Source organism: Macaca thibetana, chromosome 16, assembly GCF_024542745.1.
Source record: "Macaca thibetana thibetana isolate TM-01 chromosome 16, ASM2454274v1, whole genome shotgun sequence".
In the NCBI taxonomy this organism is placed as follows: domain Eukaryota; kingdom Metazoa; phylum Chordata; class Mammalia; order Primates; family Cercopithecidae; genus Macaca; species Macaca thibetana.
The window spans coordinates 7,060,663-7,132,751 of NC_065593.1; the positions used below are offsets into that span (position 1 = coordinate 7,060,663).

At 46.2% G+C, this 72,089-nt stretch overlaps 1 protein-coding gene across 1 annotated transcript; it reads right to left on the bottom strand.

Annotated features, from left to right (window-relative positions):
• Positions 1-766: 766 nt before the first annotated feature.
• On the bottom strand, positions 767-50,163 carry HS3ST3B1 (heparan sulfate-glucosamine 3-sulfotransferase 3B1). The gene is made up of 2 exons (XM_050762331.1): positions 49,146-50,163; positions 767-5,172 (listed from the first exon to the last, which is right to left on the bottom strand). Exons 1-2 carry the CDS (start codon positions 49,697-49,699, stop codon positions 4,554-4,556), a joined length of 1,173 nt encoding a protein of 390 aa, XP_050618288.1. The 5' UTR covers positions 49,700-50,163; the 3' UTR covers positions 767-4,553.
• Positions 50,164-72,089: the final 21,926 nt, after the last annotated feature.

Here is a 72,089-nt window from a genome sequence, read left to right on the forward strand (position 1 = left end):
TATAAAAATACAAAAAAATTAGCCGGGTGTGGTGGCGGGCGCCTGTAGTCCCAGCTTCTAGGGAGGCTGAGGCAGGAGAATGGCTTGAACCCGGGAGGCGGCGGAACTTGCAGTGAGCCAGGATCGCGCCACTGCACTCCAGCCTGGGCTACAGAGTGAGACTCCGTCTCAAAAAAAAAAAAAAAAAAAAAAAAAAAAAAAAAAAAAAAAAAGACACAGAAATGCTGCCTCATCTGAGTCCTTTCTGTCTCTGTCTTGCAGATAAGGATCTCCACCTAACAGAAGAACGCTCTGTAAAAGTGAGAAGAGAAGGCACCTATTATCAAAATCCACCCAGCCATAGGAGCTGTGCTCACATTGCACCTGTCGTGTGACATGTGGCTGCCCATGCACACGAACCTGTGGCACTGAAAGACTAGGGCAGGCAGTGGCTTCAGTATTCTTGGAATCCTGTGTCATGGACAGCACTTCCTGGGGGCTGCAGGGAAGCTCCACCGGGGCACATGAGCCCCTCTCACCTATCTTGTCTTCAGAGTCATTTATAAAAAAAAAAAAAAATCCACCCTAAATGCTTGTGGATTAGTTGTATATTGGATTGCACCCTTTAAAATCTGAAAGATCAGCCAGCCCTCAGAATGACTGTGTGTGTGTGTGTGTGTGTGTGTGTGTGTGTGTAAGTGCGCATGCGCGCACGTGGGATTATTAAATAAAACATTGCTACCTTGTCTTTCTGAAATACTTAAGAAGACATAAAGGTACCCACATGTTGGCAAAATATATTTTATTTGTTCATACAAAGAAATAGTATGAATTACCAGAATTTCATTTGCCTAGAAACATCTTTCTCTGTGTAAAATTAATTTGTGTCATACATAGGACAAAATACTTGATTTAATTTTTTGTACATATTGGCTATCCTAACATCCAAGTTATCAAAGACATACTGCTAGAATTTGCACAGTATTTTAGATTACTGGGTTGAATGAGACTCAGTGATAAATTAATGTCACAAAAGTGAAAAACCATCTAACCACACCTTTTAAGTTTTATTGGCCATCCTCTTGACAAGCTGAAAAGAAAAGTCACATTAGCTTCTGTGTCAGCGTCTTAGATATGTACTGTTTCTAGTATACTGGAACCTTCCATTATCCTTTTTTACAAAAATATCCTGGCAGGATCTGAAACTGTTTCTCCAAATGTCTAAAATGTATCTGTCACTCAAAATGACCCCCAAAGAGAATCCTGGGAAGAAAACAATTTCTCCTCCTCCGTCATCCAATTAACTATTTATTAAACAGTCACTACACTTAAAATACCTTTCCAGGTACCACCTACTAAGTTAACAGACTACTGTTCAAACACCGCAAAGAAAGCATGAACTAGATAGAAACAAGAAAAACCTCCCAATTTTTTTTTGGTTGAACTTTTTGTTTGTTTTTAAATGAGAAAAGAAACAAAACTGAGGAAAAAAAACCAAAGTATTCCAATGAATATCAGAGCTTTTCCTGTAAATTGGAGGAAGCCCAAAACACATGCCAGGACAAATTGCCGAAACAGAAAAGGGTGTTTTGTCTTCTGGTAGCTAAAAAGTTAAGCTTGGTGGTCTTGCAGATTGCTAGAACAGGGAGAAATCTAAGGCTTACGTTACCTAACTTCCGCAGTAGGAAGATGACCGTCAGATGACGGGGTGCAAGCTCCGGCAGATGCTGCCACCAGATCTGTCAGGAACTTTAAGCCATCAGACCCTTATGAGGAGATGTACATGATGCTTGATTTGTCTTACATAGAAAAACTTGCTGTATTCCATCCGTACTAATTATGGACATCTGTTGGAATTCAAGGATTTGACCCAGAATAGAATTTTGACTCACTTCAGTGTTCTTGACTAAATGACCCTCCTTCTACCAGAAAATTTCCTGTTTCAGTTTTAAGGCAGGGAATAAAGAATGTAATAAAACATCGTCCAGCTTGGAAAGAGGGCGGGGCCCTGAAGGGGAGGGAAAAGCTCCTGCGTGTTTTCCTATGGCTTTGTTGCATACTCTTCTCTCAACTCTTCCGTAGTTCCACATCGACAGCCACATTAGACCATCCGAGTGGTCAGAAATTAGACAGGGCAAGACCAGGTAAAAGACTTGGATACTGCCTTTTACTTCAAGCCAAGTTATGCTGTAAACTGAAAAGAGGTGTTCTCAGTTTGATTTCAAATAAATGAAAAAATGCATGACCAATTAGCACCCTTTTGCAGGTGTTTTTCACACCCACTCATCAAGAAGGCAGAACCACACTATGATTCGGGTATTTCCCTAAGTGCAGGTCCCACATTACTTTCTGGAGACAGTGGAAAAGCTAAGAAATGGATATAGCATTGGAGAACAGGGAGAAACCTGACATGCGCAGATCCCCCATGAGCTTCCTCCAAAACAGAACCTACACAATGATGGTTTGGCTGCTAAGTGTAAGCTAGTTAGATGTAGGCTAAAACTTTTGGGCAAATACAAACCGGATTTTCAAGACATCACTTAAAGACCAGTGACATCTCTGATCAATTTCCAAAAATGAATTATCTTTTCCTCTTTTCATACAATGTTTCTTACACTATCAGGCAAGTGATCCCATACAACATACAGAAGTGTCCTTTGTAACTATCCCATCCCAACCATTTTGACAATATGTCTATCTTCCCACATATTCCTTGATGGAAGTATAACTGAAATCACAATCCTTTTACGGTAGAGGCATTCTGGTTTAAAAGGTTTAAAAAACTGAGGTTAAATTAAACATGTCATTATGTGATATTGCTATATGTTTAACCAACTGCCCCTGTATTACTATATGGCTACTCAATTGCCACTATATTGCTATCTGGTTACCCAACTGTTATAAACCAACAGAGAAGCATGGGGAGAGCATTCTGCACATCAGTGACAGTGCTGCTAACCCTTCTGTCAAGACCTGGCTAAAACAAGGGACAGCTGTATGAGCATCAGGCTCAAGGGTTTACAGGCAACATGGGGCCAGCTTTCCCAACCTTTTTTTTTTTTTTTTTTTTTTTTTTTTTTTTTTTACAAGGGCCACTCTTCGTTGTTGCTGTTTGGCCACTGGCTACCACCCATATTATCACTCTGAGAGATCACTCTGAGATGAGCTAGGAATTCCAAAGACACATCAAGCTGAGGTGTCAGACTCCCTTCCTCGGCCAGGCTGCCTGTCCTTTTGAGGCCTTTGTCCTTTCTGCCTATTGAGGCTGTGAGCCTGCTGCCCAACACTGGCTGGCTCTGTACCTAGCAGCACCTTGGTAGACACTGATGCCGAGGGACACAGCTGACCCCTCTGAGTCTCGACACCCAGCGCCCTTGGTTTGTGCCGGCGGCTCTGCTAGCCTACGGGATTCTTTGGTGTGTCAAAGCAGAACCGTCTGCCTGGGGAATGCGGCATGGTGTAGTTTCATGCAAATTAAAGGAGATCATCTTGATTTCTAAAGCAGCACCCAAGCATCTCACACATGTGACCTTGGAAAGAAGGGGCAACAATCTGCATACACTTCACACTGGTTAATGAACCAGGGAATGGGGCAGAGGAGGATACAGGGCCATCCTTTAAAAATCAAAAGCTGAAGTCAATGGACCCTAGCAATCTGACTCTAAAAGGATGTGGATAGCGGGCGCAGTGGCTCACGCCTGTAATCCCAGCACTTTGGGAGGCCAAGGCAGGCGGATCACCTGAGGTCGGGAGTTCGAGATCAGCCTGACCAACATGGAGAAACCCTGTCTCTACTAAAAATACAAAATTAGCCGGGCGTGGTGGTGCATGCCTGTAATCCCAACTATTTGGGAGGTTGAGACAGGAGAATTGCTTGAACCAGGAGGCGGAAGTTGTGGTTAGGCCACATTGAGCCATTGCACTCCAGCCTGGGCAACAAGAATAAGACTCCATCTCCAAAAAAAAAAAAATAAAATAAAATAAAAAAGGATGTGGATGTCCTTGTAAAGGGAGTGAGAGATTCCTCCATGTACTGAATGGAGGTGGGGACAGAACCCTAGCCCTGTGGCTTTCGGGCTACATCACTGGACCTACATCTGCAAGGAGGCTGTGACATGAGGTCTGCCCTTCAGAATACAGCCCTGTTGAGGCAGCTCAGCGTTCCTAGGAGGTACATAGGCAAGAAGAGACAGGGAAGCTGGAATGGGAGACCCAAGACAAGACAAGGAGGCAGCAACTGGAGAACTCAGACGGTGACTGAAGGCTGAATACCCGTAACAACAAAAATCTCAAGTTGTGCTTTTCTTTGTTTTAAATATAACAGGTAGGGGAGAAGAAAGAAATGGAAGCACCATCAATTGTGAGGAAGAGAACAAAATTTTAGAGTTAAACACTTTGGAATGTTAACAGATTATGAAGCTAACTCTCTCAAGAGTGTGGCTAGGCAGCTTAGTGAATTAATTGCTTATGAATTAACAATAAATTATTATAAAATAGATTTCTGTACATTTTACATACATATAATCTCTGTCAATAGATAAGCCACGTGGGTAAGGTACACAGCCCTGGTCTGTTCAATCCCAGCCAAAGTCGTGCCCGGTCATCTGGTAGAACTTGAGGTTGAAAGGCCGGTAGAACTCGCGCAGCCTGCGCACCACCTCGCGGTCGATCTCAGGGTGGGTCCTGCCCTTGGTCTTGCCCAGGCAGTGGGGCCGGCTGCTGCCCTCCGCCTTCTTCAGGCAGGGGAAGCCCTTGGTCTTGTTGAAGTAGAAGTGCTTGTCCGTGATGATCCGCTTGAGGCCCAGGAAGTCCTGTACGCGGCCCAGCTCGCCGGCCGGGTCGCTGATGAGCCGCTCGCCGCTCACGAAGAGCATCTGGCGGATGGGGAAGTGGCGCAGCCAATGCTCCAGGTGCTTGGCGTAGATGCCGATCTGGATGGCGCTCCACGACGTGTCGATGAGGCCCGTCGTCCTGTTTTTGAACGTCAAGCTCTCGAAGGTGGGGATGTCGGGCCGCTTGGACAGCGTCTGTGTGTAGTCCGAGATGGCCCTGGTCACCGGGTCCCGCACCACCACGATGAGCTTGGTGTCCTTGGACATGGCCGAGATGCGCGCGGGCGCCTCCCGCGTGACGAAGTAACTGGGCGTCTTCTCCATGGTGATCTGCCCGTCCAGGGTTCTGGGCATCAGGTCCCTAAGAAAAGCAAGCAAACAAACCGGGGTCAGAAGGTGACGCCTCTCTGGCCACAAGTCTTAAGGTCACCACTTCTAATCCCAGCTCCCTCTTATTTCTGGAAGCAGTGGTAGAAACATGTAAAAATGCAAGTGGAACTTTAGAGATGAAAGGTACATTAGCATCCCATCTGGTGTGGAGGGCAGGTACCATCTACCGGAAACATGAAGGCCCCTTCACCAAGGTTGAAAGAGCAAGCTACCTGTTTCTCTAAAATCCTCTTGTGGGTATAACCTTCCCTTATTTTCGCAGCTTTCAGATTGCCCCAAGCATCTCGTGCCAAAATACAAAAGCCTTTGGCCTCTGGTAAGTGCCTTTCCTAAAAATATAGCACCCAGGATTCCCAGAGATTTCACTGTCCATGAGTCCTGCCGCTAGTCCGCCTTCCCACACTTGCCAAACCCAGGCAAATGTGCCGTGGACACCGGAAGGAAACATCCCTTGGGTCCAGCCCAGTTGTTCCAGCTTTGTCACAGTGACTGCTGACAAAGCCTTTACCCCGCAAAGCAACAAAGCACACAGCAGTCAAAACATTTGGTGACATCAGGTAAGTAAACTGATACAAACATGCCACGAGAAAATTCCCAAGACACAATTCTAGAAACCTCCAAAAATACTTTAGAGGGGGTACTATGCTCACGGCCTGGGTGACGGGATCAATGGTACCCCAAATATCAGCATCACGCAATATACCCACTTAACAAATACCTGCATATGTATCCCCTGAATCTAAAACAAAAGTTGAAATTATAAAACAACAACAACAACAACAACAAAAACGCGCTGGGCACAGTGGCTTACGCCATTAATCCCAGCACTTTGGGAGGGGGAGGCCGGCAGATCACCTGAGGTCAGGAGACCGAGACCAGCCTGGACAAAATGGCAAAACCCCGTTTCTACTAAAAACTAAAAATAAATTATCCGGGCGTGGTGGTGCATGTCTGTAATCCTAGCTACTTGGGAGGCTGAGCAGGAGAATTGCTGGAACCAGGGAAGCGGAGGTTGCAGTGCGTCGAGATGGTGCTATTGCACTCCCGCCTGGGCAACAAGAGCGAAACTCCGTCTCAAAAAAAAAGAAAAAAAGGCTGGGCACGGCGGCTCACGCCTGCAATCCCAACACTTTGGGAGGCCGAGATGGGCGGATCACGAGGTCAAGAGATAGAGACCATCTTGCCTCACACGATGAAACCCCATCTCTACTAAAAAAGCAAAAAAATTAGCCAGGCGTGGTGGCGGGCGCCTGTAGTCCCAGGCTAAGGCAGGAGAACGGCGTGAACCTGGGAGGCGTGAACCTGGGAGGCGTGAACCTGGGAGGCGGAGCTTGCAGAGGCGTGAACCTGGGAGGCGTGAACCTGGGAGGCGGAGCTTGCAGTGAACTGAAATGGCGCCACTGCACTCCAGCCTGGGTGACAGAGTGAGACTCCCTCTCAGAAAAAAAAAAAAAAAAAAAAAAAAAAAAAAGAAACAAATTAAATGAGCTTAGATCCAGCAATCCCATTTCTGGATATATATATATATATATATACAAAGGAATTGAAATTGGTATGTCAAAGAAATATCTGCATTTCCCTGTTCGTTTTATAATAGCATTATTCAAAATTGACAAGATATGGAAGCCACTTAAGTATCTATCAACGGAGAATAGATTTTTTAAGTGTAGTATATATGCACAATGAAATATTATACAACCTTTAAAAAGAAGGAAATTCTGTCATTTGCAATAACATGAATGCAACTGTAAGACATTATGTTAAGTGAAATAAATCAGCACAGAAAGACAATACTGTGTTATCTCATTTATATGTAGAATCTAAAAAAGTTGGTCTCACAGAAAGAGAGTAAAAATGTGGTTACCAGCGGCTGGTTGGGGGATTAAAGGGAAGATGATGAAAGACAAGATGTTGATCAAGGGGTTCTAAGTTTCAGTTAGACTGGAGAAATAAGTTGTAGTGATCTATTTCACTGCACAGTGACCACAGTTAATAATAATGTATTGTGTATTTCAAAACTTCTACAAAAACAGATTTTCAAGTTTACCACACACAAAAAATGATAAGTTGGTGAGGTGATGGATATGTTGATTTGCTTGATTGAATCTTTCTTTTTTTTTTTGAGACGGAATCTCGCTCCGTCACCCAGGCTAGAGTGCAGTGGCATGGTCTCGGCTCACTGCAACTTCTGTCTCTCAGGTTCAAGCAATTCTCCTGCCTCAATCTCCTGAGTAGCTGGGACTACAGGCGCCCACAACCACGCCCAGCTAATTATTGTATTTTTAGTAGAGACGGGGTTTCACCAAGTTGGCCAGGATGGTCTCGATCTCCTGACCTTGTGATCTACCTGCCTCGGCCTCCCAAAGTGCTAGGATTAAAGGTGTGAGCCACTGCTCTTGGCCATTGATTAAACCTTTCTGGAATGTAAACGTAGATCAAAATATCATCTTGTACCCCCAAAGTATGCACAATTATTTATTACAAATAATTTTTTTAAAAAAGGAAAAAAATTAAATGAAAGTCATAAAGCTGACTCAGTTTAGCTTAAATTAGCTCCTTAAATTAGTTAAGGAATTTGGGCTCTAAAGTCAGACTGCCTAGGTTTAAATCCTGACTCTACCACTTATAAGTTATGTCACTTTGAATAAGTTATTTAACTTTTCTGGACTTCTTTTTCTCGTCCACAAAAATGGAGCTACCAATACGTATTCATGGAAGTTTAATGAGGATTAAACAATTAATCATTATAATATGATTAGAACACACCTGACATATGGAATATACTTGACAAATATCAGCCACTACTACTGTCATTATTATTATCGTTATTAAGTTGCTCAATACACAGTTTATGGCATGTGATAGAACCAAAATTCAGCATATGTGCATAAGTGCTAGCGTGTATGCATCAAAAGGAGGTGTGTAATCTAAGTGGATACTAAGCTTTGGCCACAGATCTACAATCAGGCAAGTTATTATTTACAAGTCGGATCATTTATTGTGTGCCTGCGATTATTCTAGATATCACGTTAGCGGCTATATCATCTATTAGCTATCTACTATGGAATAGAGATTTCTGATTGATTCCTGCCTAGGCACAGGAATTAAAGGGGAAAAAAAAAAGACAATTTCCACATTATTTTTGACCAAATATTTACCTCTCAGTAAGGCATTCTAAGCTTCAAGCCATCTTAATCCACAGAGACCACAATTGCCCTGTCTAGCACTGATAGGGAAACAACAGAAACTTTATCACAGGAGACAGAAAAGGCAATTCTCTAGAGGGCAGGCACTCCTTCTTCCGGACTGCCAACAGGGAGTTTGAAGAAGGGTGCTTTTCCCTTAAGGAAGATTGCGCAGCAGCACTGCAGTCAGCCTTGGTTTAAGCTAAAGCTGGATTGACCCACTTTGCCCATTAACCACTTAAATTAATGTAGCAGTGTCATCAGCCTAATGTGGTTGAGGATTAGAGAGAGTCTCGGCTCGCAACTTATTTTGCATTTGACCAAAAAGCAGGTCAAGTCAGATAAAGCCCAACTTCTTTTTCCTCTGTGTTAAACCATCTGCAACTAGACAGTTTACAAGAGGTTAATATTCAGAATCAAAGCATTATCACCACGATTGAAGGAATATACCAAACCCCAGGGTTCTTCAGGGCCGTTGCAGAGAAGGGGGTTTAGGGGCATACTCGGTGTCAGTCTGACCTAGCATGGGCTTGGAAGTCAGGCCACCAAGTTTGACTCTCAGCACCTCCATTTACTAAGGTGTGTGACCCTGGGGGATACATCACTTAATCTGTTCATGCTGCAGTTTTCTCATCTGAATTTAAAAAAAAAAAAAAAAAAAAAAAAAGATGATGTTTGCCTCCCAGGGCTTTTGAAAGAACTGCAAAGTTAGCTTTGGTACCCAGCCTGGTACCTAGTAGGCTGTTAGAAAAATGTTATCAATTATCTTCTGTTGACAGGATCTTGGAAAGGATGTAAGGAAGCAAGGTTTTTGCGCAGGGGACTTGTCACTCATTCAGTTCTACCCCACAGTGGGGCAATGAGGGAGGTTTGGCTCCTGGAAGAGGCTAAGTGCAGGAATGCTGGATTCTGCTTTCAGCCTGCCTGGGGTCCACAACCTTCCCTGAACTCTGCAGCTGGAATTTCCTCACTGGCCCTAAAGAAGGGTTTGTCAGTAGCTGAACAGAATGCTAAATTGGCAATTGTGTATAAGAAACCACATAATAAAGCTAGTAAAAAGGAAATGAGAGATCAACCATAAATAAAGATTCCCTGAGCTGTGGGCAGATTTACTGTGCTCGACCGCCTGCTGGTCCCCTCAACCATATAAGAGCCCCTCTCCCCAGGACAGTCTGGTGTTTGTCTACATGTGTCAGAAAGCACTCAAGGAGTCTCAGAATTTATTTTGATTATTGTGAAAGTAACCGAGCCAGGGGAACTACTGCTGTGACAGAGACTTCTAAGCCCTTGTCCAGTGGAGGCTCTGGGGCTGCGCTCCCCTCAGCATACCTGGGTGCAGACAAGCAGTGGCTGAGAAGTGAGATCCACAACAGAATTTATCATTTTGGCAAATGCCTCCTGAGCCCTCTCCAAAGGCTTCCTGGGACACATCTGTAGTAGGCGCTGGGCTCAGACCCTGGCATCTCCCAGCATGCCCCTGTGGATCCATCTGTTACAGAAAAAAATTACTCAGCCGGGCTCGGTGGCTCACGCCTGGAATCCCAGCACTTTAGGAGGCCGAGGTCCACTTGAGGTCAGGAGTTCGAGACCAGCCTGGCCAACATGGTGAAACCCCATCTCTCCTAAAAATACAAAATGAGCTGAGCATGGTGGCACACATGCCTGTAATCCTGGCTACTCGGGAGGCTGAGACAGGAGAATCTCTTGAGCCTGGGAGGCGGAGGTTGCAGTGAGCTGAGATTGCGCCACGGCACTCCAGCCTGGGCAACAGGGCGAGACTCTGTCTCAAAAGAAAAAAAAAAAGAAAAAATTAGTCAATCACGCTTGTTAAATCACAGTAGCAAAGACTTTATTCAGGACCATCGTGATAGGTATAGAGACCCACTGCAATGGAGTCTTGCAGTGACGGGGAGACAGACTGGCCTCAACTCAGAACACAGCATGGGCAAGCGGGGTTTATAACCAAGGATCAGGGTGGAGTCAGTGGGTAGAAAATTACTACGAGGTGCCATGAGGGATAAGGGAAATTCTGGCTAAACCGATCTAATGGGACTCTCTCTGAAGATAGGCCAAAGTGACCAGATATCACCTGGGGGCTGGTGGAGGCTGAGGAACCTGATAAGATATCAAGGGTGAGGAGTTCATGCTAAAATGACTTATCAGGGGCCTTTGCTAAGACTGGGTTTTACAAGGAAGTGCACAGGAGGTCCTGGGAGAAGGTTCAGGAGGCAGACTGAAGTTTGGTCAAGCAAAGAACCTTTGTCACACCAAGTGAGAAGCATGGCAGGTCTGAGAAGTGTGTGAACGGCTCCTGGCACAGACCCATCCAGGCAAGTCCCCCTTTGCCCCTTTGGCTGCTCTTCTTCCGCCACCCTCACCCCACCACCACGCAGTCCTGGAGTCAAGTTCTTTCCATTCACTAACTGGGCACACCTTCCTCTTCCTCCGCCCCTCCTCTAGGCACGCTTTCCTGCCCTCACTCTCAGAAACCTCTCTGATCTCAACAGTGGCACAGAGAAGAAAGGATAAGGATGTGGCCGAGGGTGAGACCCCCTCACATGGAATCTGCGTGCCCATCCCAGCAACCTCAGCAGCCTGTCCAGCCCCAGGCTGGCCCCCACAGTGAGCATATGATGCAGGTTAATTGAGTCACTCATTATGAAAGCCAGTTTCTCAAAGGGATAGTCAGAGCTCATAATTATATAGCGCGAACTTTCACCTGCTTTATCACCTACTTTAGCGCCTTTGTGGTAGTTACTGTAATCTCCAATTCAAATGAAGACACTGAGTCTAAAGGAGAGAGGGTGACTCGCTTGGAGATGGGTCACCAGCTGCAGGTCAGAGAATTGGGATGTGTAGTCAGCTCTCCTGATGGGCCTCCTTCCATTCATGATGATCCTCTCTCTTTAACACACCTTTGCTTCTTCTTAATATGATTTAGAACATGTAGAGCTACACACCTGTCCTCTCTTTAAATAGATTTCTGTATTTTTTTCTTTCATTCATAGATTAGTAGCCTAATCGGTATTTCAGTGCTAATCAGATCACTGCCGATCATAACTGTTCAAACAGGCCTCCAATTTCGAAACAATAAGGTTCTTTGGTTTACATGTTCCCATTGTTAACTGCCTTCTATGGGGCCTGGAAAATGACCAATCATTGCAACAGCACCTCCTCTCCAGCAACGCTGCCTTACCTCTTCTTCCCCTCTTTACCGCGTGGGCAGGAACGGATAGCTTTTTGAAAAGCACATAAATCTGGCACATATCACTAATAGACGTTTGTGAGGCCGATGGGGCTAGACAGCATCTCCAGTCCAAAGCTAAGGAAGACACAATGCTCACAGCCCACAACAGTATTCCTTGGGACGAGCCTAGGAGATACTATCCAGATATGTGTGCCCACATGAACACAGGGTGACGGAACCCAAGAAAGATCCTACTTCTTCAATTAAACCTAAGGGCAAAGCAGGCTTGTCACCCCATTAAGGTTTGGGGATGACAAGCACAGTGAACTTCCAGGACCACCAGTGGCCTCAAAAAACTGGGCCATAGTGCATGATTCTGAGAACCAGGAGGATTTGGAGTATTTCAGGCTTTCAATTTGTTTAAGGATATTTCAAGAAAGGTATTAAGCCAGGCTGGGTGTGGTGGCTCACGCCTGTAATCCCAGCACTATGGGAGGCCGAGGCAGCTAGATCACCTGAGGTCAGGAGTTTGAGACCAGACTGGCCAACATGGTGAAACCTCATCTCTAGTAAAAATACAAAAATTAGCCAGGCGTAGCGGCTCCCACCTGTAATCCCAGCTACTTGGGAGGCTGAGGCAGGAGAATCACTTGAACCTGAGAGGTGGAGGTTGCAGTGAGCCGAGATGGTGCCATTGCACTCCAGCCTGGGCAACAAGAGCAAAACCGCGTCTCAAAAAACAAACAAAAACAAAGAAAGGTATATAGGCCGGGCGCGGTGGCTCACGCCTGTAATCCCAGCACTTTGGGAGGCCAAGGTGGTCGGATCACAAGGTCAGGAGACCGAGACCATCCTGGCCAACATGGTGAAACCCCATCTCTACTAAAATAAAAAAATTAGCCGGGCATGGTGGCGTGCACCTGTAGTCCCAGTTACTCAGGAGGCTGAGGCAGGGGAAATCATTTGAACCCGAGAGGTGGAGGTTGCAGTGAGGTGAGATTGCACCACTGCACTCCAGCCTGGTGACAGAACAAGACTCTGTCTCAAAAAAAAAAAAAAGGTATATGCCACCTCTGTGGCACTCAGTTTCATCCTAGTTGCATTTTATTTTATTTTATTTTTTATTTTTATTTTTATTTTTTGAGACGGAGTCTTGCTCTGTCACCCAGGCTGGAGTGCAGTGGCCAGATCTCAGCTCACTGCAAGCTCCGCCTCCCGGGTTCACGCCATTCTCTTGCTTCATGTTAGCCAGGATGGTCTCGATCTCCTGACCTCGCGATCCGCCCGTCTCAGCCTCCCAAAGTGCTGAGATTACAGGCTTGAGCCACGGTGCCCGGCCCTTAGTTGCATTTTAAATCATGCAGGGTGCTTTCAACCAGCATTAAATGTCTGGTCCCTCCCCACACCCATTGAATCAGGCCCTGGATGGGTGGGGCTTCAACATGGGATTATTTTAGATGATTCTAATGTGCAACCAGGACTGGAAACCATTATGCTGTGGTATCTGTGGGCCTGGAACTTGTCACGATCTAGTCATTTATTCTGCTGATATTCATGTGCGCCTAAGTGGAGGTACTATGTGGGTATAGAGGTCCACCACTGTGGGGGAAAAAAGTGAGAAAACAACATTGTCAGCAGAACTGAAACTTGTTCAGCTAATCCAAGACTAGCTATTTGAGTCAAGGCTAGAGGAGTGAGGGTCACACGCTCAGATGCCTGTAGACCACCTCCCAGGGCCAGTGAGGGCTTGTGTCCTGATGGTCTACAAACTGCAGAGAAAAGAAAAGCATTCCAATCAGGCAGGCCAAGTGCGATGGCTCACGCCTGTAATCCCAGCACTGTGGGAGGCTGAGGCGGGCAGATCACCTGAGGCCAGGGGTTCGAGACTAGCCTGGCCAACATGACAAAACCCCATTTCTACTAAAAATACAAAAAAAAAAAAAAAAATTAGCCAGGCATGGTGGTGGGCTCCTGTATTCCCAGCTACTCAGGAGGTTGAGGCAGGAGAATCACTTGAACCTAGGAGACGGAGGTTGCAGTGAGCTGAAATCGTGCTACTGCACTCCAGCCTGGGTGATGGAGCGAGACTCCATCTAAAAAAAAAAAAAAATCCAATCAGCCTAAGATACTTGTTGCCCCTAAACACACACTCACACCCCTCTGAGAGTTGGTTAGCCAATAGGAATCAGGCTACCAGTAAAACAAAACAAATGAAAGGAAACTAGAAGAAAGATAAGTCCACGTCTACTGGTGTGATAAAGAAAAGCTAACAGAGGTATCTAATTCTTTCATCATCAATAGTTAAATAATATTACACTAAGCAGAAGAAAGACAGGTAAAGAATAATACTAGTATTAAATTGTCTAATTTATGCTTGTATAAGAGTTTGTGGCTGCAAATTAAACTCCGTGCTCTTTTAGAGTGTGTAAGTGCACTCTGCCTCTCGCCGTGGGACGCCTCAAGCAGCCTCAGGACTCAACAGAGTCTCCACCAGCAAGAAAGCCCTCACCAGATGTGTCCCTGAAATCTTGGTCTTGTCAGCCTCCAGAACTGTAAGAAATAAATTCCTTTCTTTATATAAAAAAGGAAAGAAAGAAAGGACAGAAGGAAGGAAAAGGAAAGGAAGGCACTAAGTTCTCCTTTAAAAGAAAAAAATTCCATGAAAGTAAGATGAATTCATGGCATAAATTCTCGTTTTCCTTTTTCCCAATCTTGAGGCAGGATGCTCAGAATCACGTTTGAGGATTTAGAATTTCCATCCGCAGTGGGAGATAGCCTCTGCTCCTTGCCTTTCCTCTCCAGAATAGAGAGGTCAGCCGAGAAGATGAGCCGACTTCCTGTCAAATCAGTTTCCCACTGGGGAACGGCGGTCCCAGGGCTTTGGAGAAACACGAGACTTTACCACTAAAGCATCCCAGCTTTTGCTGGGGCTCTTAAATACTGCAGCTAGAAATGGACTATTAAAAACCAACCTTGAAGGCTAAAGGCGTAGGAAATTAAAATGAACCAGAGTGGTTCTAAAAAGCCCTGTAATTCTGATGTTACCCAGTACCAAATGTTGCCCTAATTTCTTCTTCTACTTCTTCCTTTCCTCGGGTGATATCCCTCCTCCTATAGCCCAGCAATTGAAGTTACTGTTTGAACTGGTAAATTACACAACAATAAAAAAAGAAGATTATTGAAATGGGCGTAACCTAACTCACAACAGGCAAACAGATGCCTGGAAATTTATGTAAAACAGATGATGGAAGTTAATGTGCTTCAGAGAGGAGAGCAAGCTGCAGCCCACATTGAGTGGGGGTAGGCCCAGTTTTCCAAACCAATTGAGGAAAACTGGGAAGAGCAAAGGAAACCTTCACCCCACCCACTTCTCCTGGCCCGTTAGGAAAATGACTTCCTTGTTTAGTCACAGAAATACCCCATGTTTTCTGAATTCCAACAAAGATTCTTTTTCTTTTTTTAAACATACTTTTTAACTTATATAGAATGAAAATCATTCTTGGTGTCCAGTTCCAATAATTTTGACAAATGCATAGAATTATGTAACCACCACTATCACCAAGAGGGAGAACAATTCTAGCATTTCCCAAAATCCACTTATTCAGCCTCTTCCAATGAAGATTTTACAAGTTCCCTTTGAAAGGGCCAAAGGTTGCCCAAATCCTTGTTTTGACACTGCTTTGGGGAAAATATTGATTGAAATGAAAAAATGGTCAGTAGAGACATAGAAAATTTTTTTCCTTTTTCTTTTCTTTGTTTTTTTTTTTTTTTTGAGATGGAGTCTTGCTCTGTTGCCCCGGCTGGAGTGCAGTGGTGCAATCTCGGCTTTCTGCAACCTACGCCTCCTGGGTTCAAGCGATTCTCCTGCCTCAACTTCCAGAGTAGCTGAGATTACAGGTGTCTGCCACCATGCCCAGCTAATTTTTGTATTTTTAGTAGAGATGGGGTTTCATCATGTTGGACAGGCTGGTGTCAAACTCCTGACCTCAAGTGATCCACCCACCTTGGCCTCCCAAAATGTTGGGATTACAGGCATGAGCCACTGCATCTGGCCAAATCTTCATATAACTGATATATTTACTGTTTTTTTTTCTTTAAAGACAAGCTATTTTTGTGAAGATACCTGCTCCTAATCGGCATGTCCCAGTGGTTACTTTCCTGGGCTTCAGCTTCCTCATCTGTAAAATTAGCTCAGCAGTGGAGTCTCCAGAGGTTCTGCCCATTCTGATAAACTGTTCTCACACCAATCCCAAGAGCTTCAGCTTTTCTGGGCCTTTCTGGGCCTCAGCTTCCTCATTTATAAAATTAGTTCAGCAGTGGAATCTGCAGAGGGTCTGCCCATTCTGATAAACTGTTCTCACACCAATCCCAAGAGCACGGGACAGGAAATTGTGACGTCACATCCGCTTTACCTTCCAGGAAGCCCAGGTCCAGCCTCTGAGAAGTCACAACTCAAAAATGTGACAAAGAGAAATCTTTACAAACACAAGAATCAAGATTTCTAGGAAGGCTATGTTTCCCCCCTCCCCACTCCAAAGCAAAACTTGTTCCTAGCATCTACACAGCCACAAATCTGTCTAGGAAATAAGGATGCCTCCTTAAAAAGAGCAAAGGAAATAGAGAGCACAGGTTTTTCAGTGCCTGATAAACCGACCAGCATCAGCAGCTAAACTCAAAAAGAAAACACTGGGATCCTGGGGGTTGGGTGAAGGGCAAAAAGAGATGATTCAGAGAATATTTTAGGGCAGTGAAACTATCCTGCAGGAAAATAACATGTAGGTTCCATGTCATTATACGTATGTCCAAACCCATAGACTATGCAACACCACCAGTGAACCCCAGTGTAAACTATGAACTTTGGGTGATAATGAGATGCCAATGTAGGTTCATCTATTGTATCACTTTGGTAGGAAATATTGATAATGGGTGAGTTTATGCATGTTGGGGGTGAGTAGGAGTATATAAGAAATCCCTGATGAACCTGGCATGCTGGCACGCCTGTAATCTCAGCTACTCAGAGGCCCTGAGGAAGGAGGATTACTTGAGCCCAGGACTTTGAGGCTGTACTGGCTATAATTGCGCCTCTGAATATCCACTGCACTAAAGCCTAAGCCACACAGTGAGACTCTATCTCAATAAATAAATAAATATCTGTACCTTCCCTTCAATTTTGCTGTGAACCTATAACTCCTCTTAAAATTAAGTCAATTAAAAAAACAAACGAACAAACAAACATGAAAAAACACTGGAATCTGGCAAAGATTCTTCTCCCAATCAAACGACTCAGGCTCCCCCAAACTTTTCAACGAGGCCTCAACTTTTGTCTTTCTCTTTGTCTCTGCAATGTCCAATTTTAGCAATTAATTCTACTGAGTTGGTTTAGCTAGAATACCCCATCCTCTAAAGCTGATCAAAGGTTCTCAGCCTTGGCCGGGCGCGGTGGTGGCTCACGTCTGTAATCCCAACACTTTGGGAGGCCGAGGAGGGTGGATCACCTTGAGGTCAGGAGTTCAAGACCAGCCTGACCAACATGGAGAAACCCCTCTACTGAAAATACAAAAATTAGCTGGGCATGGTAGCGCATGCCTGTAATCCCAGCTACTCAGGGGGCTGAGGCAGGAGAATCACTTGAACCCCCCGGGAGAGGGTGCGGTCAGCCAAGATCGCACCACTGCACTCCAGCCTGGGCAACAAGAGCGAAACTCTGTCTCCAAAAAAAAAAAAAAAAAAAAAAAGTTCTCAGCCTCTACCATCCCTCAGGTGATGTTGGGCCACCCTGGCCTGTCTTCAGTAAGAATCTGGTTAGGTGGGTTTGGCCAGAATCCCTGGACCCCGATGACTCCTCTTAGTAATTTTCTAACCACTGACAACCTCTCACCCCCTGCCCAAAGACATCCCCTACTCCTCCCACACCCTACCCCACCCCCTCACCCATAGCACCTTGCCTATAAATCCCCACTTGTCCATGCTGTATTAGGAACTGAGGCCAGTTCTGAGGTCTCTTTTCCTTTGTTGCAATAGTTGTTGAATAAAATCTGTTTTTATATCACTTTGACGACTATGGCTCTGGTTTTCTTTGACAGATCCCATCTCTCTCGTTTCTTTCCTACTAGAACAATCATTTTCTCCTCTGGGGACGAACAGGGTCTCACCCCTTAACCAAGGCCAATATCATCGGTATTATTCTCATCACCTGTATTTTTGGAACTGCGGGCGCTTCCTAGGGTGCAGGGAGCATGCGCAGCTTTGCTCGTCTTGAAACCCCTAGCAACCACCGCCACGCACTCACGAAAAAGAAAAACTCTTCTTCCTACTCAGTAAAACTGAGATTTGTCAAAGTCAGCACGTCTTAGCCTAAGACATTAAATAAATAAATAAATAAAAGGTCCTCTTTTATGAAAGGATGCCCCTCGGTTATAAGGGACTCTGCTCTGTACCCTCACCGTGCTGAATGGGGTTACCCAAGCCCCTCCTTGGCTTCTGCTGCTTGGAGCTGGATCCTTAGCTCCTGCTCTGTTCCCTGGGGAAGGAAATGTGATAATAAGGGAAATGAGGCACCCACATTCCAAACCGGTGGGATGGAAGCTGAGGGCTTATTTCAGGCTCAGCGTTGACTGGACCAGTTGCTCAATCTTCCCATTCCAGGGAGATCGGTGACACCTACTCAGGTGACCAGCTTGAAAGGGCGGTGGGAGCGGTTGCAGACTTTTAGGTTAGCTGGGAATGGGGGAGGGTAGAGGACGCTTCCAAGAAGCAAACTTCCTAGCTGCCAGGCAAGTCCTAGAGGTGGAAGACGCTCGCAGGTTATGCGGGGAGGGCATCTGGTACTCCAGACCAATGCGTTAAAGTGTTTTCAAAAGAAAATGCAAGGAAAAAAGAAAGAGTAGGCCGCAAGGTCATTAGAGTCCTAATCACAGCATTTTCTGTAGCAACAAGCACGGCCCAAACTACTGTCTTCTCCGAAAGCCAATGTACTAATCTTAAATATTCTCCTCCCCAAAACTGCCCGGGATCTTTCCACATGACCTTATACATCACAGGGAACCTCAGGGGTCAAAAAGACAAAGGTTGCAGTCTCTCCTCTCCCCTTTCTTCTTCTACTGAAAAATAAGACACCCAGCCAGGGATGCGAAAAGGGTTTTCCCAGAAAACGTAACACAGTCATGGGGACAATGACAGAGGAGAGCTGTAACTTGAACTGCAAGTTGTAACTCCGGGAAGTTTCTTCTTGAAAGCAGCTTTCATCCCAGGGAGTGGGGTTTGGCGGGAGGCGGCCGGGCGGAAGATGTGTATCAGCCCTGCCACTCCTTATCTGGAACCTCCTTCCTTTCCTAGGAAGCCTCAAAGCCACCTTTTCTGAGAACTCCCTTCAAAGGCCCACATCTCCATAAATAATTATCTCCATTTGGAGGAGATGTTTGCATATCAAAGAACTCCTTTGGGAGGGTTTAAAATAATTTGAACTGAAATTGTAAATAGTTACTGGCTCTCAATTTCCGATTTCGCAGCAGGATCCGTAGGGCTTCCGGAAGTGATGTCATTATTCATTAAAAGTTTACTAGGCCTTTTCTCTTTCCTTTTTTAAAATGTTTTAAAGGTAATGGGTAGGAAAGAAGAAAAATAACAAAGGATGGACTCCCCAGCCCTCCTCCTCTTCCAGCCCCTCTCTCCTTTCTCCACGCCTAGCCCCCAACCCCCACCACAAGGATTTGGCCTCCATTGTCCTAGAATTTCAATACTGCTCAGAAAGTGAAAAGCCCTTGAATACCATAAGGGGGTGGGGCTCAAAAGAGCATCTCGCTTCTCTGGGTCAACCCAAGATCCCTTTCATTGGGGCAGAATCCTCGGTTATAGGCCCCGCTTCACAATGGCCAAAAGTTCCTGTTCCTGGAAGGGGCTGGGGGTGGGGGTGGAGGGAGGGTTTCAATTAAAAGCTAATAGTCTTTTGTGGGTGAGCTCTCTGGGGTACTGCTCCTGTTTACAGGACCTCACTGTACGCCGGGACAAATCCTGTGAAATCAGTGATCCTGTGTCCTATTTCCTAGGAGCGCGCGGGGGAGAAAAAAGCAAAAACAAAATCCAACTTAGAAATAAAATCATTATAAAGAAAGAACAAGAGTTTTCTGGGAAGCAGACTTTTTAGAAAGTAAAATTAGTGCTGCCCATGGGCAAGGGCGGGGCAGAGCTGAGTACCCAGAAAGAAGGGGAGGAGGGCACCGAAATCCAACGGCAGTTGAAGTGGTTCTGTTGTTTCCTGCTTGGACGGATTCTTCTCTGCACACGCTGGGCCAACGTTTTGTCTCTGATGAGTCCTAGCTTCCCTATCTGTAACACCCTTCTTTTTTTCTGGGCTGGTGGGGGCTCCAGCCCTATGTGGGTTACTTTCTTGGCAACAAAGGGTCATTCCTCCAGCAGGCAGCTTGCAATTCGCTTTTTTTCCCCCCCCCCACATGCCTCTATCGTCCCCTCCCTGCTCCCAGCTTCATTCCCAAGAAAAGCAGCTTTCCCTGTACCCTTGGTAGCACAGTGTAAATGTTTGTAAACAGGCCTTCAGCCAGAGAGCTTCCAAAACACTCTGCAACACCAGTCAACACAGAATTGATGAAAATCACTAAACCTCCACCCGCAAGCAACACACACACACTGGGAAACCAGGAGAGAAACAGGATAGGGGGAGGGACTGCTCAAAGCAGAGTGGGCACTGGGCATATGAAACCCCAGGTTCCTGTTCCTGCCCGGACACGGACAAGAGGTACTCGGACAAGACCCTCAAAAGCTTGGACTCAGTTCTCCATGTATAAAAATTAATGGATTGCTTTAAAAGGGTGTTCCTCAGCTCTAAAGTTATTACAACTACCTTTTCTCCCACCACTCCCCACATACCACTTCCTCCTACAGCCAGCAGTAGGGTGGCACAAGCTGGCAAACGTTAAGTAGAACCTCTATAAATATTTGATGTTTGAATATGTACAAAACGCACCCCAAGGGCATCAGTACAGGCCACCCCCAGGAGGTGTCATCAGATGGTGTTCAATGTCAAATGTACCCTAAAATGAGGCACTCAGTCTGGTGAATCAAAAGAAAAGTGGAGTTCAAGGTCAGGCTGTGTGGCCTCAGGCAAGGGCCGTCTTCTCTCATCTGTAAAACATTTGTCCTGCCGCTTTTACGAAAAAATTCTTCCAAGAATCCAGTGTAGTTTGTAGGTGGATACACTCTGAAAGCAGCAAAACCCTACCTAAGGGTAAGGTGGGATGCATCCCACTCGCATCCCCTCTTTATATCTCCCTTGGCATTTGGCTCTGGATGAGAGAAATGCTGTTAAGGAAGAAGAGACATAAAATTGGTTTTTAAATTTAAAGGCTCATGTAACAACAAATATTTAAAAGAGTTTGCATTTCCTGTAATTTTCCCCTTGTGGTATGAAGCATTCCATTTTTGGTGCCCTCTTTCTTAGTCTCCCTGTAGGATGTTGGAGAGAAAGGAAAACTGAGTCTCCTTCTGGGGTTAACATCACTGAATGAACTGGATGATCAGCCAAGGAGGAATGGAAAATGAGGCAGCTTTTAATACAAGCTCTTTCTTTTCTTCTCCCTCCTTCTTTCCTTCCTTCCTTCTTTCTTTCTTTTTTTTTTCTTTTTCTTTCTTTCTTTTTTTCTTCTTTCCTTTCCTTTCTCTCTCCTTTCTTTCCTTCCTTCCTCTCTCCCTCCTTTCTTTCTTTCTCTTTCTTTTTCTTTCTTTCTTTCCCTCCCTTCCTTCCTCCCTCCCTTCCTTCCACTCTCTCTCTCTCTTTCTATCTTCTTCTTCCCCTTCTCCCTCCTTCCTTCCTTCCGTCTTTCCTCTCTCTCCCTCTCTCTCTCTCTTTCTTTCTTTCTTTCTTTCTCTTCTCATGGCAAACAATTAGGTTGAGAAGGAGAGAAACAGCCCCAGTTTAGGGGCAGGGGTCCATCTGAGGCTACTAAAAAGAAACAACCACTGTGGGAAGACTCAGTATCATCAGCGACCTTCCCTACCTCCTGAGTGCAGGACCAGTAGGAGTTTGGGACAAGAGAAATTTCAATCAGCGCTTGACTTAAGTCGTGAGGTAATGGCTCCATCCAGCTCTCTGCTTCCCTTGTGCTCAACCAACAGAACTCTACTTCATGGCAATCCACTAAAAACAGTACAAGGTTAACTAAGTCAATAAAAATCTGAAGACATAAGCTTGAGTTTAACTAAAATGAAGGGAAGCGAGTGCAAATAAACCTCTGTTATCATAGGCTTTAAATAGCTCAACAACATTTTAGAAAAGAAATGAAGTGCTCGCTCACTCTTGTTTTGTATTATTTTATTTTGTAGAGACAGGGTTTTGCCATATTTCTCAGGCTGGTCTTAAACTTCTGGGCTCAAGTGATCCACCTAGCACAGCCTCTCAAAGTGTTGGGATTACACAGGTGTGTGCCACCTTGCCAGGTGCAAAAGAGGCAATTTCTAACCAGAGAGAAGATCCCAGTGAGTATAAAACTTGAGATGCTACAGACAAAGTAAAGGGTACTGTTTCTCCTTTCACACTCCTCCTTGTCATCAGTACTTCTTCCTAATTGGCTTGTCCATGTGCTTGAGGTTGACCAAGAGATGTCTCAAGAAAACAAGAGACATGGCAATGCCAATGGAAACTCTAATTGGACACCCATCAATTAAAGTCCACACCCCCTTCCCCAGCCTTTTTGGAATTATCATCTTGTGAAGTTTAGATGTTACCCAGAACCAACTTTCAACACGAGAAAAGTAAGCCCAACCTCCCTACATTCTCATCTTTTCACTGTCATGGTCAACCATTTATTCTAAAAGCCCAAAACATTTGCAACAGATCAGTATACAGAGTCCAACCTGCCTTGTGCATTTCACCTCCAAAGATATGAGAGAAGGAAAGCGTTAGAGGCTGAAGCTATGGACAAAGGTTCCACATTATTTGCTCAGGTTCCATGATTATCTGTTACATTCTATGAGAGCGTTTTGGTAGATGATGTTGCCTAACTGGTGAGTCTTAAAACTTCCAGCAACTTTTCTGTGCTTTAGACAAAGCATTCCCGTTTGTCTCCCATTCCCCACTGCTAAGGAACGACACAGTAAACACCAAGGAGATTAAGTAACTAAACCATCAGTGAGAGAGCTGCTAAGAATTACAAGTGAGATTAGCCTTTTACCCTGCACTGGCCTGGTGAAAAACTGACCCTGTGACTATTTTTAAGCCTAATGACCATTTCTAAAAACAAAATCTCTAATTGAAACTTATTGCCTTCCATGTTTTGTCTTGTATTTGTTTAGACTGTGAGTTTTAAAGACTCTATCTAAAAAAAAAAAAAAACAGGAAAAACAGCAAAACGCCAGGCATTGCAAGCACTTGAAAATATTTGTTGAACGAAAAAATACATGAATGAAAGAAAAGGAATCAACTAGCAAGGCTTAAAGCTAATGACTGGAGGTCATGATGCAAATGTATCTAGAGACTCAGTGGTGAATCAAGGGCAACTTGGAATAATAAACAGGTGGGGCCAGGTTTCAGAAGGGTAAATGGTCTCAGTAACCTGATGCCCAAAGATGATACATATATGTATCATCACACCCATTACATTAAGTGACACAATGACATTAAGTGGCTATACCCATAAAAGTCTTGAACTTAAATGCTAAGCAAAAACACACAACAAATGTGGTAAGATCAGAGTTCTTTATTTTACCTGTGGATCACAGCAAACTCTGAGCCCATCTCCCCATTGAACTTGGAATGCTTTACTGCTGGTGGCCAGCAATTAACGTCTGTTCAGACTAATAAATGGTTACAGTTAATAACAATGAGAAAAATTGCACTAATTGGCAGATTCGTGTTAATTATTACTTATTATTTTGCTTTAATTATTATTACAGTTAGTTTGCATTCCCAAGCATCCCTCAGGGGATGGCAAATGTCTCCTAGGTAGCAGCAAGAGGAAAGAAAACTCAAATTTAAGTTTAATATTTGTCATGATGATGAAGGAGTCAGTGATATGGCCAGTAAGTGTTGTTGATCGGGATGATTCTTGCCCTCCAGGGGCTTACCGTTTATGTCGAGAGAAATTCCACACACAGGTTTACCAAGAGATATTATATACTTGACTCAAAAATGAGAAACGTGAAAAATTGGCACCCAGAGGTTGTGCTCGGGGCAACTGAAGCTTCTTCTTCTTCTTCTTCTTTTTTAAGACACAGTTTCGCTCTTGTTGCCCAGGCTAGAGTGCAGTGGCGTGATCTCCGTGCACTGCAAACACCACCTCCTGGGTTCAAGCAATTCTCCTGCCTCAGTCTCCTGAGTAGCTGGGATTACAGGTGCGCACCACCACGTCCAGCTAGTTTTTTGTATTTTTAGTCGAGACGGGGTTTCATCATGTTGGTCAGGCTGGTTTCAAACTCCTGACCTCAAGTGATCCACTCGCCTTGGCCTCCCATAGTGCTTGGATTACAGGCGTGAGCCATGGCCCGGGTCCTGAAGCTTCTTTGAGCCTGCCCCAAGGGAAGGTAGAAGTGAAGAAATCAGGAACAAACGATGTTCCTATTTAGAAACATGAACAAAGCCTACTCAATGAGACAGCCATTGGGCCATTTAGCCAGGACTGAAGTTTTCGTTTTTTGTTTTTCTATTTGTTTTTAAGAAATGATGGCAAATAAGGTTAGAAAAATGGGTTGGAAAATAGGCTGGGAATACCCTCATCCACTCTGCCCATCCCTCCATCCTTTGCTTCCACAGACATCTTTCCGAAAGCCAAATCTGGAAATGTTCATAGCTTCTCGCTGTGTTGAGAATGATCTGCAAACTCCCTGGCAGGGCACATGTGCATTCATTCACTCCAAGGGAATTCTAAGTTCCTCCCTCACTCTCTTTCCAACCCTCCTTCCAACTCTGCTTCACTCCAGCTATCAGCAAAGCACCTGTGGTTTCTCCAGTGGGTCATGAGGTTTCTTGGCCCCCATGGACTTCCCTCCTTGTTCCTTTTTCATAACTATTACATTCCTTCCTGAAAATGCACACACACATACATGCACACACACACACAGAATCATCATAACCTCTATCCATCTGCTACAGCAGTCCTCCAAGGGTGTGAGGACTGGTTTATTTGCACTGTGGCAAAAATAAATGGTTGCTAGATAAAGGAAGAGTCAACAAATGCAGGAACAAATGCTAGACAGAATTTGGATTTGACCTCTGAGGCAATGAGAAGCCACAGAAAATGTAGGAGGTTGGCGGCATGAAAATCTTGCGTTAGGCGTCAGGGAGCCAGAGCTCACCAGCAGCATATCTTAAACAGGCTTAGGCTTTGAGCTGATTATAAACTCCACGAGCCTGCTGAAGACTAGTATTTTTAAAATGTGAAGAAATATGGAATAAGCAAAAAAAAGATCACTAGGTGTCTCCAGTGGAAAACTTGCATTGTTTAGAGCATGCTCGCTGACTATCTGACTCTAGCCTTTTATTGCTTTTGAGAGACTCTGCAACTTTCTAAATTATATAGACAGCAATCCAGGAATCCAATATAATTCTTGATTCTTGACCAGAGATATGCAAATAAATTCTTTCTGGTGGGAGTTCTATGGACTTTCTTCTCTACCTCCTACTCTGTGGAAGAGGTCAGTTTCTCATCTATTCGTCAATTTAAGTCCAAGTAAATTTGTATTCTTTTGACTTCTCCTTTGAACCAATGGTAACATTTGTCTGGTTCCTTCATTAGTAATGAGTGAAATAAGGCTTTTAACATAGTCATTGTATACCTGGATGAGAGCATGATTTTAGCTTTTTCTAAGAAAATTATCCTTTAACAAAAAGGCTGGATTAACCATGTGCTTCTTGCAGGGGCTCTATCTGTGCCAGTAGCCATTGCCCCATGGCAACCTCTTTATGCCAACCCCTCGGCTTAATACTAAGAACAGTCATGGTTCTCTTTGAGCAAACAGCTTGTTTTTGTGATTTGTGTAATTAAGGTTTACCCTTTTTAAAAGCTGTGAGAAAGCTGTGGATCAGGTCCATAGTCATTTGGGGTACGTTTCTTAGGACAACTCCTGGGTCCATCTTACATGCCCACTTTTGGTTTTCTTCTTTAACTGTCATGTTTTATGTGCTTTTTGTGCTTTATATATCATTTTTAAGAATCACTTTAATGGTGGCTCACACCTATGATTCCGGCACCTTAGGAGGCCAAGATGGGAGGATTGCTTGAGCCCAAGAGTTTAAGACCAACCTGGGTAACACAGTGGAGACCCTATCTGTACAAAAATTTTTTAAAATTAGCCAGGCGTTATGGTGTGCCTGTAGTCCCAGCTACTCAGGAGGCTGAAGCGGGAGGATCACTTGAGTCCAGGAGGTCGAGGCTGCAGTGAGCTATGATCACACCATTGCACTCTAGCCTGGGCAACAGAGCAAGACTCTGTCTCTAAAATATATTTTTAAAAAACAAATGATAGATAAAAATAAATGAAATTATGTAGATCTGAATGGGGAGGGCATAGTGAGGATGTAAAAGAAGGGGCAGCTAATTCTAAACATTTTGCTACTCAGGAAGCTGAGACTGGAGGATTGCTTGGGGCCAGGAGTTCAAGACCAGCCTGGGCAACATGGCAAGACCCTCATCTCTAAAAATAAATAAACAAACAAACGTTTTAAAGGAAGATAAAAAGAAAAGCCAGTAACAGGTTAGAGATGGAGAAAGAAGTGGGGACAAGGAGCACCCTCGATTTTTAAGCAAAGTTGATCAAGGGCATGACACTAAAGTACTTTGCGTACACCCACAGAAGTAGCAGCAACCCAGGTAGTTTTAGGGGTAGAGGGTGAGGAAGAATTTAGGTGTTCATCCAAGAAATGTTATAAACAAATGAAGATTTAGGTCCTGTGTCCATGTGTAAAAACAGATCAAAACTGAGAGAAGGTAAGAATAACCCCAGATTATAAGCTAGAAAAGGTCTCCTGGGTCCAGAAAGGCTCATTCTGGGCAGATGAATCAGCCTAGGTTGGGGTTGGGGGCAGGGGTTGGGGGTGCACCAAGAATAATTTATTGCCTGTCTCTGAAAAGCTCAGTGGTGTTCTCTATTCTCTGACAAAATCAAGTAAAGACCTTTAAGCTGTTACTTTCCCAAATGAATCAATTTCCAATTCCCTGGGCTGGGAACACAGGGCATTAAGCCCACAAGCAAACACCACCCAAAGGAGAGAACAAGAGCTGGGGTCTCTATTGCCCCATTAGCACGTTTTGGAGATTAATCAAGCTCAAACCTCTCCAAAGACAATGTTTTCCTGGGTTTGCTAAACGCACATCGATTCACTTGTCACTTGGAGACAGTCAGGACTATATCAGGCAACAAACTGAGGAACGGAATCAACCAACTACAGAGCTAAAGCTGGTGCAGTCATCAGCCTCCTTACATCCAATACGAAGTTATCTCAATGAATCTGGAATTGAGATAGCTTTCTTTATCAGACAAATGTGTCTATCCAAGGAAGGATCCCCTTTCCTGGGCTCCTCCTTCCTCTGAAGATAGATGATTCTTCACTTGTTCAGAACAGAAATAGGTCTTATTAAATATTACAACAGAATGCTACCCTTGCTGACTGCAAAAAGGTACACAAATTCCCCAGTGCAGTACCAAGGAGCAGAGATCTGGAGCTTTTAGGAGCTGCAGAGAATCTGAGTAAAGGAATGCACCCTCTGTGCGGCAAAATGCAGGTATAAGACATATACACGGCCGGGCACAGTGGCTCGCGCCTATAATCCCCAGCACTTTGGGAAGCCGAGGCGGGTGGATCACCAGGTTACGAGTTCAAGACCAGACTGGCCAACATGGTGAAACCCCGTCTCTACTAAAGATACAAAAAATTAGCCGGGCATAGTGGCACACGCCTGTAATCCCAACTACTCAGGAGGCTGAGGCAGGAGAATCACTTGAACCCGGGAGGCAGAGGTTGCAGTGAGCCGAGATCGCGCCATTGCACTCCAGCTTGGGTGACAGGGTGAGACTCTGTCTTAAAAAAAAAAAAAAGACATACAGACAATTCTCGGTTCTCAACTTCAGGAGATTCACAGATTCCAGCACCACTGTGGGCCCAGATTAAGAGCCTTGGCACAGCCCAACAGCTACCCACCAGCCACTGGCTGGTTGGTTGTTCTGCTGGTCAAAAGCCTGGTTGACATGATCTGTGTTAGGCGTCAGTGAATGGGAGAGAGAGGACATGGACTCTTCCAGACTTTCTAGATTTCATCCATCTGGGAGGTTAGCATAACACTTAGGCCCACCCAAACACTCTCCCTGAACTACACACACATGAGATCTGCCTTTATATTTTATTAAGCACTGAAATGATGAGTCCGCACAGTTTTGTGAAATCGCAAAGAAACTGTCCAGTCCAATACTCAAAGTTCATGCTACAGAAAAATAAGTTTGCCTCCTGGAAAGAATAAATAGTCTTCCCTTTTATCAGAAGATGATTCTCTTTCCCTTGGTCATCATGATGTCAGCTCTAAGATTTGCATAGCACTTTACCCGCCACAAAGGACTAGATATTCAGGATCTCATTGGCTCAGTGTAATAACAATGAAGGGCTGTTTCCTTCCTTTTAGAGAACGGGATGGTGAGGCTGAGGGAGGGGAGACTGAGTGGCCCCAGATCAAATACTGGGCAACATAGCAAAGCAGGGACTCAAAATCCAGAATGTGAAACGCTGAGTCTCATGCTCATCCTACTTCTCTACATTTCTAAGAACCTTCTAGATCAAAATGCTCAAATATAGTAACCACCCCACCTCTGACTCATCTCTAATTACCCACCCCCTTTCTAAAGAGATTTTCATCTTATTTTCCTATCCGACAATTTAAAAAAAGGTTTGGGTTTAAATTAATTTTTTGGAGTTATAGGGCCTGTAAATGATAATGAAATAAACAGCACTTTATACATACATATATAAAAGAGATGATGATGATAACGATGGTGATGTGTGTATATATATATATACACATATATATATGAGAGAAAAATTAATTTAGAAAGTGGAAGCTAAATCTTTTACTGGTTCTTTGCACTTCTGCACCAATGCCTTTATTTTAGGAGTTCATTTGTCACTCAATCCCACTGAAAAGAATGATCACAAAACTGAAAATAACCAGATTAGCCTCTTCAAACCACAGCCCTCATTCCTCTGTCCCAATTCTTATTCTGTTTTACGTACTTCAGCCAGTATTTTTTTCAACCTCATCAGTGTTCTATGGAAGAAAAACATCACTTACCCACATTCTGGAACTAATATTACAGGCCAGAGTTGCTCAAGGCAGCTCACCTAAAAGTGATCACCCGTTCTGCTGGTGATACAAACCCAGCTGGAAAGAAGGAAAGAACTGGAATTTCACAACGTGCTTTACGGGTATCGTGGGCTCATGAACCGACCCAAGGCTATCCCCTCTCCCCTCCTTCTTCCCTTTGAATAAACCAAGTGTGTAAATGGAAAAGAGAGCTGATTCTAAAGGTTCAGAGGCCAGAAGTCAAGTTCAATCCATCTTTAGAAGAAGGAAGATACATGAAGCTGTGCCAGGCTGAACAAGCCTCTCGAACCAGGAGACGAACGGGCTAATAAATTAGGACGGCTAAACTACTGAGCCGAGGAGCCAGAATCAATCCAATAGGCTGCCTCCTCTTCTAGCTCATTAACTATTTGAGATTACCATCATATGGGGAGTAGCCTCTCAGCTGGAAATTAAATTAGCCTAGCTATAAACCTGGAATGTAGACAGAAAAGTGTCTGATGAGTGAGCAATCCCGGGGAAAAGATCCACCACCAAATGCTTGTCCAAACTCCATCCTCAGGCACTCCCAGCTGGCCTTCCTTTACAATTTCTCTTTTTGAACAACAAAAGGAGTGAGACTGCCTTACTTTGGTGTTCAGAAAATGCACAGTAAATCAAGGTTGTACACACACACCCCACCGTCCCTGCAAATGGTCTGTGCAGAGGGCTGAGCTCAGTAAGAAGGGCGGCAGGCACTAATTGCACACTCAGAACAGGTGTGTGCCTGCAGAGCCACCTCTTAATTACCAGGTTGGGCATTTTGGCACTGGCAGCCTGGCACTGAATGCTGGAACTGAGCGGCCAACGGGGCTGTTCGCATTGTAGGTCCGTGGAGCCGAGAAATGGAATTTCTAATTACATGGCTTCAGCCTAATGAAAGACTCCTTCCAGACAGGCAGAAAGCAACCAGATTCGAGGACGTGGAACCTGGAACACATCCTGAGAGGATCTCTGGCGCTGGCCCTTTTTTCTGAGTGGCATCTTTTTTGATCACCAGCAAAAGCCATTTGTGTTCAACGCTACTCAACAGCATCTTACAATTCCCACTTCTGAGCTGACATACTGGAAAAAAAAAAAAAAAAAAAAGCGCAGGATAACCTGTACTAGTTACCCTTTGATGTCACGAGATTAAGGCTTACTTACAAACATCCTCGATCCCCCTCGTGGTGTTACTCTCTTCTCCTGGTCTGTCCCTGCACCAACCATATTTTTTTCATAGGAACCTCCTTGCCTTTTCACAGGCATTCCTTCTGCCAAGATCTTCTTTCCCACCCAATCTGTACATGAACTCTTATTCATCCATCAAAATTTCACTCCCATGTCACCTCCTCCCTGAAGCCTTCCCAGTGCAGCTCCTCCCTGCCTAGACAGATTGAAATTCTCCCTCTGTAGGGTTTGTTTTTGAACTACTTCTCTTTTTGCAAGTATCATGCCATACTGTATTTAGCCTTCTCACCCTCTCCCTTTATTCTCACGCTCTACAGTCTGTCTCTGCAAAGCAGTCAGGGTTTTTCTAAAATGTAGGACAGGTCCTGTCCCTTCCATTCATAAAGCCCCATACACGCTGGCATCCCACACTAAGATCTGCTTCTCTGACCCTCTCTGTCCTCATCTTTTTACCTTTTCACCTTTTTAAAAAGGTCTTGCTATGGAAAAGCATAAGAATGATATAATGGACTTTGGGGACTCGGCGGGAGGGTGGTGAGGAATCGAAGACTAAACATTGGGTACAGTGTACATTGCTTGGGTGACTGGTGCACCAAAATCTCAGAAATCACCACTAAAGAACTTATCCATGTAACCAAAAACCACCTGTTCCCCAAAAACTACTGAAATAAAAAAAAGTCCCTCCTGACCTCCAGCCTATACTGTCCCTTTTCTCCCATCACCCTCTCCCACAAAACTGTCTACCCTCTCACTCTTGGTGACATTATATTTTTATTAGTCTACTTGTTTATTTCTTTACCGCCCATCTCCCTACTCGAATGTAAGCTACAGGAGGGCAGGAACAGTGCTCATAAAATAGGCACCCGATGATATTTGTGAAATGACCAAATCTTTGAATCCCAAAGCCTGACCCAGAGTAGATGCTCAATAAATTAATAAAGTCAGTACTTAAATTCTAAGGAACAAAACGAAAATCAGTGGACATTCAGATACAGAGAAAAAAAGAGCTAACTAGAATTAACCTGATTCCTCCCCCTCTTCCCTGTGCCCACTGTTGGTTTCCAAATGGATATAATCAATCCTCAGGGACTGCCCTAATGATGGTCTCCTCTGGGAGGAGGGTACATGGTACCTGTTCTCTCAATACACTCTGGGTAAAGAGAAGCCAAAGGATTTTAGAATGGAGACAAAACAGCACCAAATCCAAATCAGAATGTAACCGACAAGCTGCTAGAAAACTGTCTATGGAGGGCATGTGTGAGACAGAATCTAAGCCCACCACTACACTTGGGCTTGCAATCACTCAGGAGGCATCTTTACCTGCAGCCCAGACCGCTGCTGTCTGCTAGTGCCCCTCTCCGCACCCGAGCTTCTGGCGCCTATGATCCATCTGCCACATCTGGAGGCTGATCAACCACAAAAAACTCACAGCCCTCGCTGATGTGCTTTTGCACTTCCCATCCCCCAAACCCACATCCCCAAAAAGACACCATCTGGGTAAAATGAGGTGGCTTCCATCAAAGTCCTCGAAACCAGCGAAAGCTTCAGTCTTGAGGAAGCCAGTACATCTGCTGCCTGGCAAATGCTCTTTTCACAGAACCCAAAACAGTCATGGGTCTGTTCTGTACTTCTGTTTCCAGCTGGGACTGGAAGAAAACACCACCCTAAAAATAACAGTGAAAGACTGAACATTCCCTTGGAGGAGACAGATGGGAAGGAGACACAGCCAGGGCAGGGGGCCACCCAGCCACAGTGGCAGCTCCCTAACCAGCTGCCTCCTGGCTGTGTCCTCTTGAGTCTACCTCTCAGCCTCTCTTCTCCGTCTCCTCTAAACAGAAATAGGATCTGATCGGGGCAACCCAATTCTGAGCTAGACCTTATCAATAACTGCAATCACTTTTATACGCTAACAAGGAAGATTGCTAAACTTAACCACAGTGAGTGATGGGCCCAGGACTACATCACACTGGGAGTGCTGGCAAGCAGGAGCCAAGCGTGGCTGCTTTAGACTGCTCGCAATTCTGAGACTGAGGGCGAAGGTTCGCTCCGACCCTGTCTGGTTGAGCCAGAGAGTCGTGGCCAAACGTGGCATTCCCTCATCTCCTCTCCCACTGTGCCTGCTGACATGCCCCTCCTGAAGAATGACAGGGATCCTCTCTCAGCAGCACTGGTGAAGGGAGAGGAGAGGTGGCAGGGCCCAGTCTGCAGACTACCTGCCTCTCCACACCGTCGGGCTGGAGAAGCTGGCCTGGGGAGCCTGGCGGGGAGTTGGAGAATGGCTCTCTTTCCCTCAATACTTGAAACCACAGAATGAAGGTGCCGAGGACAGTTACCCAAGCTACCCAGGGAGGCGGCAGGGAGAGGGGTGTGTGGATTCTGCAGGGGCAACGAGTGGGGATGAGGAAGCACGTCCCAGCCATATTTGCAAACACCGCAAACTGCTGCTTGTTCCTTTGGGAGCCTTACTTGAATCGCTCAGCACAGCTAAATGTGGTTCATCTTAGAAAACCATCTATGTGTTTTTTTTTGCTTTCTCTGTCTTGAAATCACAAATTTTTAAATTTTCCTTGCAAATACATGAAAAGAATTTGAATTCACAACTCATAGAAAGCTTGTGAATATCTCTGGTATAGGAGCTCTGCTGGCCCGAAAAACTCCCTGTCTGTAGGATAAAAGTCCTCTCTTTAATGTGCCATTCCGGCCTCTCCACCTCTGAGCCAGCCTCCGGACTCCTCTCTCCCCCAGTCCCAGGCACCCTCACTGTTCTGCCCAGGCTGCAGTACTCTTGTGTGCTTCTCTGGGCCTTTTTCACACAGAGCTTCCCAGTCCTGAATATTCTGATCAGTTTCCAGGACAACCAGCCAGCAAGCTCCTATCCATGCTTCAGAGCCCAGCTGGATGGTGGCTTTTTCTTTGGGCCTCTTTCTCTCCTCTCTCTGCTTCTACAGCATTTCTTACTTTGTTCTATACACCTCTCGCCATGGCCCCTTGACCAAGATGGTGAGTTCCTTGAGGATTTGAACAACGGCTTAAAACCTTGTTTTCCCAAATGTCTGCCTATCACTTGACCCATTCTAGGAGTTCCAAAACTGTCTGGTAGATAAAATCATGAACGAAGGAATGAACGAATGAATGAATGAATGAATGAATGAATGGTAGACAAGATGATATTCCACCAGTAGTGCCATCAAATGCTCTGGTCATACACTGGCAATAAGGCTGCCCTTGTTATTGCCTGATTTTCACAAGGCTGCACAGAAAGAGAAGGTGGGTATTAAATTTCCCTTTAAAAGATACGTAACTTTATAGGAAGGGAAGTGTGATAAGAATGAAAAGCTAGTCGAGTACATGCAATAGAGGATCCCACCCTGGTGTGAAACTGTTCACCCACAAACCATGTGAAATGTCCTTGCCAAACGCCTCCTCCAGAGCAAGGGCTCAGGTAGACGTGAGCAGGCTATCCATGCAGGTGTTACAATTTCCCTGAATACGAAGAATCTATGGTAAGTGTATCAGGAGATAATAAGATAACTATGGCAAGTTTAGAGTGCTTGCAGGAGAAATCCAGATACTCCTGTAACTTTAGTTTTATACAAACAGGTAAATCAATCCCCATCTCTCTCTGTTAAAAGGCTCCACTCGCCTCCTTCCCCAGTGACACCTAATCTGAAGGTTTCCTTTGTTTCTGGTGCTGTGTGAACTGCAGAACGCTTTTCAGTGTTCCCCTTGGCCACACAAAAAGGGGAAAAGGCATTTTTAAAGAAAGTTATTGGCTTCGATTGCAGCTCAAGGCTGCCAATGTTTACATGTGGCACTCACGTTATTTAGCGAAGGCCTCAACATTACACCCAGGGTGAGCAATCGTCTCGGAGCCAGCATAAAACATACCCAGACCCCAAGAGGAGCTACACAGTGCCAGGCAGGCTGAAAAAAGGCTTCACCTTTTCCAACACCATCAAACATCTTGCTCCATAAACACCACCGACACAGAACACTTACCTTTGAAAACAGACATAAGCTGCTTGGGGGAAAGCTGAACCTGCAATTAGCCTGCTTACGGAATAACAGCAAGTGGAGGCCTACCAAAGGAGCTTTCTGCAAGACCTGACTTGAAATCCTAATCAGCAAGTCTGTTCCCCTGGCCTCGGCCTCAGCCTCAGCCACTTTTTATCCAGGGTCCTTGATTCACTGCAACTCCACTTCTCGCTCTTTATTCTTTTTGCAGCAATCATCTGGGGCCCGGGGAGGGTGCAAACATATTAGGTTTGAGATGACATCACAATGGGAGATGTGCAGGAGAGGAAGAACTCAAGCTATAGGAATAGGAAGCCTGCTGCAAGGGGTAAAGGTGGATGGAGAGAGAGTGGGAGCACTGGATTAGGGTCAGACTCTTAGAACTGCAAGAAACTTCAGAGTATGGGCCAGTATGGCCCAAATTGGCACCTGGATGGACACAATGTCTCAGGATGCTGGTAGGTATGAATGAAAGAAGGGTTCTGTACTCGTGGGGGAAGTGCTAGGTGAAACAAACATTTATTTACTTTAATTTATAAATAATTTTTTTTGTTTTTAGCTGCAGTATTTATCAGGGCCTTTAATATGCTAACATGGAACTCTTTTTTTTTTTTTCTACACTCTAACTATTAATCAATCTTTTTTTGTTTTGTTTTGTTATGGAATCTTGCTCTTGTTGCCCAGGCTGGAATGCAATGGTACGATCTCAGCTCACTGCCACCTCCACCTCCCAGGTTCAAGTGATTCTCCTGCCCCAGCCTCCCGAGTAGCTGGGATTACAGATTGCAGGCACCCACTACCACATCTGGCTAATTTTTTGTATTTTTAGCAGAGACGGGATTTCACCATGTTGGTCAGGCTGGTCTCGAACTCCTGACCTCAGGTGATCCACCTACCTCGGCCTCCCAAAGTGCTGGGATTACAGGCATGAGCCACGGCACCCAGAAGAACTTTCTCTTCACTCAAAGAAGCGTGGAACAGTGCATCTCAAAGTGTGACCTGCAAGACTACCCACAAATTGTCCTGGAGGAGATACATGCAAAACCTGAGAGGAAGCATTTAAACCTATTATAAGTAATTTGACATTGCGACAGCATCCAAGGCCATATGATCAATGAACTCACTGGCCAGTGTGCGCGTTGCTAATTGTATGGCAGGAGGCACATGGCATGCTCTGTGTGCTTGTCGCATGTCATAGGACAACAAATTGAGCCACAGTGGATTGGGGGAAAACGTGGTCCTACAGCAGAGTTGGCTGAGAACTGGTTTAGGAAACGCTGCTGGTTCCAATTTCTATGGTACACATCGGGTATTCTGCTGACACCAGAATAACTGAGTGACCTGACTAGGTCACATCACAATGTATCCACAGCAAAAGGCTGACCTTAAGACTCACCAACTGGGAAACCCGATAAAAGAAAAGTCAGTTAGGGAACTAAAAAAGTAAAAAATAGGAGAAGCATGTCACTGAAAATGATTTCATCATCACGGTGATTCTGATTTTAATGGGCAGCCAGCTAAGCAGACCTCCACACATCCTCTCCTGCGATCCCTATGAAGGTGTAAAATGAAAAAGCCAAATAGATAAAAGCTCCTGCCCAACTCTCACAAGAATGCCCGTGATGAACTGGATTGAGGACATTTAATCCTGAAATGTACATACCTGAAAAAAGTGGGAAAACCGTCTGCAGCTCCCCACTCTGGTAACAAATGAGAGAAGCTGCCCAAGTGTGAGACAGGAAGGGGCAGGGAGGGCGGAATGTGGGAAGGAGAGAAGAATCCCCCATCTAAAAGCCCAGGGGCTCACCAGGTCCAGCCATTTGTTGCCATGAGAAAGGCAGGCATGGTACTGTCCCATCCTTTACAAAAGCAGCAGGAAATCTGGATTTGTATGTGAAATCTCCCAGCCTGTCAACATAGGCAATACATGTGCATGTTTTAAAACTCCATGAATGGCCGGGCGCGGTGGCTCACGCCTGTAATCCCAGCACTTTGGGAGGCCGAGGAGGGCGGATCACGAGGCCAGCAGATCCAGACCATCCTGGCTAACACGGTGAAACCTCGTCTCTATAAAAATACAAAAACTTAGCTGGGGGTGGTGGCGGGCGCCTGTAGCCCCAGCTACTCTGGAGGCTGAGGCAGGAGAATGGTGTGAACCCAGGAGGCGGAGCTTGCAGTGAGCCGAGATCGCGCCACTGCACTCCAGCCTGGGTGGCAGAGCAAGACTCCTGTCTCAAAAAAAACCACAAAAACCCATGAACATTCACTGTTAGGCTTCATTGATATTAGGTTCAACAACAGGCAAAACTAACCGGTGGTGGTAGAAGGTGAGATAGTGGTTGTTCTTGGGATGGGGACAGTGACCAGAAGGGCATATAGAGGTAGCTTTGGGGGTTCTTGAACTGCCACTTCTTGGCGCTTGTTACCAACAACATACTTGTATGTTTGCCTTGTGAAAAGTCATCAGGTCGTGCACTTCTGATTTGTATACTTTTCGATAAGTATGTAAATAAAAATTTAAATAAGAAACCCAGGCCTGGCAGGGTGGCGCACGCCTGTAATCCCAGCACTTTGGGAGGCCGAGGCGGGTGCATCACCTGAGGTCGGGAGTTCAAGACCAGCCTGACCAACATGGAGAAACCCCGTCTCTACTAATAATACAAAATTAGCCGGGCCTGGTGGCTCATGCCTGTAATCCCAGCTACTTGGGAGGCTGAGGCAGGAGAATCGCTTGAACTCGGGAGGCAGAGGTTGCAGTGAGCCGAGAGTGCGCCATTGCACTCTAGCCTGGGCCACAAGAGCAAAACTCCGTATTAAAAAAACAAAACAAAACAAAAAAAGAAACCCAAACCCCACAGATTTATAAACAATGTAATGTCTGAGATTTCTTTCAAATAATACTGAAAAGAGATAACACAGCACTTCCTTAGAAATAATGGAGGGGGCCAGGCACGGTGGCTCATGCCTATAATTGCAGCACTTTGTGAGGCCAAGGCGGGTGGATCACCTGAGGTCAGGAGTTCGAGACCAGCCTGGGCAACATGGTGAAACCCCACCTCTACTAAAAATACAAAGTTAGTCAGGTGTGGTGGCGTATGCCTGTAATCCCAGCTACTTGGGAGGCCGAGGCAGGAGAATCACTTGAACCTGGGAGATGGAGGTTGCAGTGAGCTGAGATCACATCATTGCATTCCAGCCTGGGCAACAAGAGTGAAACTCCATCTCAGAAAAAAAAAAAAAAAAAAAAAGAAAAGAAATGAATGGGGGAAGTCTTGGGGAAGGTATAAAATAAAGCCATGTCGAGAAGTGGTTAAGAGAGTGGTGTTCATATGCGGGCTGCCATCTCTCTGAGGTTTCTCCTTTTGTGTAGGGAGAGCTAAATTAACTGGTGCTTCAAGGAAGAGGATGTCCTGCAGAGAAACAATGCACACAAGCCGTCTTGGCACAGGTAAGGGTGGTGACTAGCAGAGCTAGCAGCTGCAGAGTAAGTAAGGGCCAAGTTCTCCGTGGAGCGCATGAAGTTGGGATGGGCCGGATCAGCTTTATATAAGACATTTTTGGCCAGAGGCAGTGGCTCACGCCTGTTATCCCAGCACTTTGAGAGGCCAAGGCGGGCGGATCACAAGGTCACGAGTTCGAGACCAGGCTGGCCAAACATGGTGAAACCCCATCTCTACTGAAAAAAAAAAAAAAAAAAAAAGAAATTAGCTGGGTGTGGTGGTGGGCGCCTGAAATCCCAGCTACTCAGGAAGCTGAGGCAGGAGAATTGCGTGAACCCAAGAGGCGGAGGTTGCAGTGAGCCGAGATCATGCCACTGCAATCCAGCCTGGTTGAAAGAGCAAGACTCTGTGTTGGAAAAAAAAAAAAAAAAAAAGACATTTTCATGCACACCTGCTGGGGACTGTACAAAACCCAGTGTCTCCACGGGTGGGGCGTTCACGGTGCTGGACAATATAGCTCAGAAGCAATGAGCCCCAGAGTGTAAAATGTTGGAGGGGGGATGTCAGTGTGATCCCAAGAGCTGAGAATCTGAGTGGCGTGGTTGTGGGGGGCAGCGCAAAGGGCAGGTGGGAGAGAAGGGATGAGTTGGTAGAGGAGGGGATGGGAGCAGGCCTCAGTCAGAGAAGGGGAGTCAAATGCACAGATGTTGGGGCAAGGGCTACAGGGATGGCAGGAAAGTGCTGGGTTGACACACGGATGGCGTGGTTGAAGACTGCCACCATCAACACGGGCATCATAGCAACAGAGACAGGCTAGGAACCAGTGTGGGGAGTAAAAGAGAATAGGGACAGAAAAATGGATGAAAAAACAGAACCTTGCAAATGCTTTTAAGTGGAAAAGTCTACATCTTTGGGAGGAAAGAAACAACAGAAGAGATGGCTTAAACTGGTCCAGAAGGAACATGGCATTGAATTGCAGCCAGGTAGACAGCCTCCAAGTTGTGGAGTTTGAAAGGCCCTCAGGGAGTCATTCCCTTCTTCCTTAGGTCCAAGAGGTAGAGCCACCTACAGATACAGCTGTATGACCTTAGGCAATCTCTGTGAGTTTCCGTTTCCTCCCTTGGAAAATAACGGAAATCACACAGGAAGCATCACTGTTAAGATTAAGTAAGCGCCTGGCCCACTCGCCTGCACACAGCAAGTTTTTGCATACTGAGGCTAAGACATATTTTTTTTCCTTTTTTTTAAATCACACAGTCGCTGACTTTCTGGCCCCTTCTTACCTCCTTAGCCCTCTTCGGAAAGCTACTGGAAAAGTAAAATGCAAAAATCACATTTGAAAATTCGTACTACCTTATCTCATGCTTCTGCTTCCTCCTCAAATGGTTTTCAGATTTACCAGTAATTTAGTAGGACTAATGATTTCAAAAATAAAAATAAAAAATCAGGCTTAAATTGCCTGCAGATCTCCTTGAGCCCGTAGATGTCAGTCCACTGACTAAAACAGGCTTCTCAGGGACAAGTTCATGGCTCCTGTACTTCCTCAGTGCTTTAAGTGCTGCTTTGCACTAGATAAGAGCAAGTGCTCCGATGGGATTTTTGAGGCAGTAAAACTACCCTGAATGCTACTATAATGTGGGATACAGGTCATTACGCATTCGTCCAAACCTATGCAATGTACAACACCAACAGTGAGCCTTAACGTAAACTACGGACCCTGAGTGATGGATGATGTGTCAAATGCGGGTTCATCAGTTGTAACAAATGTACCAGTCTGGTAGAGGATGTTGATAGTGGGAGGCTGTGTGTGTGTAGGAGTGATGGGTATTTGGGAAATCTGTGTACTTTATTAAATTTTGCTGTGAACCTAAAACGGCTCTAAAAATATGGTCTGGGTCTGGCGTGGTGGCTCACACCTGTAATTCCAGCACTTTGAGAGGTTGAGGAGGGCGAACTGCTTGAGTCTAGGAGTTTGAGACCAGCCTGGGCTAGCATAGTGAGATTTCATCTCTACACATTTTTTTTTTTTTTTTTAATTAGCCAGGCATGGTGGTGTGCACCTGTAGTCCCTGCTACACCAGAGACTGAGGTGGGAGAATCGCCTGAGCCGGTGAGGTAGAGGTTGTGCCACTGCACTCCAGCCTAGGTGACAGAACAAGACCCCGTCTTAAAAAAAAAAAAAATATATATATATATATATTTTAAAAAGTGCTCAATAAATCCTTGTTAGATGAGTGAAAAAGTAAGTAAACACGATTTATACGAATGTATTATTCATTGACTGTAGAGGCCGGGCGCGGTGGCTCAAGCCTGTAATCCCAGCACTTTGGGAGGCCGAGACGGGCGGATCACGAGGTCAGGAGATCGAGACCATCCTGGCAAACACGGTGAAACCCCGTCTCTATTAAATACAAAAAACTAGCCGGGCGAGGTGGCGGGCGCCTGTAGTCCCAGCTACTTGGGAGGCTGAGGCCGGAGAATGGCGTGAACCCGGGAGGCGGAGCTTGCAGTGAGCTGAGATCCGGCCACTGCACTCCAGCCTGGGTGACAGAGCGAGACTCCGTCTCAAAAAAAAAAAAAAAGACTGTAGAAAAGGATTTTAAATGGTCACCTTTGACTTCCTCCATTAATAAGTATTTTAAATCAATGATAAGGTAATGATCACTGCCTTTCTCTCTTTACCCCATTACTTCCCACACTCATCCACCCACACACTTGGGGATCTTCCGTGGGAACAGGATGTTTACTGCTTTGTGTATCTGTGTCAACTGGCAGCACTAGCATACGCTAAGTGCCCGGAGGCAGACTGGAACAATCAGAGAAGAGGGCACCAGGGACCAGCCCGACAGCACATCAAGAGGAAGGGCTGGACCCAGCCAGGAGAGTTTCCTGTGCACAATGCCAGGACGGGCAGGGAGAGGCTGCTCAGCTAGGAAACGGCACCAGGAGCTATCTGGAAGAGAATTACTGGTCTCTAATTGTGTGCTCTGTGTGTGTGTGTGTCTCTCCCCAGGGAAACTGTACTTTTTTAATGGAAGTAATCACGAAATGTTGTATTTCTTCAACATCTCATGCAACAATGTTCAACGTCTTATGTGCACTTCCCGACGTGCCCTTTTCATAGGCCTTTAGAAACGCGAGGAAAAAGGTTGCCTTTTTCAAATCCACAAGAGTTCTTGGCGCCACGGAGGAAGCCTATCCGCAAAGGCTGGGGCTGGGGCGTTTGTGGGCTGAGTCCACCTTGGGCAGCACTAGAAATGGGTGGGCTTATCAGTGCCCACGAGAGATCCCCTCTCCCCTCTGAGACTGTCCAGGAGAGCCTTCCTTCCCCTCCTCCGGGTAGGAGCGGCTGCAGGGCCCTGTGCACACGGCTTAGGGTTAGGACTAGCCTTACATGAGTGAGCAGCGGGGAAGGTGCTGGGGAGAGGACGGACCACTCGGTCTGAGTCCAGGTGAGATTCAGGAATCGGAGGGGGCTTGAGACTTACTGGCCTTTTCCTCCTCTCCTCTCCTCTCCATCCCAGTCCTTCTCACTTTCTCTTCATCCAGTCACTTAATGGGCCAAATTATGGAAATCAAGGTATTCTATGTTATCTCCCGAATCTGCGGAATCGCCTTACAGGCACCCATTATAGAAGTGGGTGGAAAAAGGATTATCCATTTCTTTCCCCCAAAGAGAAAAGGGGGCGGGGAAAGGGAGAAACGAAAAGCGTGCTCTTTGCAAACTGACTCAACTAAATTCACTTTCTTGCCAGCGACCCCTCCCGCTTCCCAGATCCAAAATAAGGTCGGAAAAAGCCGAAGTGTCCTCTCTGGCTGTAAAGAATCCACTAGGGCCCACGTCCTGCCAGCGAGGGCTGCCTAAGGCGAGGCGGTCTCCCTGCAGGACTCGGGAGCCGAACATTCGGGGAACACACATCTCCGCTCCAGAAAACAGGAGAATTTGTGCAGGAGGGTGCAGACAGGACAAAGAGAGACGAACCAAAGGAATAGAGTACAATAGATCAGCTGATAGGCTCGACTTGGAAAGCGAAGGCAGCTCAGGACCAAATCAGCAGCGCGGAGTAGAAGCTGAGCAGCGGAACAGCCAGGCCGGCACCGGCGGGGGCGGGGCGCACCCGCGCAGCCCGCCTCTCTGGGCGGGGTTCTCCTCTCAGGCGGAACCCCATTGGTCTCTCCGCAGCCCCTCCACCCAATCAGCGCGAAGACGGGTCCCGCCGGCACCGCCCACCTCGGGTGCAGGCAGCTCAGCCAGGCTCAGCCCAACAGGTGAGGCCGCACGGCGGGGCTGGTCACGTGGCCACGGCAGACGACCCGGCCGGCAGAGGGGCGGGGGAGGCGGCCCCAGTCTCGGCTGCCAGCCCTGCCCCCGCACTGGGAAGCTCCGCCATCTGTCTCCGGCTCAGCGGCCCCCGGGCCAGAGGCGGCGATCCCGCGCGACACCAGGGCCTCGCCGATTGATGCCCGAGGCCGGGCGACTCGGAGCCATTTTCCCTGCCCGTGGCAGCGCCCCCGGCCACCCTTCCACAACGCAATGTCCAAGCCAACGCCCCCCTTGCTCCCGAAAGGAGCGGACACGTGGCAACGTCTTGGGCCGCTGGGGCCCTGCTGGACACTTGCGTCCCCAGACCTGAAAAAGGGGGACGGCTCTCCCCCCAGCTCCATTCATTAAATCACGAGTGGGATTCTCACTGCTCTTCCCAATGTTTCTTTCACTCTCCATTTGCTTCTCAAACCTCACGTTGCCCAGAACCATCTTTCAGCATTTTATGGGTTTCTAAGCAAGGGTGACAGTGTTAAGTAGTGTGGGGCAAAAAACTTGGGAGAAAACAGGGATTCTGAATCCTACGTGTAAGGTGCTTCACGGACACACATGGAATCGTTCACATTCTAGGCAATGGTGTTTAAAACAGTGACCCCTTGGCGAGAGAGTCTGGGCCGAAACACAATCAGCTTGATGTTAAACCAGAGTCTTATTTTTTCACATTTGCCATATTTAGAACAAAAATATCTTATTCCAACACTGTATGGTGGGTGTACTTTTTTTTGCTGTCCGGAAAATATAAACTCCGCTCGGACAGTACTCTTCAACCAGCTCTAAATCTAAAGATACGCACTCATAATTTTTACAAACAGCAATCTTTGGGAGGCAAAACCTGTGCAGTACAACTTTGCTATTTAAACATGTTTCATCCACGACACAGTGAAGTACATTTTCTGAATGAGCCAGTAAAAATATATTTTTGATATTTTTCAGGTTACAGGAATTGTGTGAAATTTGTATTTAAAAGAACTCATAAAGGAAATTTATACCACTTTTATCTATGTACAAATAAAATTAATGGTGGGTCTTATTAGCATTAGCAGTATTTTAACACATAGCCTCTTGGTTGCCATAAAAATTATTTATTATCATTTTATTAAGATGGTAATTGCTTCTCACATCCTAAACTTTTCCCCAAATCTCTTGACAAGAAAAAACCAGAAATAAAAATCAGCATGCACGAACATCAGTTTTATTTGATGTTAGTTTTATTTTGGCATAGTTTGAGAGAAACCCGAGAGTTCCAACAAGGTAATGTTTTAAATATATAAAAAGTTTCATGCTCTACTTACAATTAGTTTTCAAAGATATCAGTATCTCATTTCTTTTCGGTCATGGTAAATGTTTTCATTCGAGGTAGGCAGCATATTGTTTTCATTACCCTTTAAAATATGCCACATACTTGGGGGACTCATTTTGCTGGAATTCCTGACTGTCCCAACAGCCTAGGATTGAAATTTCTCTTACTGTCTGAAATCATCGACTGTTAAATGAGAGAGGTAGCGCCCTATTTGGAAACTAACTCTATTCACAGCAAAAGAAATGCTCATTATGCCCTGCCTTTAGAGTAGGCATTTTGTGTTTCTGTCAATCAACTTAATTTCCATGTTCATAGAGTGAGAACATAAAGTATTCAAAAAACTACTGACATAGAAACCAGTCGGCAAGCAGCCTAAGTCACGTATTTCAGTTCTGAAGCTTTAAATAAATGCCACCTCCCTGATTCATAAAACTAGCTGACTGGTGAGTTTGTCTTTTTAAAAATTCCTGGTGTGCTTTTAATTATAAATAATTTTAGTGATTCAAGGAGTCATTTCGTATAACCAGAAAACCTTATTCCTACAACATATTATAAACCAAAAGATAAATTAGCATACATACGTGGGATGAGGTTATGTGACATTGACTTTTCAAAATATTAAAAAAATTTTTTTTTTTTTCAGACTAAAACATCAAACTAGAAACTCAGAAGCTGTGACAGGTCATTTTAAAGTTTCAAGCAATACAACTTTAGCTGGAAAACTACCTTTCACAAATACTAGTCTGTGCTAAATTATTAATTTTCAATTATCAGATTCCATTAAAAAACATAATCTAGTTTAGCCAACATGTAATTCCTACTTGTAGTATTCTCTTTTGATAAATATTTTTGAAGACATGTACTGCAACCTAATTTTTAGAGACCTGTTCAATAATAACATATCATTTGGAAGATAATAAGTGTAATCTAATTCATATATTTTAGCATCATATTTATCTAAAACAAATGGGTTGCTATTAAATTTTGACTATTTTATTAACTCAGAGCATCTGGGAAAACACTTATGATTAGGTTAATTTATGTTATATTTTCCCTTCAACTTGTAGAAGATTAATCAACCATTTTATGGTCTAATTTAGGTGCCTAATTAAAAACAGAGTTCAACACATGCTCCACTGTCTTGCTAATAAATCTTGACAGCTTTGTAACATGATGGTTTGTATTTCAAATTGTTGCATACAAATGTAGTTTTTTTTTTTTTTTTTTAATCTTCACCCAGCATCTTGGAAGTGAGTTACATACTTGGTTTAAACTCTGGGACTGAGAGAGTGCAATTACTTCAAAATGGATTATCCCCAATCAGATCTTATCTTAAATTTCCCTCAGTGAAGACAGAAACATTCTTTGCTACCAGGTTTTCTGAAGTAGACTAGAAAAATAGGGGGCAGTTTTGTTTTCTCAGCATTTGTTACATTGAAAATGTAGGGAATATTGCTATTTTCAGCTATTAGCCTTCAAGAGAGAGATTTCTGAAGTTACAGAGTTTTCTATTTTCATTCTAAAAAAATCTGCTGAAAGTGTTAGCTGTAATTGTCTGCTGATTAATCAGTACAAGTTAATTATGGACTTGATTTGAGGGCACTCTTTTTTATGAATAAATTAATTTCACGAAGTTCTGGAACATGTCATTTAACCCCACAACCTCCCAGCCTTAAAAAGGGCAAATGGCAGAAGATAAATCTCAAGAGGGACACTCACTATGTTTTCTCTGTCCGGATGCTTGAGGGATTTTTTGTCATTTTAGTGACTCCCTTGATTCTAACTGTCCTTTGCAGAAACATGAAACTGACACAGTGGTGTGATTATCCTCACTCTAGTTATTAACCAATGTTAGATGTAGTAACTAGCCTGTTTGGGGGCTGATATTGTTTTCAAGTGAATGACAAAATCTGCAGTCTGCACTGAGACCACTAAAGGCATGTCAGAAAGCTGTCAAACTCTTCTAAGGCGAACTCAGTTTTGGACCCACGCTATATGATAAATATCCCGCTTCGATCACTTAAGCGAGGAAGCGTGATCCAGAATGATCCAGAATGATCTCTGAAGCAGAACTGCCTGAGTCGGTACATTAGCTTTGGTTCTTCCCAGCTGTGAGATCTTGGGCACATTGCTTAACCTCTCTGTGCTTGTGTTTCCTCATCTGTAAAAGTACCTACTTCCCAGAACTGTCATGAGGATTAAATTTGCTAATCCTGTAAAACTTGAAACAGTGCCTGGCACATAGGGAGAACATTCGGTAAGTGTTAGCTACCACCATTATTATGCCACACACACACACACAACAATATATATACTTTGTTTAATGTTGGCCAGAGCATTAAAGTGTCAGCTTATTTTGTATGACCCAGACTGGGAAAGGGAGGCAGAGGTGGTAGAGGGGGTTTCTGCCGCTGTACAGTCTAAGGCATATTTTTGTATAACAAACGATAATTACGCAATATTTCGCTAACTTAATTCCCAAACGGAGGTCATTAAAATTTCAGAATATTTACCAACACTTCAGTAAAATCACAAAGTGAAACTTTCAAAGTTACAGATTTATTTTTTTGACCATTCAAAGTTTAAATTAACATCCCAAGTGTAAATGTACAGGGCAGGTGCTTTCTCCACCTTGGCATATGTGAAATTGTCCTGAAACACAGCCCCATGTTTCCCAAACACTATGGGGTACCCATGCAACAGGAGATAACACCCAGTTTCACCAGCCTGCTTGATGAACCTCTCTGTGGTGCCTGCTAAGTTTGGGAGGCCTGATTCAAGAGGGTTGCATAACGAATTGGAAAAGTCAACCGAGAAGAGTCATCATCGCAGACTAAAACCAACTGCAGTTCCAGTGTGGATGGACAGTCCGTACTAGCACGTTTGATTTTTGCGGGGTCAAGGAGGTAGAAAGGCTCCCACTCTCTGGCCAGTGGCACGGTCAGCTCTGGGCACCACCTCGGTGGGTTCCATCTCTCCGTGACCCCTCCTGATCCTGCTGATGGTGTCTCCTTTTGCCAAGTGGAAGGAAGAGCAATCAAATTCCGAGATGTCATGCAAATCTGCCAGGCCCTGGGCTACTGGTTAGGCCACTAGCAGGCTGTGTATCAACCGATTAAACCCGTTAACGACTCCCAGACACAGCCACGACCTCGTTCTCTAACAGATTACGATGCTGATCCTCAGACTCAACCATTCGTGCCCATCGTTTTTTGTTCTTAATGCCTTCAAAATGTCTCCCCACTCTCATATTCTCTAGTTTTTGAGGACTTGTTTTAACCAGGTTTCTGAATTACAACTCTCCCTGGTTAATTACTATTTATACTTTTCTCCAATTGGCTGCCTGACTGCAGGGACAGAGCGGAGGTACAATGGCGCACACCTCTGGCAAGGAGCAAAGCTTGGCAGACAGGACAGAACTCCAACGCGGGCGAAGGGTGCACTCTGCGCACCAGATTTCAGGTAAAGCGCTCTGGGTCAGGAGTCTCCTCCTGGCGGCGTGGTCTGTTTAAAGTTAAAAAGGCCGCCTTCAAAATAATTGTGACGTCCATATCTTTGCCCAGACATCCATTCATTATTCTTAGGTAATTAAAAATTTTAAAGTAAACAGATAGCATTTGAAATATTTTTTCCCCCTTAGAAAATATCCACCAACCCTGCGGCCGCGCCAGACGGTGCTGGTGCAGTCCAGGAACGCAGTGTTTGGGGCCAGTTGCGGCATTTACACTGGGCTCCTCCGGCCGCCCGGTCCGCCGGGTCACCGCCCCGGGCCCTGTGCCTCCTGGACCCGGGAGTCGTGCTTGTCAGTTCTGAGAGATGGCTCGGGAGGACGAAGAACCTCCCGCCTCCGGCGGCCCAGCCAAGCCCTTGCGACCCCCTAGGTCCAGCCGCCGTGCGTGGCCGCTCGCAGAGCAGCCCCCCGGGCGCAAGTACCCACCCGAACCTCCCGGGCTGCACTCTCCGCTGCTGGCGCGCGGCGAGGGTTTCCATGCGACTTCGTTCTCCATTCAGCGTTTTTCAGTCAATCAAAAATAACGTGGCAGGTGGAGGGCAGCCGCCTACGAGACTGGGTGAGCCCTCCTGTGGGGATTTCCATAGCTTGCCCCAGGTGCTTCAAAACCGCCTGACATTAAGGGTTCAGTCCTTTTCCTGCCAGTTCCTCCCAACCCGGCCCCAAGTGTGTCTGATCTCAGAAAATCCTAGGCTGCCTCGGGGCTCTGGCGGGTTCCACCTGGAAGGGCGCTAGTTATAGCCTGCCGCCCGGCCCTGGAATCACCATCCCAGGAGGAGGGGGAGTGGTGGTGGTAGAAGTAATAACAATACAATCGATGACAATAGCTAACAATTAGAGAGGTCTTCACGTGCCTGCGAGGCACCTTACCGTACCAGCGCATTCACTCTTCCCATCCCTGCCCAGAACTTGCATTATTCCCACTGCACAGATGAGAGCATCGAGGTTCACGCGACTAACCGGGACGTGAATCCAGGCGTCGGACTCCAGAGCCCCCCATTCTTGTCCACCAGTATCCCGAGAATGGGTCACAGCCTGGGAACGGTGGGAAGGGTGACTGTCACAGTTGGCTAAACCTCGAGACTTGGGCAACTCCTGACAATAATAAAAAACATTAAGGACAAAGGGGAAGGGGTAGGACGAGGCTGGGAAGGGAGCGGTTTTAATCCGCGGGGTCAGCCCTCTTTTATTCTCCATCCCACCCAGGTCCCGAGAGTGGGGTGGGCACAGGGAGAGGGGTTCAGTTCTCTTCTCTTTTGTTTTCCCAAGTCTCGAGCCTCTGTGAAGCTAATTGGGCCTGGAGGGGTGCCTGAACGTCGTGTTGGCTGGGGTTGCGGGTGGAGACCCCAACAAAAAGGTGGGGGTCGGTACCTGAGCCTCTGGTTGAAGACAGTTACCGGAGGTCGAAATCTAGACCTCCTGCCCACTCGCACCTTACCCGAAGCTCGGGAATCCCAACAGCTCACCCCAAAGACCAGCAGCTGCGGAAAGCAGTGGGCAGAGGTAGTGATTATGACCCGGGGGCCGCTGTCCCTTTGGAACCTGACCCGCAACCCGAGTCGAGAACAGAATTTCCGGAAACCGCGACCTCAAAGCAACCCTCATTTCTTAATCAATGGGCCCCCGAATATTCTTTGCCCCGGACGTGTAAAAGCCCCGCGGAGACACGCGTCCTTGCTTTCGCTATCCCAGCACCGAGGCCAGGGAGGCGGAAACGGGCGGCGGTGCCCGGGGGCCCGGACGCCTTCAAAGCCGCGCGCCGCTCCAGCCGGTTGCAGTGCGCGCCTTTGCCCGACAGGGACCAGCACAACTCCACGCTCTGCGCGCCGCCCGCCCGCCCGCCAGGCGGAGGTGCCGGGCCACCCGCCCAGCTCACCCTCCCGAGCCCAGGCAGCTCGCGAGCGAGGCGGGTCTGACCCCCTTGGGGTTCCGGTAACCAGGCGGACTGTAACAAAAAGTTAAGAGACTCTGCAGCCTCGGCGGGACGCCACGGCCCCCACCCCCTCTCCCCATCTGGGAAGCAGAAGCTGCTCTAGAAGTTCTTTGAGGGCGGAGACCAACCAAAGGGGCGCAGAACATTCCCAGCGTCTCGGGCTCCGGGAGGAAAAATTTAAGACGGGTCATAAAATACTATTCGAGTCGGATACCGCCATGGTTGGAGGGTGGCTCGCTTTGCTGAGCGCGGTCTCAGACGCTGCCCTTCTTCTTTGCGGCGAGGTCGCCTGATTAATTCAAGGGCACCATAGACAACTGAGCCGCCAGTGCTCCGCGAGAACTTTCTGGTGTTTTGACGAGAACCGAGCGGAGCGCAACCCTCACCTCACCCCGACAGGATGCGCGGCGCAATCTGCGGTGGTTTCCCTGCCCCGCCCCGGGTGGTCCGAAGCGGTAACACTGCCACTTCCCTATCATACGCCATGTCTCCCTTCGCTCAGGGTCTGAATCGACGATGGAGACCCTCCCCTGGCAGGGAAACTCACCGGTACCAAGCGAGGCCCTTGTCGTAGCTGCGATCGAAGAAATGGGGCTCCGCGCCCACGGCGCGCACGTCGGGGTGCACGCGCAGAAACTCCAGCAGCGCCCGCGTGCCGCCCTTCTTCACGCCGATGATGATGGCCTGCGGCAGCTGCTTGCTCCCAGACCCACTGAAGAAGCTGGAGATGGGGCTTGGGGAGTCCGGCACCTCGGGGCTCTGCTCCTCAGGGCTCGCAGCGCCCTCGGCCATCTCCTTGCCTGAAGCCAGTGGGGTGGCTGGCTGCGCCCGGAACGGCAGCCTGGGGGGCGTCCCGTCCGGAGCTGTGGCCAGGGCTGGCGGGGCGTGTGCGGCGCGAGAACCGGAGCCCAGCAGCAGCAGCCCCGGCGCGGCGGCGCAGGAGCCGGCGCAAGAGTACAGGAACATATAGAGCCAGACGCAGAGCATGGCGAAGAGCAGCGCGAGCTTCCTCCTCACCGGCGGCGGGGGCGGCGGCGGCTGCGGTAGGAGCCGGCCGGGGACATCGAGGCAAGATCTGCCGCCACTCAGGCGCTGCCCCATGCGCTGCCCGCGGGCGCGACCAGGGGCATGGCTCAGCACATGGCGTGGGTCCCGCCAGGCAGTGAGCGCAGAGAGGGTTTCCCGGCCCGCTGGACGCCTGTGTGGCTGGGTTTATTGCCCCCGCGTGCCTGCGGCCGCCGCTGCTGCTGCTGCTCTTCCCCAGGTGGCGGCGGCAGCTGTAGCGGCGGCGGCTCTTGACATATTGCCCGGCAGGAGCTGCAACTGCAACGGAAAGTCGGGACGGCGGTAACTGCTGGCCGAGGGTCTGCTCCTGGGGCGCGACGACGCGCTCGGGGCCTGGAGGACGTTGCACTCCCGCGCCCTGGCCACTCTAGACGGTGCGCCCCGCCGCACGCCGGGGCTGCCTCCTTGCAGTCCTAAGAACTGAGCCTAGAGCAGCCCCGGCACTTCCCCGCAGAGGCTGCGGAGGCGAACTGCGCAGGAAGAGAGCTGGGGACCGAGGTGGAGTGGGCGGTCCCGGCCTTCCAGAGTGACGGGCTGCTCTACCTACCAAAAATCCCGAACGCCATGCAAATACAGACACTTCGCCGAGCTCTCAGCAGCCAACCCTTTCCCAAGACGTGTGGGTGTGTAAAGGCTTCTGGGCGGTGTAGGGCGGTCGGGGATTGCCATTGGCTGCGGAACAAGGGGCGGGCCCAGAGGGGCGGAGTTAGGGGCTGGTGACAGGAGCAGATGGTGGGAAGAATACTGCAGTGACCGAGCGCTGGGAGAGGTCCTACCCTACTGAGTGGTGCGTTCCCGCACCCGCATGCATTTCCGCACTCGTTCCCTAGAAGTCAGCCTTGGCGGTAGTTGCCCAGATGTTGGGACACGAGTCCCCATCCAGATGTTTCGCAGGAGGTTTCGTGATGCTTACGTGTTGCAGAGTAGGGAGGCGGTTGGAGGAGGGAGAGCAGGGCCGGAGATGCACTAGGCACTCGAACCCCCCCTCCCCAACCCACGCCGGAGACTTATTCGGAGGCCTTTCCTGAACAGGCACGGGATTAGGAAGTTAAAGCAGAAAGAGTGTTTGGAAATCGCTGTCGTGTGTGTGTGTGTGTGTGTGTGTGTGTGTGTGTGTGTGTGTGTGTGTGTGTCTTTCCTTCTTTGCCTGGTTAGCTTGGCCTGCCGGTTAACTGAGATCAGTGTAAAGTGTCCTTAACAAAAATCTCCAGCCTTCCAAACTGCCGAAAGTAGGTTGGGGAGGGGAAAAGAGACAGGAGAAATTAACAGGAAGAGAGAGTCTGGTAAATGAAAGTTTCCTGGTCGAAACGTGTGTGTGGGAGTCACGTGTAGGCAGTTTTATCTGGATATGAGTTTGTTGGAGACTTTAGGTTTGAGAAAATTTTCCATCTCCCCCTTTTCCCTGAATAGATATAAAGCCAACATTTGCCTTAATTTAGGAGACAGTTTGATTTGCTAACCTGTGACACTGATTATTTCGTGTTGTCACTCGCCACCGCTTTTTTAAAAGTCAAACATCAATTTGGAACAAATCCATCACTGAGGTGCACTTATTTAATAGTGAAAGTCTACTCGAAGGCACCCCCAACCAAATTTTCTTTGGCAAAATGACCCACTCACCCAGGACGGGGCGGATAAGCGCGTCTTCCAAGAAACAACAACCGCTAGCTGGGGGAAGTGCGGGTGAGCGGTGCTACGCTGTGCTGAATTCTTGCCCAGGCGTTTGGAGTTCGGAAGCTCGAGATCAAGTTCGTACTGGTCGTGTTCAGGAAGTTTTCGATGCCTGCAACCCAGCCTCTGCGGGGCCAGAGGACCTCCAACTCCCGGTTGCAAGCGGTTCCGGGGACAGAACATTCCTTCCGATTCTGACCCCAGCGCGACCCCCGGGACTGAGTGTCACTCACGAAGTGACTCACCGGGAACCGCCGCCCGCACTGTACTTACATCACTGTCGGCGAAGGCTGGCGCAGCGGAACCGACCTGAGTCCTTGTCCCTCGACCACGCTGTCCAGGACCAGCCGCCAGCAGCCGGCTCCTCTCACTTCCTGAGTAAATGTTCCCAAGTGTCCCCGAGTTTACGCAGCCCCACCCTGGGTCCCGGTCCCCCACCTTCGGAAGCAGACTGAGAAATCCAGATTGACGTTAGCACCTCTGGTTTGAAAATGTGCCTTAGCAGCGGTGATGGTCAGAGAGGATTCAGATAGCACAGCCGCCAGCACCGGACCCGTGTGCCCTGGCTGTGCTACGGGACACTTCTTTGAAACTACTTTGAGCCCAAGACGTTTTCTTACAAAACTGTTGAGGGAGAAATAAATGAGGCAGAGGATTTCCCTCCCGCTTTTATATTCTCAGCAATAACTTCTTTCTAGCTTTTCTTTCCCTCTCTCACTGGGAGGTTGTGTTTGTTCTTCGAAATGACTTATTCGCTCTTAATTTTTTAATCTAATCCATTTATTTTAAACTTCTAAAACATGAGAACAAATATATTTCTGAGCACTAACCCGACTCTACTTGGAAATGTGAGGAGAAAATAGTGTCTCCGTAGGGAGTGTCTTCAAATTTTATGTTATTTAGGTGGAAAATTCATGTTGTATAGGTGTGTGTTAGGCGAATTGTAGCTCCCATGTGGCTAACTTCAGGCCTGCCTGGGTGTGAGTCTTCCAGTGTTTTAAGGATTTTGATAATCCCAATAAAAAAGGTCCCTGTTCTGAGGATTAGTACAGTCTAATAAGTGAGCAATTACAAATCGAGGCAGCTGAATACATTTGACATTTCTTTTTTCCGGGGGTGGATTGAGGGAAGGAGGGAGTAGAGGTAAAGATGTGGGCGTCGGAAATTGTTCTGACTGCAGAGCAGAGCTGAGCTCCCACAGCTGAGTCTAGGGCCCGGCCCACCTGGCGTCCATTCAATTGTCACTATTGAGAACGATAAGGGAGTTCGCGGTGCTCACCGTGCCGCGGGGCCTTCCCGGCACAACGTTGGAGGGTCGTCTGGGGCCTGGACAGCGCCCGGGCGGGCTGGGAAGCGGCGCCAGAGGACGACCTGGGCGGCGAACTCACGCTTTGGCCCTTTGGCCCACCCAGCTGATCCTCCCATTGCTCTAGAGAGTCGCAGGCTGCGCCGTGAAATTCCCACGCTCAGCCGTCGCTCTTGGTTCACCCTTGGCAAGCGCTACCTCTCCCAACCATATTCCCATTCCGCAGATGCAGAACCCAAGGCTCAAACCTGGACAGAACTGGTAGCCAAATTAGCCGTGAACCCAGTTTGAGCTTCTGCCCTTAACCTTTAGCTCAGCAGTGCGGGGGTCCCCACGCTTGGACCCTGGGCATCATCAAACTGCCACCACTAAAACCGAGGGAAGGTTTACCTCTGATAAACTCATTCAAACTGTTTGCATTTGGAAATGGAGAAAGGAGAGAATTCTGTTTCAGCATGCCTATATGGTTTGTGTTTTATTTTGGTGGATTTGTTTGGTATTACCTAATGGGGTGCGCAGCTAGGGCCTCTGAGGGCATCTGGGAGGCAGCCCCTCTCCTTTAGGACAGGGCAGGGCCGCCACAGGGGCTCTCTCCTCTCCCTCTTTCCCCAGCTACTGCTGCCAACAACCCTCTGTGCGACCCCAATAGGGTCACTCTAAAATTTCACATCTGTAGAATGGGAGACTTGAGCCAAAAGATCCCCGCAGTATTTTCCGCCTGAAGTTTCTCAGATTCTAGGCTCGTGATGGGAGGCTCCGCAGCTGCTCCGGCCCTGCGGCCAGCTCCGCCTCCCCAACAGCCGCCCTCCGGGGCCGAGCTCCCCCACACCCTCTGCGGGACCGCAAAGCAGGCATTTCCTGGGGCCGCCTGAACCGGTGGTCCAGAGCCCCCGTTCCTGCCACCGGAATCCGGACCCTCCTCCCGCGCCCCTAGCCAGCGAGGCGGCGCCTCGGGGGTTAGCAGCTGCCAGCTCGCTCCGCCTTTTTCGGCGGCCCGGGCGTGAAGCGCGGTCGGCGCCGCAGCGGCTCCGATGCCCGCCCGGAAGGGAGCGCTCTGGCCCCGGTCTCGCAGCTGCGGGACAGCCGGGAGCGGAGCAAGGGGCAGCCGCGGTCAGTTGTCTCCCCAGTGGACTGGGAAGGGAACTTCATCTGGGCCTAGACTCCCGCTGTACCTTTGTTGGGGGTTAGTGGGGAGGCTGCCGTCGTCAGAGCTCCTGGATGTCTCGGGAACCCCTGGCCAGAGACCGGCACTGGCGCAGCCCCGCGGATGCCGCTGGCCAAGCCGACGACAGGGATGAGAAATTCCTTGCAAGAGTGGCTGGAAGGCTCTGCGGAGAGGGAATAAATGCTTCCCAGAGCGAGCTTCCACTGCGCCTTGGGAATGGTGCACTCTCCAGTCCCAGTTGGACCCTCTGACATTGTCACAGGAAGCGCTGCCATGTATGAGGAGCCCTCTGCAAACTACAGGCGAAGGATGACTGCTCTTGGCCTATCAATAAGATTTTGACACTCAGGTTGGTTTGATGACTTGTGTCATGAGGAGTAGAGGTGTGGGCTGATTTCAAATTCTTCTTCCACGCGGCATCCTTGTCTGGGCCGGAGCCTCCCTTGTCTCCTAGAGAATGGGGCAGGGAATGGAAGGATGGGGAGACTGAGGGAGAGGCCCCTATTCCGCAGGCTGTCTCCTGAAGGGCTGGCTGCTTCCCTCACCTGGAAGTCCAGGCCCCTGTCGGGAAGCCCTCTCCGCACAGCCTGCCAATCACCTGGTTCTGTTACCATTGTTCTCCTCCCGCTTCAGGCCTCGGACATCAAGGACAGCTCCCACTCACCAGAGCCAAGGCACTATGCCGTTCCTGGGTGTCCTCTTCTCCTCCAGCCCCTTTGTAAGTCACATGCTCTTCTATTTACCGGCATAAGATACGCCAGAGCTGCCTTGCTTTTCCGAGTCTAGTCAAGCTGTAGAATACTTCTGAGCCTCAGTACCCCCAGCCACCTGTGGTCCTCCATTTGTCCTCTTCTCCTACAAATACCTCCAGCCCCTCTCTTCCTCCATGATGCTTCTAGCATTGGAAATCCTCCAGGACAATTCTGCCTTCAACTTTCCTGGCCTGAGCCACGGAGTTGATGGAGGGAAACGTGATAGAGATGACTGGTCCTGCTTTAATTTTCCCACTCCTATAAGCACATAAAGGTGCTCTGCCACTCTCCTAAGTGTCCCCAGGAGGCCCGCTTTCCCAGTCTCTGAGACAAACATTTCTTAGCCTTCTGTCCTGCAAGAGATAACATTTCTCAAAGTGTCTTTGAGCATGTAGATGCTGACAGGGGATGATCTATCCCTTCCACCACCAAGCCTCCACACCAGTTGGCACTCCACACTTGTCATAGCGGAGGAAGTTGCAGGCTAATTCCAACAGACAGTGAACCTCAATAGTGCTTTGCTTCTCAGCCTTTGCTATCTCCTTGTCCCTGAGCCATCTCCCTGTGGTGGACACTGATGGGCCACCAGCACTGCATCAGTGAAGGACTTGCTGCCCTAGCCACTGGCATGCTGTCAACATGGCCTCCTGCAGCCCGCCTCTCCACCATTGCAGAGAGCAGCTAGGCTGAAGGGTAGGTATGCTGCTTCCCGGGTGACCCCTAGCCAGTGACTGATGTAGAAGCTAAAGGCTTGCTCTTCTCAATCCAACTTCGGACATCTCCAAAGGGCTGTTCAATCTCTAGAGCTTCTTGTGAGTCGGGCAAAGGATGTTGGGCTCCATCATAGCTGATCTTCTCCCCGTGCCCACGCCTGCTTCCTCCTCCTCCCTTCTACAGGTGCGGGTGCTATATGCGTTGGTTTATATGCTTCCTGTACACTTCCCAAGGAACTCAACCTGCACCTCTCCTCTATAGTATGGTTCCCATCAGCATCCAAACATACTTTTTTTTTTTTTTGCTTCTCTTCATAGCAAAATGTATGAACAGTTTTTACCTTTCACCTGTCATTTTCTTTTTATTAAGCTAGTTTTTTTCTTCAGTGATGAAAAATTTATACACGCCCTGAAAAGGATCGAATGTGTAAGAAATACAGAATATGACTCTGACCCCAAACTGCCAAACATTGTTTGCGCATATAAGCAAAAAAGTATACATTCCTCTCCTCCCCTCTTTTCCTTTCCCAAATGGCAGCATTAAAGAGCAATGTTCTGTGGTGTGGGTGATTGCTGTCTATCAGTGTATGTTTCTTAGAAACATTGACTGTAAGTAACGACAACTTAAAAATGATCGAAGTTATAAATGTCTCTTTATGCTTTCCTTACCTCCAAACACATTTTCCTTTCCGCGGCTGCCCCCTGCTCCACTCCTCCAGGCTGTCCTGCTGCTGCGAGGCCGGGACCAGAGCCCTCCCTTCCGGGCGGGCATCGAAGCCGCTCCAATGCCATGGGAGTATGGTTTCCTAAATGGTACCTCTAAAGTTAAGAAGAGAGTACAGGCTAGGCACGGTGGCTCACACTTGTAATCCCAGCACTTTGGGAGGCCGAGGCGGGCGGATTACGAAGTCAAGAGATTGAGACCATCTTGGCCAACACGGTGAAACTGTGTCTCTACTAAAAATACAAAACTTAGCTGGGCATGGTGGTGCGCATCTATAGTCCCAGCTACTTGGGAGGCTGAGGTAGGAGAATCACTTAAACCTGGGAAGCAGAGGTTGCAGTGAACTGAGATCGCACCACTGCACTCCAGCCTGGGCGACAGAGTGAGACTCCGTCTCAAAAGAAAAAAAAAAAAAAGTACAATGGTTGTGTCTGGACTCATTTTTTAAACTACACATTTTCCCTGTTGACAGCATTTATTCACTCCTTAATCTTAAAAAATAGGTAAATAAGCATACATACTTGCTTTCATCCTTCCAACTTAAAAAAATGAAGCAGTGTACATTTTATTTTACTCTATCACGATTGATAATATTTGTAGTCTTAACTACAATTCCTGGAGTTCTCTACTTTCAGTTTTATGTTTATGTGACTCGCAGGAGCCAAGAAATCTGAGAACTTCATTTTTGATACATTATAGTTGGCTGGCGATCATAGAAAGATTGGTTATTGTTTGTTGTTTGAGAAGTATTCACTGATGCTGTATTTTTTGTTGTCTTACCTGCTTGAGAACATCTGTCTGTTGCCTTTAATACTTGATGAAAAATTTGACGGAGTAGAGAATCTTTGGTTAAAATGTACTACTATTTCTTTCCACTTAGAATTGAATGAAACTTGTTTTGTTCTCTACTGGCAAAGGATGTTGCTAGTTCATTCTTTGTGTTCATTCTGCAATTTCTCACATTCATTGAATTTTTTTTTTTTTTTTTTTTTTTTTTTTTTGAGACGGAGTCTTACTCTGTCGCCCAGGCTGGAGTGTGGTGGTGTGATCTCGGCTCACTGCAAGCTCCGCCTCCCGGGTTCATACCATTCTTCTGCCTCAGCCTCCCGAGAAGCTGGGAGTACAGGCACCCGCCACCACGTCCGGCTAATTTTTTGTATTTTTAGTAGAGATGGGGTTTCACCGTGTTAGCCAAGACAGTCTGGATCTCCTGACCTCATGATCCGCCCACCTCGGCCTCCCAAAGTGCTGGGATTACAGGCGTGTGCCACTGCGCCTGGCCCATTGAATATTTTATTTCAACCACTATATGTGTTATATCCACCGTATCTATTTTTTAACTGTTAGTTTGCATGCCTCAATTGTCTATTTTTTTTCTCAGTGAGCTCATGTTCCTGGGGGCTATCAGCCGCTTAGTAGATAATATTTAGTTGGGAAGGACAAAAATCCCAGGCCATAGCCTATGCCTGCTCCACTTGTTTTTTTAGGGTAACAGGAAGTCTGGTGTTGTCAATGGAGTTCAACTACTACCTATGGAACCTTCTTCCTACTAACTTCAGATGACTCCCACTGTCAGGGAAACTTCAAGTACCTGAGCTCAGGGTACCATTATTTCTTTTATTTTCTTTTTTGAGACAGGGTCTCACTCTGTCACCCAGGCTGGAGTGCAGTGGTGCCATCATGGCTCATTATAGCCTTGAACTCGGGTTTAAGCAATCCTCCCACCTCAGCCTCCGGAGTAGCTGAGACTTCTGGTGTGTGCTACCACACCCAGCTAATTTTGCTTATTATTTTGTGGAGACAGAGTCTCACTATGTTGCCCAGGCTGGTCTTTAACTCCTGGACTCAAGCAATCCTCCTGCCTTGGCCTCTCAAAGTGCTGGGATTATAGGCGTGAGCCACCACACCCCAACTAGCACTGTAATTTCTAATTGCTGCATCCTTACATTGTAATTACGTGTAGGGGAGGTGGTGGGGAAACAAAGCTCCTCCTTCACCTATTTCCTATGGTGACAACTGGCCCCCTTCTACTTTAGGTACCATTTTTCTTCCCCACAATGAAATACAAAAACCTTCTACCTTCCTAAGGCTTCTGGTGTTTTCCCCACCCTAAAGTCTGGGATCTCTTGCTTCGGTGGCATCTTTACAGTTGAATTCAAGGGAAGAACTTTGCAAAACATGCTTTTCCAAAACTTTGACTCAAATTATCTGCTACTTTTAAAGCCGAATAGCTTCACTAGCAGCTATTTTGACGTTGACTTTTCTGTATCAATTTTAATTGAAACATAATATGTTTCCACCTTCATGGTTTACTCACTGCTTAAGGAGTATATTTTTAGTTTTTTTTTTTTTTTTCTATTTTGCTTGTTTTATTCTATTTTTCAGAATACGGTCATGGGCTGCAAAACAACCTTTTGGTCAACAAAAGGACCACATAGAAGACAGTGGTCCCATAAGATTATAATACTGTGTTTTTACTGTATCTTAGATACACAAACCATTACCCTCATGCTATGATTGCCTACAGTACTCAGTACAGTAACATGCTCTACAGGTTTGTAACCTAGAAGCAATAGGCTGTACCATGCAGCCTAGGTATATAGTAGGCTATGCCATCTAGGTTCATGTAAATACACTCTGTGATGTTTGTACAACAACAAAATGACCAAGTACACACTTCTCAGACATATTCTTGTCGTTAGGCAACATGTAACTATACTAATTATGAACTCAATACATCTTCTTTGTCTTTCATGCTTATACTTTTCTGTATAATAGTTTTAAATCTTATTCTCCAATGTTTAATGTGTGTATCGTTTCCTTTAGCCTGTCTCGTTGATCTCTGAACAATTCAATTATTTTCATTTTTTTACTTGTTCATTTTGTTCTTCTCTTTCACTCTTTTCTGCCATCTGTCAGCAGCTTGCTTTTCTTTTTCTTCTTTTTTTTTTTTTTTTTTTTTTTTTTAGCATTTTATATGAACCTGTCCATTCTTTAATCTTGTTTTTCAGAAGGGTCATGTTATTTGTAATTCTTTGAGAGTTAGGGAATTATTATTCTTCCTCAGCAATTTTTTTTGTAATGAGTTTTATTTTTTAGAGCAGTTTACATAAAAATTGAGTGGAAAGTACAGAGAGTTTCTATATATCTCCCTTAACACAGACACACACACACACAGAGACACACACTCAGACACAGACACACAGACACACAGACACACACAGACACACACACACACAGAGACACACACACACACAGACACACACACACAGTCACACACAGGCACACAGACATACACAAATACACAGACACAAACACAGACACACAGACACACATACACAGACACAGACACACAGACACACACAGACACACACACAGACGCACAGACACACAGACAGACACAAACACAGACACACAGACACGCACACAGACACACAGACATACACAGAAACACACACAAACACACACACAGAAACACACACAGACACACACACAGACATACACACACAGACACACACACAGACACACACACACAGAGTTTCCCCTGTTGTTAACTTTTTGCATTAGCATGGTACATTTGTTACAATTGATGAGCCAAAATTAATAAATTATTATTAATGGAAGTTCACAGTTTACATTAGGGTTCACTTTTGGTGGTGTACATTCTAGGGGTTTGGACAAATGTATACTGACATGAATCCACCATATAGAACAGTTTCACTGCCCTAAAAATTGTCTGTGCCCTGACTGTTCATCCCTCCCTCCCCACTAACCCCTGGCAACCACTGTCTCCACATTTTTGTCTGTTCCAGAATGACATTGCTATGATCTGAATGTGTTCCCCAGATTCATATATTGAAACTTAATGGCCAATGTGATGGTGTTAAGAAGTGTGGCCTTTAAGAGGGGATGGAGCTGTGAGGGCTTTACCCTCATGAATGGTACTTGGTGCTCTTATGAAAGGGCTGAACAGGGAGCTTGTCCTTTTTTACCCCTTCTGTCCCTCCCATAGGGGACACTGTGTACCTCCCATCAGAGGATGCAACAACAAATGCAATGTCATGGAAGTGGAGAGCAGCCCTTGCCAGACACCGAACCCATCAGCACCTTGATTTTAGACTACCAGCCTCCAGGACAGTAAGAAATAAATTTCCATTCCTTGTAAATTACTCAAGTCTCAGGCACTTTGTTGTAGCAGCACAAATGAACTAAGACAGTCATACGGCTGGAATCATGCAAGATGTAGCCTTTTCAGATGGGTTTCTTTCACTCAGTAGTGTGCATTTTTTTTTTTTTTTTTTTTTTTTGAGATGGAGTCTCGCTCTGTCACCCAGGCTGGAGTGCAGTGGCCGGATCTCAGCTCACTGCAAGCTCCGCCTGCCAGGTTTACGCCATTCTCCTGCCTCAGCCTCCGGAGTAGCTGGGACTACAGGCCACCTCGCCCGGCTAGTTTTTCGTATTTTTTAGTAGAGACGGGGTTTCACCGTGTTAGCCAGGATGGTCTCGATCTCCTGACCTCGTGATCTGCCCATCTCGGCCTCCCAAAGTGCTGGGATTACAGGCTTGAGCCACTGCGCCTGGCCAGTAGTGTGCATTTAAGTTTCCTCTATGTCCTCTTTTCAGGGCTTGATAGTGCATTTATTTTACTGCATTGTATGGAGATGCCACAGTTTGTTTATCCATTTGCGTATCGAAGGATATCTTGGTTGCTTCCAAGTTTTGGTAATCATGAATAAAGCTGCTATAAGCATCTACAGTTAGTTTTCAGCATTGATGTAAGTTTTCAACTCATTTGGGTAAAGATAAAAGAGAGCAATTTCTGGGTCCTATGGTAAGAATATGTAAAAAACTGTCAAACTGTCTTTGAAAGTGGCAGTACCATTTTACATTCCCATGAACAACAAACGGGAGTTCCCGTTGCTCCACATCCTTGCTAGCATTTTGTATTGTCTACTCCTCACTTTTTAATAAGATTTAAAATACAATTCCTCTGTGAACTATGCCTTTTTCTTTTACTCAGTTTAAAACAATACATTTTAAACAATGTATTCAGAAATGTTTAGAGAATAGTTTTTAAAAACACAGAAAGTGTGATTCCATTATCCAAATATTTTACATTTATTTATGTATTTATGTATGTATGTATTTATTTATTATTTGAGGCAGGGTCTTGCTGTGTTGCCCAGGCTGGAGTGCAGTGATATTGTCTTAGCTCACTGAAGCCTCAACTTCCTGGACTCTAGCAATCTTTTCATTTCAGCCTCCTGAGTACGTGGGACTACAGGCACACCACCACGCCTAATTTTGTTTTTTATTTTTTGTAGAGATAGGGTCTCATTCTGTTGCCCACGCTGGTCTCTAACTCTTGGGCTCAAACAGTTCACCTGCCTCAGCCTCCCAAAGTACTGGGATTAAAGGTGTGAGCCACTGCGACTGGCCTTCATAACTTATTTTTAAATAAAGTATTACAGAGACAATTGAATCCCTTTTTATATTGCAAATAATGAAGTAGTTGCACTTATTTTTACCATTTTATTTAAGATGTTATTTGCCACCCTTTATCTTTGCTTCTTTTCCCCTAATTTTCTACCTTGTGTTGAACTGTGTTTTCTGCATTTCCACCCTTGTTCTTTTCCTGATTTGGAAGCTATAGATGGTATTTTTATTCTTCTGGTGGTTGTGGTAGACGGTTACATTAACGGACCTCATTAATCCACACCACTTGGCATTTATACCCTTACATTTTCATCTCCCATACTGATTTCATTTGACACAGATTTGACCATGCGCCTTGATTTGTCCAATGACACATCAGCAAACATGACTCAAGTGGAGTTGTAAGAAGCCCTTGTGCATTGGGGCATATTGGAACATTGCCACCACCTTCTTCGTGATGAAAGATCTCTTGGAGACAGAAGCCCAACCAGCTCATCTGCCTCCGACACTCAACTGAGGTCAGTTCCCAACTGCTCCTCCAGATGAACATTGCCACCTAAGTGGGATGCATAAAAGAACTACCCAGCTAGCCAACACGATCACAAGAAACAATACACTGTCATCTTAAGTCACTAAGTTTTGAGGTCGTTTCTTATGCAGCAATTGATAATGGAAACAGTGGGTATCTTTAAGTTTGCTATAGACATATGCAAGAAATTAATAAATTTTTCAAAATGTTGGTTGTCTGTAAATGTATTTTTATAAACTTTTGGTTATGTGTCAGTCTGATTGGTTTTTTTGCCTCTATGTAACTGCATTATCTAGAAACTTGTAAGTATTTCTCTTTGTTCTTGGAGTTGTCAGATTTCTCATGATAGGTAAAGTTCCTGACAATCCTTTCAGGAATTTAGTAAAACTCTTCAACCCAGAGTGTCAAATCTTCCTCTCAAGGTAAATTCCTTCTTGTTGGTTGAACTATTGCCTCCCCTTCCATTCAGTTTACTTCCATTGGCATCTTTATTTTTTACTTGTTATAACTCCTTGACTTAACGCCAAGTATTCCATCTTTTCCTTCCTATTTTCTTTTCCTGTGGTATTTTTGCTCTGGTCTTGGAAATATTTCTTTCACTTGATCTTCCAAGCAACTTGTTTGGAACTCACCAGGGTCTACCTGGTCCATCTACTGAATGTTTTGTTCCAAATTATGGGTTTAAAAAATTCACCATGTTCAGCCAGGCACGGTGGCTCATGCCTGTAATCCCAGCACTTTGGGAGGCCGAGGTGGGCGCATCACCTGAGGTCGGGAGTTTGAGACCAACCTGAACAACATGGAGAAACCCCATCTCTACTAAAAATTCAAAATTAGCCGTGCGAGGTGGCGGGTGCCTATAATCCCTGCTACTCGGGAGGCTGAGGTAGGAGAATCACTTGAACCTGGGAGGTGGAGGTTGTGGTGAGCGGAGATTGTGCCATTGCACTCTAGCCTGGGCAACAAGAGTGAAACTCCGTCTTAAAAACAAATAGACAAACAAAAAATTCACAATGTTTTGTTTGTGTTATACTTAAATGTCCTAAACTGTGCTCCTTTGTCTTGTCTTCCCCCAAGAGCTTTATTTTTTAAGGATCTCTTGTGAAGGTTCTGCTTGCTCCTTCTGTCTCCGCCTGCTGGGTCCCCTTGGTATGTTACTCTCTTCCCCAAGTCCTTTCAATGGGGCTCCGTTCCTGCTGCTGTAGGACAATAGATGGTGCCGCCTTGAGTGGTGACAGGGTCAGCAGCCTGTCCCCAAGAGCCTACAGCCAGTGAGGCAAGGTTGTCAACTCCCTACAGAAACATACAAGGAAGACTCCATGTCTTTGAACTCCCATCGGAATGGAAAGAGACGACTTGGGCCACCTCTTTACACTTTCTGGAGCCAGGAAGGCCAGGAACCGGAACCCTCATGGGAATGGAGAGCACTTTCTCTCCCAACTGTCCATGAGTCTGTAGTAGCAAAATTCAGACACTTGCTTTTGGCTGCTGCTTGTCTCTTGGAAGGAGTTTGGCATTGAGGTTGGGAGGGAAGAGGAAGTTGCACACAGTTGGGATGACGCCATCTTCCCAGAGTCCCCTGATTCCCCCAGGGAGCCAGTGCACACTTTTCTGTCCTTATCTTGCACAGGATCTCAGCAGCATTAGATACTGTTGACCATTGTGTCCTGCTTGATACTCACCTCTTTTGGCTCCTGATACCTCGCACTGTTCTGTTTTGTTTTTTTTCCTTCATCTCTAAATTAAAAATAAAATCCTAACCCCACCCTCACCAATGAAAGAACTCCCTGTTGGCCAAGGGTACCACAGAAAAAACTTAAAACTGAGTTCCCAGTCATGATGGGATGGCAGGTCAGACATGCCTCATTATGCCCCCTCTCCCGTCTGTGGTTTAGACACAACTGACCAGCAGTAATGTTATTATTTTTTTATTATTATTTTTTGAGACAGTCTCACTCTGTCACCCAGGCTGGAGTGAAGTGGCACCATCACAGCTCACTGCAGCCTGGACCTCCTGGGCTCAAGCAGTCCTCCCACCTCAGCCTCCTAAATAGCTGAGACTTATAGGCCAAGCAGTTCTCCCACCATGACTTCGCAAATAGCTGGGACTTACAGGCATGCACCACCATGCCTGGCTAATTTATGTATTTTTTATAGAGATGAAGTTTCGCTATTTTGCCCAGGCTCGTCTTGAACTCCTGGACTCAAGCAGTCCCCCACCTTGGCCTCCCAAAGCGCTAGGATTATAGATGTGAGCCATCACAACCAGCTAATATTAATGTTAAAATAGAGATTATAAGACTGACATAATGAACTCTTTATGGCAATAAGATATCAAATTATAAGCCAGGTGCGGTGGCTCATGCCTGTAATCCCAGCACTTTGGGAGGCCAAGACAGGCAGATTGCTTGAGTCCAGGAGTTTGAAACCAGCCTGAGCAACATGGCAAAACCTTGTCTCTGCTACAAATACAAAAAATAAGTCAGGCATGATGGCACATGCCTGTAGTCCCAACACTCGGGAGGCTTAGGTGGGAGGATCACCTGAACTCAGGAGGTTGAGGATCACTTCAAGGCTGCAGTGAGCCGAGATCGTGCCACTGTACTATAGCCTAGGCAACTGTAGTGAGATCCTGTCTCAAAAACAACCACCACCACAACAAACAAATTATAAACAGGACAGAAGGCCATGCCAGGCAAGGGTTAATTCATGTACCCTACATTTCAAGAAGAAATTACGTTCTAACTACCACAAGGTTGTTCTTTTTCTCTAGCAGCTAAACAAGCACTGGCCTCAAGATAAACAATATTAAAACAATTAAAACTCATCCAGCTCACTGATGCTGACTTAACTGAATCCGTGTTCCACGGAAAGCTACTGAAATCAGTCTCGTAGCTTGGACTGGACAAGAGACTGATTTCAGTAGCTTTCTCCTGATGAGACCAGTGATCATGGACTGGTTCTGGCCAGTTGACAGAGATTGCACACTTGAGTAATCTTTGTGTCCTGAAAAGGCCTTTTGACATATAGGGGCTAATTGTAACACATTTATATGTTCAGTCTCCACCCAAAGTGAACATGGGTTATATGTGACACGCATGTTTGTTCGGGATGTATGTGTCAGGACCACCTTTGTGAATATTCATAGCTCCTCCTGTCATCTGTTGTATATGTATGTTTAGTCAACCTGACCAGTATAAAGCTCCTGCTTCAACCCCTCCTCCTTCAAAGTGTCTGTCTTTCAGGCTTTGTGTTTCCCAGCCTGTGGGATGACTACCTTGTAGGCTGTAACCCCTGACAAGAAATAGTCTCCTTTTCCAAATGTATAGATTCTATGTTTTCTTTTAAGTTGACGCACCTAACTGTTCACTGTATCTCATCTTCATTTCCTTTGTGTATTCCGTACTCACTCCCTAGCTCAGTGGCTTTCAAGCAGGGGCGATTTTGTCTTCATCCCCTTTCTCAAAGGACATTTGACAATGCCTGGAGACATTTTTGGTTGTCACAACTGGGAAAAGTGCTACTGACATCTAGAGGGTAAAAGTCAGAGATGCTGCTAAACATCGAAAATGCACAAGACAGTCCCCCTCCCCGACCCCACCAAGAATTATCTGGCTCCAAAAGTCAAAAGTGCCTAGGTTGAGAAGTCCTGTCCTAGATGACTTTGCCGAGTCCAATGGCTTAAAATATTTTCCATTTTACGATGACTCCAAAGGTACACGCCCAGCCCATATTTTTTTCTGAGGTCTAGACTCATAACACCCAATGATTTATTAACAGTTCCACTTGGATGTCTCCCAGAAACATCAAATTTTACTTAGGATAGGAATCTTGATTTCACCCCAGTTTTGCTCCCCTCATCCTTATCTCTCATAATTTTTCAAGCTAGAAACCTGAGATGAATCCTTGATTTCCTTCTTCCCTCCACCTTCCATATCCAATCTATCGGCATGTCTTGTCAGTTCCACTGAGACGCAAAGCTTGAGTCTCCACTCTTCTCTTCACCATCATTGCTACTGGTCTGATCCAAGTGTCTGTCTTCTTTTCCCCGGTCTTGCGCAACAGTCTTCTAACCCACCTCCCTCTTTCCATCCTTGGCCTACCTCCAATCCCACTTTCCAATTACAGCCAGTAGGAGCTTTAAAACACTCACCATATCCCCTTTGCTGCTTATAAGTTACCAGTATCTTCCCCAAATACTTCAGGTCCTCACACTGTGTCACAGGTTGTAAGCCTCTGCATGCCCCAGCTCCTGCCAACCTTCTCAACTCATCCCGTCAACACTCTAGTTGATCACTGCAATCCAGTTACACAGGCCTTATTTCAACCCCTTAAATATTCCAAGTGCTTTTCCTCCTCACTGGAACTTTGCACTGCTAATTCCTCTCCTTGTAACTGCCCTTTACCTCAATCTTGAATGATTGCCTCCTTCTCAACCTTTAGTTTCAGTTTAAATGCCACTCTTCAGAGTCCTTTTCTGATCATTTTATTAAAGGTAGGTCTTCTCCAGCTCAACTCCATTTTTTTCCTTCCCAGTACTATTGGTAATTTATGTGCCCACTCATTGGATCATCTTTCTCCTCCACTAGGAAAATACCTGCTTACAGGCTTTCCATGTATATTCGTTGAATAAATAGATTAGCTTGGGTGGATTAAATTAAAGTGTAAGTGTAAGGTGCCTAATAATATACCTGACACATTGTACAAGTTCAGCAATATTTAAATTTCACTTTGTAGAATGTGGCTATTTCTACAAAGGTACCATGGGTTGTTTGCAAACAATCCAGCAGGTTCCCTTTGTTTTTGAAAGAGAAAAGATGTCCTTTGTGGAACCCTAGGAACAGTGGTTCTCAAAGTGTGCTCCTTGGACCAGCAGTATTAGCATCACCTGGGAACTGGTTCAGAAGCAGTGTTACAGCACTCTGTGTTACTGTAACAAGACCTCCAGGTGGCTTCTGCTGTGTGCTCAAGTTTGAGAATTACTCCCTTAGCATTTTGCTTTTCTTTCTTTCTTATTTTTTTTATTTTTACTTTTTATTTGTAGTTGTGGTAGTCCTCTTTAAGTTTACAGTTCATAGTGGTAAGTATATTGACATTGTTCACACTCACAGTCTCCAGACTCTTTTCATCTTGCAAAACTCATTAAGCAACAACTCTCCATTCCTCCCTCCCCTAACCACTGGCAACCCCCATTCTACTCTCTGTCTCTAGCAATCTGACTACTCTGGGTACCTCATGCAAGTAGAAATCACACCATACCTGTCTTTTTGTAACTGGCTTATTTCACTTAGCATAATGTCCTCAAGATTTATCCATGTTGTCCGAACTTCCTTCCTTTTCAAGGCTGAATAATATTCCATTTTGTGTATATACCACATTTTTCTTAACCATTCGTCCATTGATGGACAGTAGATTGTTTCCACCTTTTAGCTATTGTTAAGAATGCTGCTATGAACACAGACGTACAAATATCTCTTTGAGACCCTGCTTTAACTTTTTTTGGAGCAGATGCCCAGAGCTGGAATTACTGTATCACATGGTAATTCTATGTTTAATTTTTTGAAAAACTAACATGCTGTCTTCTACAGCGGCTACACCATTTTCCACTCCTACCCACAGAGCACCAACGTTCCACTTTCTCTATAGCCTCACTGACACCTGTGATTTTTTTGTGGGTTTTTTTTTTTTTACTAGTAATGATGCTAATGGAAGTGGGGTGGTATCTCATTGTATTTTTGATTTGTGTTTTCCTAATAAGTGTGCTTTAGCGTGTTTTTACTAATACTTGAGCCCAGTTTATAGGATAACAAACTTATAGTACTGCTGGGGATGGGGAATTTTCAATCACTGCAACATTTAATTTTTTAAATTGGATGAAAATGCAAATTTCCTATCAATGCCCTTAAAATTTTGGCCTATGTGTATTTTTCAGCCATCGAAATGTGACCTTTTTTCCACCTCCACCATCACAGCTAGAAAGGCTAACACACACTTACATGAACAGGTCTGTGCTGAAAATCTGCTTGCAGAAACGGACTCTTCCTCACATAGAGACGGCCTGGTTAGAAAATGGTACGAACCACACCCAGGAGTTCAATTGCCCTGAAGTAAATTGCTCAGGGAATTGAAAGAGCTTTTGAAGTAGCAGGTGGCAGTTTGAGAGCCTTTGAACCAGATTCGACTTACATATTGGCTAAAAAGGAATCTTGTCATTTTAATCGAAGAGAAAATCCTCAGAGGTATGTGGAGGCATCAGTGATTCTGATAACCTACCTCCCAAAGGCCTGCATACATTTCAATCCGATTCCTCTTAAAGTGGCAAGAAGTTATTGACCCTTGTATTTGATCCACCAACAGCCACAGACTTGCCGAAGTCATACAGGGAGTTTTCCCAAACCAAACCCGTGGAAATATAATGTGGGATTCCTTCTAAATCTTGAGATTTGTTCACCCTGGAATGTTCCCTGCAGCCAGGCAGATGTTTGCTACCCTGTTTTGTGAATAGTCACCAGATTTGCCAACCTGGTTTGAATAAATGCAAACGCTCACTACCCCTTGCTCCATTTCTCATCCGAAGGGCTGCCGATTCCAGAGGTTTCCATGCTGAGTGTCACTGTCCCTTTATTTCCACTGGAAACGTCATCCACACTCACCTCACTGCTGATGCATTCTCTCCTTTCATTTCTGACCATTCTTTTCCATTTTCCACTCTCTCTCCCTCTGGAAATCACCTTTGTAACCTATTCCTCATTTTCAATTCCCAGCAGTCTCCAAACAGGCTGAAGCAGGAGATAAGTGAGTCTCCTGTCGTCATAAATGCTAGACTCGTCTCCTTCACTTTGCTAAGTGCATTATGGAAAAATTGGCCACGCAAGGAATATGATTTTCCCATTGACTTCCATTAGCAGCTTATGATTCCCCAAACTTTGAGCTTTTGGGAAACCCGCTTGAAATAGGAACGCCTGGTAGTTTTCGTGAGGTAAGCGTGTGAGTATAAAATAATGATGTTGACTTTCATAAGCCATCCATGAAAATCAGTTATGTAACTGAATGGCAGGCTTTGTCTTCACAGCGCTCTGCCCAGTTTTTAAACTTCCGGAGGCCACAATCACACTTTTTTTTTTTTTTTTTTTTTTTTGAGATGGAGGCTCGCTCTGTCGCCCAGGCTGGGGTGCAGTGGCCAGATCTCAGCCCACTGCAAGCTCCGCCTCCCGGGTTTACCCCATTCTCCTGCCTCAGCTTCCCGAGTAGCTGGGACTACAGGCACCCGCCACCTCGCCCGGCTAGTTTTTTGTATTTTTTTAGTAGAGACAGGGTTTCACCATGTTAGCCAGGATGGTCTCGATCTCCTGACCTCGTGATCCTCCCGTCTCGGTCTCCCAAAGTGCTGGGATTACAGGCTTGAGCCACAGCGCCCAGCCCACAATCACACTTTTAACCCTTGTTTCTATCTGGGAGGCACAACAGCACAAATGTGAATCTATCAAAAAAAGAGCCTGACTTACAAAACTCAGAGTTGCCTCTTATTTGGTTTCCTTCAGAATTCATCCTGAGGAGGTTAACGGTAAAAGTGCTTGGCAGGAAATTGCTTTTCCAGCCATTATCAACAATTCAGTTAGTATGCAGTACCCAGGCTCTGTTCCAGCCATCCAGATCAATCCTCACCAACACCAATTTCTGCCTGTCGCTCTCCCACTCAAAGGCCTGTGGGGCTCCTTGGTTGTGCACATCTGTGGCCCTCAACCTTGGTTTCAGAGAGATTATCTAGCTCTGTTCTTTTTTTTTTTTTTTTGAGACAGTGTCTCGCTCTGTTGCCCAGGCTGGAGTGCAGTGGCATGATCTCAGCTCACTGAAACCTCCATCTCCCGTGTTTAATCAAGTCTCCTGCCTCAGCCTCCCGAGTAGCTAGGATTGCAGGAGAACTCCACCACGCCCAGCTAATTTTTGTAGTTTTAGTAGAGATGGGGTTTCGCCCTGTTGGTCCGGCTCATCTCGAACTCCTGACCTCAGGTGATTCACCCGCCTTGGTCTCCCAGTGTTGGGATTACAGGCATGAGCCACCACACCTGGCCCTAGCTTTGTTCTTGTGTTACCTTGCTTCACCTTGGTTTCACGTGAAGTAAGACTGTCTAGCTCTGTTCTTGCCATCTGGAGCTCTTTGGAAAGCTACTAATCTCTTCATGCCCGCCTTTCCTCTGTAAAATGGGGTCAATCATGCTTGGAAGGGCCTTAGAGCAGTGACAGGCCCAAGCAGGCATTCAGTGAACACTGGATCTTGCTATCATCACTGAAATGATCAGTGCACGCCCCTCACCTGCCCTGACGGGATGCTCTTTGCTGTTGCTTATGACACCCTGTGATTCTCAGCTAAGGATATGAAGGGAGGGTACCATCAGAATCTCCAGGCTTGGAAAACCTTGCTAGGTTCCTACCCCACTGGGGAGCCCTCTCCCACCCACACCAACATCCACATGCTCCCCGAGAATCACTTGCCTGCGGGTTACATTTTGAATTCCTTCTGATCCTTACACCTGTTTTGAAACTTGGTCTACAGACACAGACAGGCCGCGTAAGACAAAGATGAGGCCCAAGGTCAACAGGAAAGCAGCGTGGCCACCTCCAGACTGCTATTTGCCTGGTGTTGTCAGATCTGATCTTTCCGGCAAAGCTGGAAAACTGGAGTTACTGAAATCACCTGAATGTTAAACATGAGTTGATTTTAAGGGTTACAAATTTGAAATAAAATTTGAAAAGAGCTGTGGAGCCATTCATTGATGAGCCAAACACAAGCCTGCACCATCGATTCAGACGGTAGAACTCCAGCTTGTAACCTCTGGCTCCTGTTCCCTCCTTTTAGATAGTTACTGAAGACAAAGAGGAATGACAGTGTTAGAGTGGAAAGGACTTCTGTGTGCACAGAATCTAAACATTCCCTCCCCACCTTTTTTTTAGACGGAGTCTTGCTCTGTCACCAGGCTGGAGTGCAGTGGTGCGATCTCCGCTCACTGCAACCTCTGACTCCCTTGTTCAAGCGATTCTCCCACCTCAGCCTCCCGAGTAGCTGGGATTACAGGCGCCCGCCACCATGCTCAGCTAATTTTTGTATTTTTAGTAGAGATGGGGTTTCACCATGTTGGCCAGGATGTTCTCGATCTCTTGACCTCATGATCTGCCTGCCTCAGCTTCCCTAAGTGCTGGAATTACAGGCGTGAGCCACCGCACCTGGCCAAAACATCCCTTTTTATAAAAGAGAACACCAACTTTCCACAAAGTGAAGTGACCTCCTGCTGCAGGTCATCTAGACTGTAACACTGTCACTATTCCTCCACACGAGAGCCTCTTGCTCCGTAAGTCTCCTCGTAGGGAGACGCATAGACCGCAGACCACCACTGACACAGCCATTCCTCTCCTGTACTGTTCATTTTCTTCCCTATGTCTTAGTTTGCAAGCTGAAGATCAGTTTTCTTCCAGTTCTTTGTAAACCCTCCTCCAATCCTGCCCCCCCCACCCAGTGCCTGGTACAATCCTAGACCTCCAGTAAACGACCAACAAATTGTTGTTTCTGAAAGTCACAAAAGCAATTAAGTGCCTTGGATTATTTCATTACAGTAAGAACTTTTAATGTCCATTTAAAGACTTATATGGATAATATCAGTCTATGGTCTGCTTCAGACCCCTGAGATTCTAAAGGAAATGAGTTTCTGGATCCTCCACTAGCTCAAAGCCTCCATTCACTTATTCGTTTGCTCACCCATTTGGCCTTTATTTACTCCTTGGTCTGGGCACTGTGCTGGCAACAGAGACACGGTTGGAAATGAGAATGCCCGAGGGCACTCTTTCAGACACAGTCTATAGAACAATCTTGATATAATTAAGTATAGATATTAGAAAGATATACATTCATTACAAAATGGAAAAAGACATACTGATTTAATTCATGAACATAAAAAGTGAATGCAGGTAGAAACTGAGGCAGCTGTATACAAGGACTCTCTCTCCCTCCATCTGTCCTATATCCTTTCGGTGGCTCAGAAACAAATAAATATTTCCTCAAGCAACTGAGGAAGCCTCACTAATTCCTGCACAGCAAGTTGGCATCATAGGAGCATAGTTCTGGAAGAGGCCTGGGG

What these genes read in the sequence shown, in the direction of transcription:
- HS3ST3B1 (XM_050762331.1), bottom strand. Translation starts at nt 49,699, where the DNA reads ATGGGGCAGCGCCTGAGTGGCGGCAGATCTTGCCTCGATGTCCCCGGC. An exon ending in AAGGGCCTCGCTTGGTACCG is followed by an intron (nt 5,173 to 49,145) that starts GTGAGTTTCCCT and finishes TGCTTTTCTTAG; the next exon opens with GGACCTGATGCCCAGAACCC.